Source organism: Oryzias latipes, chromosome 14 (genome assembly GCF_002234675.1).
Source record: "Oryzias latipes chromosome 14, ASM223467v1".
Lineage (NCBI taxonomy): Eukaryota > Metazoa > Chordata > Actinopteri > Beloniformes > Adrianichthyidae > Oryzias > Oryzias latipes.
Window position 1 is genome coordinate 9,403,400 of NC_019872.2, and position 68,949 is coordinate 9,472,348.

At 39.3% G+C, this 68,949-nt stretch overlaps 2 protein-coding genes across 3 annotated transcripts; one reads left to right on the forward strand and one right to left on the reverse strand.

The window, feature by feature from the left end:
* Positions 1-10,475: 10,475 nt before the first annotated feature.
* LOC101164493 (replication protein A 70 kDa DNA-binding subunit) lies at positions 10,476-49,193 on the reverse strand. 2 transcript variants are annotated; one of them, XM_023962834.1, is made up of 18 exons: positions 49,052-49,193; positions 48,340-48,387; positions 47,627-47,705; positions 46,807-46,915; positions 46,055-46,146; positions 45,880-45,969; positions 36,469-36,618; positions 36,357-36,432; positions 34,353-34,455; positions 34,185-34,253; positions 30,685-30,877; positions 28,139-28,275; positions 27,537-27,685; positions 25,813-25,942; positions 18,257-18,433; positions 18,019-18,126; positions 17,804-17,890; positions 10,515-10,895 (listed from the first exon to the last, which is right to left on the reverse strand). In XM_023962834.1, exons 1-18 carry the CDS (start codon positions 49,082-49,084, stop codon positions 10,794-10,796), a joined length of 1,932 nt encoding a protein of 643 aa, XP_023818602.1. In that variant the 5' UTR covers positions 49,085-49,193; the 3' UTR covers positions 10,515-10,793. The 2 variants fall into 2 exon arrangements, with proteins under 2 accessions (XP_004076236.1, XP_023818602.1); XM_004076188.4 differs by having other exon boundaries at positions 10,476-10,895; positions 36,357-36,618; positions 49,052-49,192.
* A 347-nt stretch (positions 49,194-49,540) lies between these two features.
* Positions 49,541-55,358, forward strand: smyd4 (SET and MYND domain containing 4). The gene is made up of 10 exons (XM_004076283.3): positions 49,541-49,831; positions 49,999-50,143; positions 50,389-50,478; positions 51,114-52,104; positions 52,320-52,583; positions 53,213-53,397; positions 53,486-53,624; positions 53,708-53,824; positions 54,854-54,977; positions 55,152-55,358. The coding sequence occupies exons 1-10, from the start codon at positions 49,698-49,700 to the stop codon at positions 55,273-55,275; spliced, it is 2,313 nt and encodes a 770-aa protein (XP_004076331.1). The 5' UTR covers positions 49,541-49,697; the 3' UTR covers positions 55,276-55,358.
* The last annotated feature ends 13,591 nt before the right edge of the window (positions 55,359-68,949 follow it).

The window sequence follows — 68,949 nt, forward strand, 5'->3', positions numbered from 1 at the left end:
GAAAAGAAAAAAAAACCAAAAATGGTACATTTAAATGGAAAATGACTGCAAAGCACAAATAACTGATCAAATATAATAATTTAATTTATTTTTTCTCTTTTCTTCCCATAATGACAGGTGAGGCACAGCCTCACCTGCCTCTCCTGACTGCACGTCACTGCATTCAACTATAAATCTAAATTATTAATTTTTTGAGCAATAATAAGTAAGGATGATTAGCTTAATATTTATGCATGTTTGCATGCATAAAGCCCATTTTTTGTAGCTCAAAACTCCCCATTTCCTTTTTTCTTCAGGAGATGCACATGCAGTTGTGTGTGTCAATTGCAGTATGTCAAGTAAAAACCACATGCTGGCAAAAACCATGCACCTCTACGCTCAAGCGCCGCCTCTAACAGTGAGCTTTTAAATCATTTAGCACTCCTTTATTTCAATGATTTATCATGTAAACATGTCAACGTCATTTTAAGCGGCTCTGTTGACTGACCGCCAAACACGACCCACATTTTCATGCGAAATCCGCATTCAGGATTTTAGATTATTTTTTATTCATATTCATGGGGTTTACTGCTATGACCCAGCTGGTTGTTGCAATTGCAAAGCTTGGTGCTTTTGCGCTCCGCGGGTATAATTCTGGTGTTAGTGTCTGCATGGCCTCTGGCCCTAAAAGAAGAACAAAGTTTGAAAGGAAAAGAAAAAAATTGGAAAATGGAGAAAGAAAAGAAAAGAACAAAAAAAAAAAAGCATGTCCGCAGGCTGAACCTGCATGATAAAAGGGGGCGAGGACATTAAAGTTTATCCTAGTACTGGGGGAGTAGGCAGAAGGTAAAGTCACCAGACAATTAAGAGAAATCCATGAAAAATCAATTAGTCCTGAGAGAAATAAAGACAGTTCTAAGGGAACAGTATGAAACACTAAATGTACTGTAGGTGGACATTTAAAAAGCAGAAAAAGCAGATTAGAAATATGCCAATGAGTTTCATGATTATCTTGTAATTTATGTGAATATGGAAGCAGGCAGAAATGCTATATATAGGGAAAGAAACCTTCAACTTTCAGAGCTTTTAAGGTGCACCTGCAGAATGTATAACACCGAAGAGGAAAAGTGTGTGCTGCTGCTGCCACCGGGGCTTTTTCTTTCTTCTCCCCTGAAATAACGAGATCTTGCACACATCCAGGCACAAACACATTGAGAGAAAACAGAGCCTATAAATACCCTGGTGAGCATGAGGTGTCCTTGATAACACAGTGAAATCCTTGAAGAGAAACAGGCAGTCAAACTGTCTATTAAAGTTATCTGTGAGATCCGCAGAGACCAAACTGATGAACGCAATCCCGTTTCTGCTAGCGGATGCATGTTTTGGATAAAATGAGAATTTTTAAATGATGCGCATCAAAGCACAACATGTAGATCTTTGATGGAATGCTATGCCATAGCTGACTTTAGGCTTTTCTTGATACATTTCAGTCTTTTTCACCCAGCAGCACATGTTTTTTTTTACCTTTGCAAACCAATATCATCCTAATTGGCTTTTGTGGGGTTACAGTTTATTTGTTAAAATTAAAAAAAAAAAAATACTGAACATAATCAACATTAGGACTTTCAGTCCATACAGAGTTCACACTTTTATGATGTCAATGTGACTGCTGGCCAAACTGCTTTTTGAATATTAGTCATGAATTCATTTGAAATCACTGTCCTTGGTTAATGCTGCACAGTCATCTCATGCCAACTTAGAGCACTTTCACTCTGGGCTGTTGGCCCGCACCACCATTTGTTTCCTCTGATAAACAACTTTGTTTGACATGTTTGAAAATTCACCTGCACAATCATGCAGAGCAAACACAAAACCCTGGTCCTGCCTGAAAATGAGGGTCTCAGTCCCTTTGAAATTAATCCCCGTTGCAATTAATTCACTGAAATGCAGACGTGAGATAGGTAAACCAAGAAAAGTGATTTGTTTCATGTATAATGAGTCTCAGACATAGAACTGTTTTTGTCAGGTGGTTTGGTTTGCTTCTGTCTTAGGTTTGCTCTAAGAGAACAAAGAAAATCAACAGTCTGCAAACTATTCTAAGCGTGAGGGTGCCCCTAAAAACTTTAACTGTGTTGATGAATTTATGTAGGCTAATGAGAAGTAGTGGAGGACTTGGACCAAGTCCTGAGAATGAGCAGGAACAATTTTTGTCTTTAGGTAAAATTTTGGCCCAGATTCCAATTCAATCAAATTTGAGTATTGGCTGAAAGCAAGTTTTGATCAGATACTTTTGTAACACATCAACGTAAACAGATCTAGGTTGGTCCTTTTTTATGTTATTAACTTTCATTTATCATTTCATATTTAGCACTTCTGTGAAGTAGCTTGAATAATCAAGCTACTCCGGGCTGCCGGGCCTGGTGTGCCCATGTTGGGTGCTTTTTTTTTTTTTTTTGCTTTTCTTAAGGTCTGTCATTTCTCTTTTACTTGTGCTTGTTTTTTTGTATTTTATTCTGATGGGCTTATTTAATTATTTTATTACATGTGCGGGGATTGGTTTTATTGTATTCTTGTTTGTTTTTTATGGAAAGCACCTTGAGCTGTCTGTGTGACATGAAAGGTGCTTTATAAATAAATTTTATTTGAATTTGAATTAATCAACATTTGTGCAACTAAAAACAAAAACAAAAAATAGAGAAAAACTAGAAAGTTTGGTGATGGATCTTCAGAACCATTAAACATTTTTTATCATATGCGATTGACATGGCCATTTAAATTCCTTAAAAATTAGCGATGACATGCTTTAACAGCTTTTCACATGACATAAGGTCAGTGGAAAAACTGGTAAAGCATGGAGAGAATGAAACCGTCTTGGAAAGGGGAGAGGAAAATGTTTTTTGGTACGAGCAACATGGGATGTTCTTCCATCTACAAAAAAAAATTGAATAGACAGACATGTGAGGATCCGTCATGTCTATTGTCTTCAGGGGCAGCCTGACTCCAACACTCAGAGCTTGCCACAGGGGAGACTCAGATGGAGGCATAATAAGTACAATGCAAGTGCTAAATGCAGTAAACTGCAAAAGCAAGGAATGGTGTTTATTTGTGAATTAGAAGAATGCACCAGTAGGAATGCTACTGGATGAAGCCAGAGAATGGCAAGTGAGAGTAGACTTGGGAGCCCAGCTTCCTCAGAATACATCACCTGCTCAAACAATTTGGTGTTGTGGTCTGAACATATTGTATGATTAAATGAGCTCATAGTTGCCTGGGAGAACTAGAAAATGGCATATGAAAGAAAAAGTTAAACACACAAAATTGGCCAAAGAAACAGAGGAACAGTTATGGAGGCCTTAAGGCTGCCAAGTTAAGGGTTGCTGGTCAGCTCACTCTCTGCTGAGAGAGCTGGGCATTAAAAGAAGGAGCCTAAAGCATGTGATTAACAAGCTGACCAACACTGCTGCTGACCATAGTGAGGTCTTGTGGAAAAAAGAAACAGGATTAATAGAAAGATGAATACTTGGTTGGGCACATTTACAGGATATGTTTTTAATGAGTTTTTTTTTTGGGAAAGGTCACTCTCAGGAGGGGAGTTTAAACAATTAAAAAAAAGGCTAGTAGAATAAGTGAAGAGTCATTCCACAGCTGATAAGAAACACTTACCGTCAGCAAAGGATTGACTTGAGAGTGACGTCTTTCACAGGTGTGAGTGTTTTAATCTGACTAAAGAAACTGTAATCCAAGTAGTTGGGGAAACAATCTACTAGACAGGCTACTTTCCACTCTCAGCACTGAAAACCTAAAGAGCCTCTATTAGACCCGCTGGAGGGTCGTAGAGAGGAGCGGCTGCATCTGAAGAGAAGTGGAGGTGTGTCTTGCAGTTCCTTGAGGTTTGTTTCATAGAAACGTGTATGGTGATGTGTGAACATTAGGGTTTTAAATGCCAAAGCCCAAAATGTGCATGTCGGGCGTTTACATAGACTTCATTGGAAATGCTTGCTCAACATTGCATTGCCCAGGACGCTGTGAACATAGTTTAAGGCTTAATGAATTCAGAAAAAGGGAGATCTTACAACAGACAGACAAACAGAAAAAAAAGGTCTAAAAGCAAACACGCTTGGTCAGATCACAAAAAATGTGAAGGCAAAACTTACAGTCTTGATCCAAATGACGGTGAGTCACATATGATAAATCCAAACAGAAGAGTAAACAATAACTCAATGAGGCTGAAACAAAAGTTAAGGCAAACCAATCTGGCACTAGGGTGAGGAGATACAGAAGCATCAATGCAGTGGCCGGCAGGTGAAGCAGATGAGGCCTGATTACATGGACCACGGTATGGATAGACAGAAGGGTCAAGAGGGACTTAATTAGACCTGAAAGGGCAGAAAACACATGCAGAAAAAAAACACACGAGTGAGGACATGAAGGATTCACAAATTCTGGAAGCAACTATAGACGAACGATGAATACATGGTGATGTAGAGAAGGTTTCACACATGGACAGAAAAGACATTTCATAATCTGTAGGAGATATTCATGGACATGGTTTATGACAATATGTTGAGTTGGGGCTTGATTTAACCCTCATCAACTTTTTATCTGTTTCTGTAACCACCGTTTTCTTTGTACATCTGTTTGATTTCTGTTCTGCTCCAGTCATACAAGCTTTTTTCAACTTCCCAAAGGTTTTTTTTGTAAGTTGTTGAATTCTACCCTCCTCAATATCACTTTCTTGATGTAGTGAGTGCCTTTTGGCTCTTTCAGCTCTGTGCCTCTTGTGTCCTGCAATAGGGTCCCACAACACTCTCAAGTAGAGAACGCTGAAGATATTCCCATGACTCTCCCACTCCCTAGGCGTTAACATCAATAAAAACATACTGAAAAAAATCCAAAAGTGAAGAGTTTCACACAACTTAAACCTTTTGTCACAAAAATATAGCAATAATTCCCCAACCAGGTGCAAAAAAAATATTTCTGTTTGTTGTAAAACCACTTTATGAAAAAAGATACTGCTAAAAGTGAGTGCAAACGTGAAAACAGTTTTTTTTAATGTATTTAAAAAAAGTAATCTTATCTATTATCTTTTCTTTATTTAGTCCAATCAATTTTATAGGGCTAAAAAAGCAAACATGGAGAAGCTGCATTCAGCTTCAATGCTCCATGGAACAGACGTCCAGAAAGCCTTAGATTAGTTGAAGCACTCGGTTTATTTAAATACAGGTTAAGAACCCACCTGTTCTCAGCTGCGTTTGATTAGTTTTTTTTCAAAGGTTTACATCAAACTGTTACTTCGAGCTTAAGTACATTTAATTTAACTTTCTTTGAATGTTAAGATTACTAATTTAGATTTTATTTTAATGTTTATATAAGGCTTTTAGACTTGTCTTTGTACACCAAATAAGCTACACAAATACACTTGCCTTGCTTAAAATTGAGCACTCTGTAATAACTCATACTTCATTTTTGATCCATCATTTGTCACCCTTTTTGCAATAATCATTGTGCAGTAATGATGCTAATCAAACATTCAATCCAAATATTTTTGTTTCTTCTTTACAAGTGAGGAGGTTGAAAATTGTGCAAAATCCTCCTAAATAAGCTCCTGGGAAGGACATCTGTGCAAATGTCCAAGCCTACATAGGACTGTGCAGTTGTGTTTTTCCAAAAATGCTCCTTGCATAGTAACACGCACCTGTTTCCAGCACACACATCCATGAACACAAACATAGCAAAGCTTGACTGAATCGCATTGTGACTCCCGACAGGACCGTGGACAGATAAGAGCGAGATCAGCAGCGTGACCTCTGATGGCAGCAGCTCATTTCCATGTGTCGTCCTTGTAGCCTCGCACATTCTCTCTGCAGATAGAGACACAGTACGCAGTGACCAGACAGAGGCTCCCACATTCCCATCCTTAAATCACTTCACTGTGTCCTCCACGCTCCCTTGAAGCCTTAGGGCTGTCCAGAACTGCAGACTCGCAGTTTCCATCTTAAATGTCATTTTTTAATTAGCTGGAAATGATAGCCCAACTGCTTAGACTGTATAGATTAGCACACACAGTTCATATTAATTGCAGCAAATGTAAAAAAAAAAAAAAAAATTCTTATGTTAGAAAAGGGATGCTCCAATGTTGGTGCCACTTCAAAAGCACATTGTCTAAACGGTGTTATACAATTTTACTCATCAATCACCATCAAAAGCAGCAATTAATTATTTACTTAACTTATTTTATACAGGCACTCGACCTAATTTAATAAGATGGGATTAATTGCCTTTAAAGTGTGATGATCAGAGACCAGAGGCTCAGAACAGTGAACACGTGTCAGAGATTATGATAAAAGGAACACTGGGTTTGGAGGAAAAAAAAAGGCGTGTCAGTGTTAAAACCTCCACACAAAGCTTGGCATGCAGCAGAAAGGAGGTGGCGCTGATGGTGAAGTCAGCGGAGCAGCACGTTATTGTCATAAATGAGGTCACTGACCCTGCCCCTTTCTATTCAGCGTTGGAGTGCAAGCTACAAGAAAAGAAAATGTCATTTCAAACGCTGTTGATGTTTCATCTGGCACATCTCTCGTCAGGCTAAACAACAGTATGTTGTACCACCTTAAGCCTCCCTCCTTTTTCAATAAGCCTACTATCGTCTGGTTTTTGAATGCCACTTTTCAAAACACAGACGGTGCAGAGCCAAATTGCTATTTGACAGTCAGAACAATTAATTGGAACCACCTGCATCTCAGATAGATGGGAGCACAACTTTTCATTGACGGAGCTTAGTGTCAGGCTGCAAACATAAAAACATGTACAGTCAGGACCATAAATATTGGGACAGAGACACATTCTTTCTAATTTAGTTTCTGTACATCACGACAGTGAATTTAAAATAAAACAACTCAGATGCCATTAAAGTGCAGATTTTCAGCTTTTATTCCATGGGTTGAACAAAAAGATTGCATAAAAATGTGAAAAACTAAAGCAATGTTTAAACACAATCCCTTCATTTCATGGGCTGGTGAGTAACTGGACAATTGACTTCCTTGCTATTGCATGGGCAGTTGTGGGAAATTCCCTTGTTATGTTATTATGAGTGAAGCAGATAAAAGGCCTGGAGTTGATTAGAGGACTCATGCTTGCATTTGGAAGATTTTGCTGTGAACAAACAACATGTGGTCAAAGGAGCTCTCCATGCATGTGAAAGGAGCCATCATTAAGCTGAGAAAACAGACAAAAAGCATGCCAGAAATTGCCACAGTATTAGGAGTGGCAAAATCAACAGTGTGGTACATCCTGAGAAAGAAAGAAAGCACTGGTGAACTCAGCAACGCAAAAAGACCTGGACGTCCACGGAAGACAACAGTGGTGGATGATGGCAGAATCATCACCATGGTGGAGAAGAACCCGTTCACAACAGCCAACCAAGTGAACAACACTCTCCAGGAGGAAGGCGTATCAGTATTCAAGTCTACCATAAAAAGAAGACTGCATGAAAGTATATACAGAGGGTACACTGCAAGATGCAAGCCGCTCATAAGCCTGAAGAATAGGAAGGCTAGATTGGACTTTGCTAAAAGGGCATCTCAAAAAGCCAGCACAGTTCTGGAAAAACATTCTTTGGACAGATGAAACCAAAATCAACCTCTACCAGAATGATGGCAAAAGAAAAGTATGGAGAAGGCATGGAGAAGCTCATGATCCAAAGCACACGACATCATCAGTAAAGCACTGTGGAGGCAGTGTGATGGTCTGGGCGTACATGGCTGCTAGTGGCACTGGGACACTAGTGTTATTGATGACGTGACACAGGACAGAAGCAGCCCAATGAATTCTGAGGTGTTCAGAGACATACTGTCTGTGCAGATCCAGGTGAATGCAGCCAAACTGATTGGGCGGCGTTTCATAATACAGATGGACAACGACCCCAAACAAACAGCCAAAGCAACTCAGGAGTTTATTAAAGCAAAGAAGTGGAATATTCTTGAATGGCCAAGTCAGTCACCTGATCTTAACCCAATTGAGCATGCATTTCACTTGTTGAAGACTAAACGTCAGACAGAAAGGCCCACAAACAAACAGCAACTGAAAGCCGCTGCAGTAAAGGCCTGGCAGAGCATTCAGAAGGAGAAAACCCAGCATCTGGTGATGTCCATGACTTCAAGACTTCAGGCTGTCATTGCCAACAAAGGCTTTTCAACCAAATATTAGTAATGAACATTTTGTTTTCAGTTATATCAATTGTCCAATTACTTACGAGCCCATGAAATGAAGGGATTATGTTTAAAAAATGCTTTAGTTTTTCACATTTTTATGCAATCTTTTTGTTCAACCCATGGAATAAAAGCTGAAAGTTTGCACTTCAATGACATCTGAGTTGTTTTATTTAAAATTCACTGTGGTAATGTACAGAAACTAAATTACAAAGAATCTGTCTCTGTCCAAATATTTATGGTCCTAACTGTATAAACTTTTTTTATAACTATTTCTTAATACTCCAGACTGTGACAGGCCAGGTTAGGAGAGGTTCAAAACCTCCTTATGGCTGTATACATGAAATCAAAACTGATTACACTCCATTGCATTGATAACACTGGAACTCATAAGGGACTGCCTATTGGCTTGTCTGCTACAATGTGACCCCCACCAGTCCCAGCTCATGACACTACATGAGACCACCAAGGTGGATACTTGGTAGCTCAATCCATGGAATTGGACTCCTTCCATCACAACATGGAATATCACCTTGCAGAGTGTGAAGGAGCCTGAACTCAGTCGAGTCGTATCGACTGGAGATTGTGGTGCTTCCCTCTACACACAGCTTGGACTCTCAATTTGTTGTGTAGTTGGACACTCCTCTATTCCGGAGTTGCCCATAGTAAAGAAAATACAGTTGGTTTGTGTTGATTCATGACTCTTAGTAAGGCCAGTCTGATCTCTGTACAACCAGAGCAGGAGATTGGTCTGCATTGCCAGCAGTGAGTGAAGCCTGTTCCCAGTGTTTGTCAGAGTCTGACAGGGATGACCTTTGTCATCGATTTTATTCATAATTTTTAAGAACAGAATTTCCAGGACCTGGAGTGAGCACTAAAGCAGTTTGTAGTTCAGTGTAAAAAGGCAGGAATGAGAAGCAGCATTCCCATTCTGAGGCCTTCTTTCTTGACATGGGGGGCTAGTCTACCTCAAAAATTCTTGTTTCAAATGGAGGCTTTGAATATCTTAAGGTCTTGTTCATGAGAGAAAGTAGATTGGAGCGCAATATCGACAGGTGGATAGGTGCAGCTGAACCAGTCTGAAGAAGCAGCTCAGCAATATTCAATTCAATTCAATTTTATTTGTATAGCCCAAAATCACAACAACAGTCGTCTCGATGGGCTTCGAAGTAAACCATGAACTCAAAAGGATCACAAATACAAAGAGTTCAAATAGGAAAATACTAAAATGAACTAACAAACTGACTAAGCTATACTGGCATCCCTGCCCTTAGACCCCCCTTCGCGGCAAGGAAAAACTCCTAAAAAAACGGATTCCGGAAAAAACAAAGAAACCTCAGGGGTGCCCACATGAAGGAGGGATCCTCCCCCAGGACGGACAGGCGATTTACCAGAACTCTTAGAGAAAAATTAACTTATCTAAATCTACAACTACATATATAAAGTCCAGCAGACGAGCTTCATCCAGCTGTGGTTGGGGGGACAGTCAAAGGCAAAGCTTTTGACCTACTAGTCAATAAATGTTGATACCCTCAGCTATGATAATGAGCTTTGGGTCATGACCAAAAGCACAAGATCCCAGCTGAAACTAGTTTTCATCTGCAAGGTGGTTGAGCGCTCCCTCAGAGATAGGGTGAGGAGCTTAGTTGCCTGCAGAAGCTTGTAGTGAAACCACTGCTCACATGCATTGAGAAAAGCCAGTAGAGGTAGCACAGGCGTGTCTTCTGAAGCCTGGACGCCTCCCTGAGGGGATATCCTCGGAGGTCCTGGGGAAGCTCAAGGATGCGCTGGGGGGACTATATCTGGCAGGGTTTTGCTGAAGTTTTAGGAACCCAAGGCGTTCCCTGAGCAGAGATGGAGGAAGTGGCTGTGGAGAGAGAAGTCTGGGGATCTTTAGACGTTTCCCCCCAACGATCTGGCCTGTGTAGGTAGAAGAAGATGGACGGATGGAATGTTACCCTAATCTATAAACAACTGCAGTCTAAAAATCTGACCCCTGCAATGATTGACAAAGGCCAAAAAAATATGAATATTAATATTAGAGCCAACACATGCAATTTGCCTTAACAAAAAATTATGCAAATCATATTATAGATCGTATCACAGGCTATCTATATTTTAATACTTCTCCTTTGCTTGAAGGCAGTAAAATACTGATGATTTCTTTCAAACATAAATCAAACTTGGCTCATATTCACCTTGGCTACATTGTTTAAATTCAACAACATTTAAATTCAGTTACTGCATCAGAAAGGGATTTGTAGCCATTATGTAAAAGCACAACACACATCCACTTCATACACTCTTTTATTTTTTGGTTGGGCCAGGATGCATAAAACAATGAAACAACATGACAATCTAAATAGAACTCAAAATGTAAATATGTCACACATTAAAGCCATTCCCACTAAGTTTCCCTCAAAGCCTCCTTAAGACTATGAACAGCTACATATTAGCCTTTGTTTGGCTGCCAATAATTCCCATGAGTCACTGACTGCTCCTCCACGGCATCACTCAGATATGATGTTATCTTGCAGTGAGAAAATACCAGAAACTCGCCAAAGATGTGTAATTACATGGCAGCCGTTTGGATGACTGGGACAGAGCTCAGCAAGCCAATCTGCGAATGTTACTGAGAAGCCTCCTGCTGTATTCTCTGTGGTCAACCGGCAGGACTTCCATCACTGTCACCTTCACTCGACTTTCATCCTGAGAAAGAAAAAAAAAAAAGGTCTGGAATCAACCATCACATCAAAATGCTCAAAATACTCTGTCTAAAGTCTGCCCTCTGACATTGGAAGCTGGATTTAGAGGAAAAACTAGAGTGGGGTTTAGCTTCAGCTGCCAGCTGGGATTTTTTTATGGAGGTCACTGCTCTAATAATGGTTTAACACATGGTATGAACGAATGGGTGAGAATGAAACCCAGACCAGTCTTTGTTTTGTTTTTTACACAGTTAACACCTCTAAGCCCAGCGGATTTCACTGTGCAGTTGATTTCAGGTGTTTTGACCGGAATGAAAGCCTAGCAGAGCTGTTTTTTATTTAAAATACTTTAATATTGAGAACAAAGAATAAAAACAGAGTAATTACAAACTTGTTCATTATAGATAAATACTGATACCTTTTTCTACTTGACACAGGCTCACTATTTAATTCTTTTTTAACGGCAAATATGACGTTACCCATTTGTCGAAGTAAAAACGTAATAAATGTGAATATTTGTTTGGACACACCTTCCCATTCATTTGAATGAGAAGGTGTGTCCAAAGGTCTATCCTCTCAGCCTTCCGCGGGTGGTTTCTCACATAAGCTCGGGGCCTCTATCAGAGGCGTGGGAGCTTGAGGGTCCTGCGCAGTATCTTAGCTGTTCCTACCACTGCGCTTTTCTGGACTGAGAGGTCTGAGGTCTTTCCAGGTATCTGTTGTAGCCACTCCTCCAGCTTGGGGGTTACTGCCCCGAGTGCTTCAATTACCACAGGCGCCACTTTGCACAGCCTACAACTTGGGTCTTGTCTGGTGTGGTAGATCTGAGCCTCTATCGATCTGGTGCTCAGGGCTTGTTCATGAGCTGCCAGGATGAGTGCTTCAGTGCTGTCCTGTAGGCCAGCCCTTTCTAGCTATTGGTAGGACTTCTTGATATCAGCCACTTCAGTTATGGTCCGGTGGTACATCCCATGCAGGGGTTGGTCCTCCCATGAGGATCTGTCCTCCAGCACTGTATTCTCTGCTCTCCATTGCCTGAGACATTCACTGAGCACATTGTCAGTTGGGGCCTTGAGCTTGATGTACTCATGCATCTTGGATGTTTCACCTTGGATAGTGGCTTTCATGCTGACTAGTCCTCTGCCTCCTTCCTTGCGGCTAGCATACAGTCTTAGGGTGCTGGATTTGGGATGGAACCCTCCATGCATGGTGAGGAGCTTTCGTGTCTTAAGATCCGTGGTTTGTATCTCTTCCGTTGGCCATCTTATTATTCCTGCAGGAACTCCTGTTAAGTGGCAGTGCGTAGCTGTTTATTGCCCGGGTCTTGTTCTTGCCATTGTGCTGGCTTCTCAGGACTTGCCTTACCCGTTGGAGGTATTTGGCTGTTGCAGGTTTCCTTGTTGCCTGCTCCAGGTTGCCATTTGCCAGCGGAATTCCAAGGTACTTGTAACTGTCCTCAATGTCTGCTATTGTTCCTTCTGGGAGTGAGACCCCTCCTGTGTGGACTACCTTGCCTCTCTTTGTCACCATCCGGTTACATTTCTCGATCCCGAATGACATCCCAATGTCAGTACTCTAGATCCTGGTGGTGTAGATAAGGGAGTCAATGTCACGCTCACTCTTAGCATTTAGCTTGATGTCATCCATGTAGGGGAGATGACTGATATTGGGCCCATTTCTGAGTCGGTATCCATAGCCAGTCTTGTTGATTATTTGGCTGAGGTGGTTCAGACCTGGGGGGTATTGCAGAAAGCAGGTTATGCTATGGGACTGCACCCTTTGAGGGATCCTTGAATTACCACTGTTTGCCCTTCCGTTAGCCATTTGGGGTGAGTCCCATCTCTTAGCAGCTGGTTCATTTGTGCTGCCAGGCGCTCGTGGAGTGCGGTGAGTTTCTTTAGCCAGTAGGCCTGTATCATGTCAGGCCCCGGTGCTGTTCAGTTCTTCATTCTTGAGACTCTTTCTTGGATGTCTGCCACTGTGATGGTTACAGGATTCTGTTCAGGGAGGTTGCTATGTTCTGTTCTCAGAGAGACCACCCACTGGGGATTGCTGTTATGTGCTGTCTCTTTCTCCCATATACTTTTCCAGTACTTTTCAGTTTCTAGCCTATATATATAGGCTAGAAACTGAACATATATATATATATGAATATATATAAAACTAAATATATATATATATTCATTCTATATAGAACATGCTTACACACATGGTGGTACAGTCCCCAATGACAAAGCTTCCCCTTTGAGCCCTCTGAGAGGGTAATGACAGTATAATTTAGACCTTTAGTTTGTGCGCATGAGAATGAAACACCTGAGGACAGAAAATCAAAAGGGGTATTTTTCTGCCCATTAAATGGACCCCTAAAAGCTCATCTTTCCTCCCCTTTTTTTACCCAATCTCTGATTTAGATTTCATCATTAATGTTCTGCATTTTAGAGAGAAAAAGGTGAAACCATGAAATTGATTATTCTACTCATTTGTTCATCACCTTTCTAAAAACAAACCCAAAAGCGTAACCATGTTATCTCTTTAATGGAACTTTATTCGGTTTTTTTTTAAGACTGATTGAAAAGAGGGAGAGAATAAAACAAGACTCTATACATTCAATTCTATACATTGTATTTGAGATCTGGACTGAAGATATGTGACGTCACCAAAAGAAATTGGTTTACTTTCAGCTCCAACAAAATGAAGTCAATTGAGCTGACATTTTTTCATAATACGGCAGACGCCATTTTGGAGCCAAACAATGCCAGTAAGCAGTGATTTGTCCGATTGGTCGCCAATCAGGAATGAGCTTGTTGGAGGGCCACACCCCTACAACTTGAATCGTGCTCGGGAGAATCTGTTAAGGTTTTTAACACTTGACGTAGGACCACATACTTTTATTGAGGCAACCGATTGGCCAGTTTACAACTTGAATAACTTGCACTAAAGAAAAATATCAAGAAAAAAATTTGGATTAGCAAGAACATTTTAAAAAAGGAAGTAGAGCAAGAACGGTTATTCTGACAAATACAATGGCTGCCTGCTTCTCAATAGAAGTCTATGGGATTTTGGCTTCCTGCTAGTCAGCAGGTACGTCCTTTTTGCGAGGGGGTCACTTAGTCCATTTCTCATATACAGTCAATGATTCTACATGATGAAGAAACTCAGGAGGGGATGATCTGACCTGACTTGAATATATACACAGAATAAACAAACTTTAGTCTGGAAGTGACCTCACTGGGGTCAAAGGTGTTATGAACTCCAAATAACTCGATAATGAATTCAATTTGTCAGGGTAGAAAAATGTGAAAGCTAATGTTTTTCCTTTTTGAAGCTGAAGTAAGGCCAGTTCTTTTAAGTGACAGAAAAAGACATTCTTGTCTTTTTCAAACTTGATTTAATTTTGTTTTTTTGCTACAAACAATTTACAACTAGATACCACTAACTACCAAATTATTAAAATGTGTGTTTTCTTTTTTAATCGAGGCACAGCTACAAAATGCCTGTGATAACACTGGTAGGATTCAATTAATGACAGTTCTTAAATCAATTAGTGACTCAGCAACAAGCCGGAAGAATTCAACGTCTGCCTAAATGTCATTGTTGATTTCACACTTCTATTAGTGATTTTAATTTGCATCCACCTGAAAACTGCAGGAGGAATTAAGTAACAAAGCGGGAGCTGTCAACTTCCACTTCACAAAATGTGACAACTTATTTGAAAGTAATAGTTTTCCGACAGGCTGCTGTTAAAAAGAGGTAGCGTTGATTTAATGTGCTTTGACTATTATTGCTCTCACACTTCAGACAAAAAAAGCACTTCTCAGCTCTCAAAGCACATTTCACCTGCTAAAGCCGACAATTGTTTTCCTCTTAGAAGAAACAAGACTTGGAGAATGCGATAATGACAAAACGAGAACAAACACTGGTGCAACACACAACTGTTCAGTCCACAGACTGAAAACATGACCTCAAAGAGAATTAATGGCAGGCTACTCTGTGCTAAATATTTGATTACAGGACTAAGGATGCATGCAGAGAAACAGTGATAATGAAGCTGCACACAACACCATCCCATTGTGATGTGCAGAGTTTTTTGAAGCAAAATCCAAACTTCCACTAATATTTGAACATATAATGATTTATAAGCTTTAAAGTCCGACTCCAATCAACTTTTGATCTATTTGTAAATAGTGGTCCTTTAATTATGATTATGTTATTTTTATGCAGGGAGCCGGTTTAGCTCGTGCTGGTTTACGGCACCTTCCGTCCGTGAAACCAGGGTGCTCCCTGTTTCCCTTCTCTACTTCTGTGCCGGTCCCAAGCCCGGCTAAATTGAGAGGGTTGCGTCAGGAAGGGCATCCGGCATAAAACATTGCCAAGATAACCATGCAACTCATCCGCAATTGGAAGGATGATTCAAATGGCTGTTTTTCACCAGCTCGTGATTTACCACCATTTCCATAAAGAAATACTCAGGAATGCAGTTTTAATCCTAAATAATTTTTTATATGTACTATATAGTGAGAAAAATGCTACAAGACTGTTAAAACACCCAAAATAAAATTTTCATTGGAGTAGGTCTTAAAAAGCTGTTTATCACACAAATGATAGCACAATTTACATTTAAAGTTTTACATGATTATAGGAGAAAATTTAGTCTGCATATTTGTGTTCACCTACTGAGTTTGTATTGAACCTCAGTTACACCCTGAAGAAGAAAGTAACTGGAAGACGTCAATGTATTAAAGTACAAAGCCATTATGCAAATGGAATTTGAGTTTCTGAAACCATTCCCTCACATAGTTCGACAGATGAACATGATGTTGGCAGAGTCTGCTTCCAGTCTGCTTGGTGGATGATCTAAAGTGACAGAGTTAAGTGTGTAGTTGGCTCTCAATGACCTGCCTGTGAAAATGCAGCATAAAAAGCAGGTCTCCTCTGACAGTAATGCATTCAATGAGACAAAAAGTATGTATTCCCTTAAGACAGACAGATGTACTTTTACCCACGCACACATACATGCATGCATACGTCTGAGGCCCTCTAGCAGAGAACAGGTGCACACACATTTCTGTTCGGATCAGACTTGTTCTGAAGGATTAAGCAAAAACAGTATTGCTGTTTGACGGTATTGCTTCTCAATAAACAATCTGAATGCTGTAAACAGCTTCTGGTGAATGTGTTGACAGGTGTCTTGCGTGTCAAAGTCTTAAGATCAATTTTACTTGCTCCTTTTGTGGGGTTTCACTTTAACAACACACGACAGGGCAATTTCATCTTTCACTTTTTTTGGTAGTTGTTTTGACAGCAATTTTGACTTTAATTTTAATTTAGCTACATTAAATCAATCAATTAAAAGATCCTTAGAATTGTTGTTTTATGTAAGTTTCAATCCTCAGTTTTAATTCTAAAAACACAACTAACTTGATAAAGCTGTGAAAGGATCAAACTGTTCCTTTTATTAAAACCCAGAACCCATTAATAAAAGGAGGAACAATCCCCCAAAAATAAAGTATCAAATACTATTTGTGTCAACTTAGTAGAAGAAAAATAGAAACTGAAGTTAAGAACTGGAATTTCTATCTTTTGACCTATTTCACATCAGGAAAATATATACAAAAATAGTTCATATTTTTCTATAAAGGCAGGCTTGATGGTTAAAAAACTATAGCTTTTTTCAGTAAGTGATACGTTTTCAGCCAATACCACATAAAGAACATCACCTGTCTAATGACTGCCCTAGAATAAGAACTGGTTTTACATATAAAAAGGTTCCAATACTAATATTAAAAACATTATATTAGAAAACAAACGTGACTGTTTTACCCTCACTCATCAAGCGAAGATAAAGTTTTATATTTTGTGCTTGGCTGTGGCCACAGTAATCAACTCTTAGAAGCTTTCTTTGTAAGAATTTACAGCAAGCATTCTTTAACTTATATATAGGTTCATCCCATTTCACACAAATCTGACTACAGCTGCACATCATGTTGGGTGTCTGCAAATATTAATTGCAGTTTCTTTCCTGCAATGGTTTCAGATCATTTTCCTCACTATAGAAAATCTTGAAAACTCTGCATAATGTTGCTTGAAGGTTTTTTTTAAGGTCACGACGCAGCTCACACCACATCTCAATCACTTCTCAGGCTCTAGAGTATGTGCCCCAGTAGCAAATTAGCCACTGAATAATTAAACTAATTAGGCTTAGACAGACAATAGCTAAATGCTAATTAGAACCTAATTAAGAGAAATGGAATCACAGTTGTATTTGTTTTCTAAGAGCATTGGCGGAGGAACAACTCTCTTGTCACAGACACAAATGGAAATGATTTTGATTCATGTTGCGTGACTCACAGTTTGTTGTGATTATGCAGCATTTATGTGTCCTGGTTGGTGGCCTTTTATGCTTTGGACTGCAGTTTGCTGATAGATAATAGGTGACAAGTTGCCTTTTATAAATCTATGCAGGACATGCAGGCTGATGAGCACAGAAGCACTAAACTGTTTCAGAAATTATCAGGTAATGTAAACCCCTGACAGATACATAATATGATAAATAAGACGTACCAGTATGTGAGAAACATTTCACTTCTCTGTTTCATTGCTCTTTAGTGTTTTATTTTGTTTTTCATTACAAAATTAGATCTAAATGAGACCATTTAACAGCTCTGAAAACAGTGCGTCTTGCTTGTAGTCCTGGCTCCTATAACAAATATATTTTTCCTGTGTCATTGTTTTAGTTTGAGGAAAATAAAATGCCTGCTGGGAAATTTCTTCAAAAATAAAGACAAGACAGGGGATCTGCCAGCAGGCCAATGATCTATTATTATGTGTCATTAAATTCCCCCAATTTTATACTTGCAATTCTTGTATTGCATTGCATCAAAGCCCATTGTACTACTGATTGCAGCTACTTACGTTGTACGTCTCCAGCTTGACTCGGTTTTTAAAGATGTGAGTTCTGAAGTTGGCCTTCTGGAAGACTTCATCAAATGCAGCCTCATCCTTTGAAACAGACCCACACAAAATAAGAACAAGGTCTGGAAGAAGCACTTTACCAGAAATAATTCATGACTGGAAAGACTTCCTAGAAAAATTAGGAGTCTGCAGCAGAATTTGCGTGTGAGCCTCACCGTTTCTCTGAGCTGTCCCAGCGTCTGTGCACTGTGACCTAACAGGACCTCAGCTGTCTCCTGGAAGCATGTCACCCACTGGTTATCCCCAAAGTCTGCCAAGTTGGCCTAAGACAGACAGATATACAGGGAAGAGTTGTGGGCAGGAGATACATTTTCAGTCTGATTGTGTTTATGCGATCAGTGGGGACCGCAGCTTGCTAGACATGAATGTGTTAAAGTAGATCTCTTCACTTACGGAGAGTAAGAATCTGTATTTGAAGTCTGAAAACTCTCTGTTACACTTCTCACAGCGGTACAGGCCATTATGCTGGATGATGACCTTTTTGTTGCAGTCTGCAGATGGGCAGGCCTGGTACAGACAATTCTCCTTACGCATGTACACCACTGTGGCCAAACAGCTGAAATACTCCGCCTGCAGAGAGACAGAAATGTTAGAAGGCTAATGAAAAAAGAGGGATCACGGGCCACAAAATCAAGTCACCTTTTAATTTGCTGTTAAAAAAAACACTAACACAATAAAGACATTTAGCTGAAGACGTTCCTCACAGATAAGTACCTTTGTTGATGAAACAGAAACACTTCTCATTTTAATAGCTAAATGCAAAAAAGAGTGAATTCCTCTGATTGATCATGGAGTAAACAATTACCAGGAAATAACTGATATGATTTTACATTAACCTCAATCTTCATGGCACTAATATTGCTTAACACCTAATTTACAAGCAAGAATGGCTCATGAAAAACAAATACTTAGCCTGTCTGGTGGTAATATTTAAGACATATTTCTGCATACAGATGTGCACATTTACAGAAATGAGCCTGCATACTCATTAGTTGTGAACAATACTCAGGTTTGTCGAAGGATTATACGCATGCAGGATTCTTTTTTAGGTTCGAATCAACTTTAATCTGACCATGAATTTGTTTTCACGAATTGTTTCACTTTTAGACAGTAAATCAGTGTCTTTAGAAACTAAGATCCAAATATAAAAAAAACATCAAAATATGCTATTTTATTGTGATCTCCAGCTTTAATCTGGCTGGGTTTCCATTTAAAGTTCTATTTCGAGTTTTGGTCATATAATATTATCTCTCATTATTTGGCTTGTGGGGGGTTCCAGGGTTGAAGGTTTTCTGTGTGTTTTATAATTTTATTTTTTATTGTTTTAAGTCTATAAAGCACTCCACCTAACTGCAGTACTAAAAGTCCTTTATAAATAAAGTTTGATTGAATTTGATTACTTTTCAGGCTGTTGATTAAAAATATATCCGATGAGATACATTTTTGGGGACATTTTTCCTGTTCATAAAAGCAGGAAAACTGATAGAAACTGTCTAAATAATTTTTCTTCCCAAAACATTTGCTGTTATGACTAAATAGTCGGCTGGCACAGTTTCGAAACTTCTTTTTTTAAACACCTAAAAAAATTGGGAACTGCTGACAATAAATCAACATTCTACAACAGTACAGTGCATTTAGAAAACACATATCCACTTCCGAAATACTGTATTTTTTGAATGTTTATAGCCTCCACAGCTTTCACAACAGGAAAGCAGCTTTTCAGCTGTCAACTTTGGCAGTATGGGTTCTACCACCAAAGGTGTTAAAAATATGTTTACATGACATCAGCATCCAGACACTTTAATAAGATTCCATTCATTCAAATTCACAACACAAAAGTTTAGCTCACCCCATGTGTGCTGTGCAAGTTTTGCTCTTCTTAACCTTGTATAGTAGTCAGTGTTGAGACTATTAGCACATTCAGTGTGCTGCAGCTTTATCTCACATTGCATCTATTATGCAAAGAATTCTCAGGCTCCCTCTCCGCTCTTTGTAAACTATTCCAAGATTGTTTGGAAGTCAAATAGAGATGTGCAGACAGGAAGCATGGAGCGGTTGGACTGACTTGAAGGCAATAGTTTGACAGAAGGTGCCAGGTTTGATGAGATTATTTTTATTTGCCCGGTGCAGCTTTTACGTAACACAAGGCGGTTCTGAGATAAAACACTGAATGGTTTACTGCTCATTTAAAAAACTAAAAGGTTTATGATCTAACTTGGGAAATTAATCACTTTTAAAGTTATCCAATGATCTTTTATCATGAATAATTGTTTGACCCTTACCCAACGATATTGGGTGGATTAAATTAAATTAAATTAGTTCAAATCATTGTGTCATTGGAAATGTGTATGAAGTGTTATCTTTGTCTCGGTTATCTTGTCATCAACTAATAAATAATTACCATCAACTAATAAGACCAATTTTGTCCATTAACACGTGTCAAAAGTTAAAATCATCTTATAAGGCTGATGAGGGATTTTTTTTTTTTTTTTTTTTTGTTTTTTTTTTAACTTGTCCTGTCCAACAGCTAGGCAGACAGATGAGAGCTGAGGGCCTCTTGGGTTGGACATATTTTACTTTAACAAGAGGGGTTATTAATCTTCAGACAAACCAAAGGTATGTCTGAATAAACCCCTTTTGTAATTGAGGCCAAACTTTATTAATTTCAAACATGTCTGAAAATCTTTGGTGTTGGACCGGACGGAAAAGGAAAGAGGGGAAGAAGAGAGAGGGACGTTAGAGAGAGGGGGGGTAGGGGGTGATAATAGGAGGGGAAGGGGGATAAGACCATGAAGCAGCATAAAGCAACAAGTTTACTGGTTGTTAATCATTATGGTAAGGTTCAAATGTAAAAAAAAAACAACAAAAAAAAAAGGGCGGAGCCTGTCCACACACACACTCAAATGTTATAAACACACCTGTTAGTTGCAAAAATGTCCACCTGTCGACATGTACACAAAACAGATAGTGTTCACACGCATACTTATGCCTTAAAACCAACTAGTGTGAAATATTTCAGTCATTCAGTCTGTTGAGCTAACACCTGTGCTCAGGTGAGTGTTTATGTTCTTCTAAAATGGATGGTGGAACGTGAAAAGAAGGAGGGAGAGTGCCCAGCCATCCCCACCCCAAGACCCCCACCGCACCAGCAGCGGCAGCCGGATTCCCCCCAACGCCACACGGGAACCGGCAGGGAACAACCGCCGCCCGGGCGACCAAGCCCGCCACCCAGGCCAGGGCCAGCAGGGCCGCCGCAAGGCCCCCAGAGCCAGAGAGCAGGGAGGCACGGAGGGAAAGAGGGCGCCGCCCCAGCCCAACCAGGAGATCAGCCCCCCCGCCGCGCCGGGAGAACCCAAAGCAGGGCCCCACTGGAGAAGGACGCCCACAGCCCCAGACGAGCACCCCACCACCACCCAGGAGTTCCGGGCATCCCCCCGCCCCAACCCCAGGTACGGGCCAGGACCCCCCAAGGGAGACCCACTCCGCACTCCAGGCAGCCACCCGCCCGGCCCACGGTTGGTCCAGGTAGGAGCGAGGCAGGGGCCCGCCGCCCCCGCCCAGAAGGGGGGAACCCCGGGGAAAAAAGAGGGCCCACAAGGGGTGTTGTAAATATGGCCCGACCAGGCTCGGCCACAGTTGGAAATTTGGCGGGGCCCAGCACTCAGGAGCAAGGACCAGAACCCACCCCCCAGGGACACGAACACCCCCGGCTCAGATGTAATGTGAACCCCCCCACCGCGCGGAGAGAGCACCGCCGGGCCCAGGAAGCCAGCACCCCGGGGACACAGCCGCCGTTGCAAAGGGGCCCGTACCCCCCACCAGGGAAGAGGCAGGGGACAGATGGTCCTAGGTCCCACCTTCTTTGCAAAATGTGTGTGCGTGCATGTGTGTTTGAGAGAGTGTGTGTGTGCATGTGTGTGTGTTTATGTTGGGATGTATATATTGAGGGGGGAGGGGTGTGTGTACTAAGGGGGGTGCGGTTAAAATTGGCGGGTAGGGCACTAAGGGGACGTCTCCTGATTACTCACAGTGACGTCCCCTCACTGATGAGGGATTTTTTGTCAATGTACATGCAACACTTTTAAGAAAAAGCCTTATTTTGGGTTTCCTTCTATTTCTTTCAAGAGCGATGATACCCACTCCATGCATACAACCTACACATGTACTATCAGACAAAGAGCCCTGTGACACTTTTTTTCTTCCTCTAGCACACTACGACTGACTCACATCCTCATAATCTGTTCTCCCAACTACTGAGTACTCATGCCACACAGCAAGAACCCTTCTCAAACACTTAGCGAGAAGCTTTTTTTTTAATTAGGAGAATTTCCCCCGTTAGCAATGCTCCCCTTGTTTCTGTCCTCGTGCCTGTCTCATCACATTTCGCAGGCCCGAGCAGATTGTTGTGCTCAAAGGCTGGAGAGGTGGGGAGGACGTGGTCGTAGGAGGGTGGATGTGGGTGAAGAGTGGATTTTGTTTAAGGTTTCTGGTGACAGCAGATGCTGCTGTTTATGTAAATCTGAGGTCAGAGAGTTCTGGACCGGGGCAATTCCCTTACAATTAATTTCACATCATCTCTTCCAATCTGCTGTTTTTGGTTTCTCTCTATCTGTATGTATGTACATGGAAGCCCAGGGGCAAGCCTTAAACCTAACAACACAGAAGAGAGCATACTAAAAGCTGCATGACTAAAACGCAGCAAAACAGTAAGAAACATGCATGCAAGAAAGTATGCAAAAAGGCTCGCACACACAGCAGTTCTCATTCTTATCGCACCAAATCCTCGTGTCACCTTCTGGCACCTAAATGCAATTAAATTTAGTATGTGGAAGGGCAACCAAGTAAAACTCCCCTTCAAACAATTGACGTTGCTGCACATGCCAACCTAAATGTTGTCCAACGACTCAACACACACGCACGTGCGACGCTAATTAGAAATACCATGCACATCTATACCCCCCTTAGCCTCTTTCCTTCCTCATCCCCTCCAAACAGGGAGCCAATGAAGGCAAACAGGTCAATGTCAAATGAAATCCTTTAAAACTTGAAGCCAGAGATTTAGATCCCCATTGTTCTAGCCTGAGCTGTGGCCTCGCAGCCAATGACAGAAACCCCCTTGAACTATTCAATTATACAAACAGTTGGGGGGGTCCACTAATCTCACTTCCACCCTGTGTACCCATCTTTCAAGAAAAAAAAGTGAGAATTGCTTAAATAAAAACTTCTTCATCTTACAATCAGCCTCTGAATTTACTGTCATCTCTTTGAAATATTGCTGTTTCTTTTTTCCCTCCTGTGTTTCTTGCAGCTTTGATCCCTGCATGCTTTCACGCAAGGATGCCAGTGACTTCAAGTTGAAGAAGTACTGCCATGCTTTTGTTCTGAGGCGTCACCACCCCCATCTTCTCTTTAGGAGTTGTGGCCTACAGGCTTCCTCCACAGCATAATTCGAAATTTCCATTAGATTCATTAGATGGAAAATTTAAGGACTGGCAAATACTATTTAGATTATTCTGGCTCAAACATGATAATGCCATGCAGTGATACTAAAACAGGACTTTCTTCATTGATCTTTTAATAGTATCCTGCAGAAGACCTTCAATAAGTGGCAATATTTCCCTCCAATAGCTAAAACAAGTTGGCACAGCAAACCCATAAACTCACAGCAAGCGAAAGCAGCATTCAAGCTAACACATTACCATATTTTCTGGACTAGAAGTGGCTCCAGAGTAGTCGCAGCAGCCAAAATATGCATAATAAAGACACTTTTGGGGGACCTTTTTTTTTTTTTTTTACAAAATCTGGCACCAAAAAGGACAACTCATCTTGAAAGGCAAATCATTATAACAAAATAGATAAATAGTAGATTAAATATTTGTACGCCTCACTACCGTAACACATTGAAGCTTATTTAGCTTCATAAAACAGGAGAAATCTAGTATATTAGCGCAACATATGAGCAATTATTGAGATAACCACATAACGAACATGCGGTTGTTTTATTTAAAAAAAAAACATATAAGTTGCACCCTCGACCAAATTATTTAGAAAATCGCAACTTACTTAATTGTTGAATTTTTTGATAGATTTGGATGCCGTCCTGATTCTCTCTGTAACAAATACCTCATGATGCTGCTTGCCTGTCTTATCTCGTCTTCAGTGTTAGCACCTACAACTGTGATTCTCTACTTTCCCAACACCTGCTGATAGTCTCCCATGGAGAGGTAAATGAGTTGAATTCAGGAGATGTTAGAAAAACATGAAGCTTCCTTTCATACAAAAGGTGGAATAAGCAATCGGTGTGCTTTTGATGCTGAAGGTTGTCAGCACGATGGATCTTTCTGTCAATTCGGTCTCAGGTGCTTTCAGGTAAAACTGTGGACCCAAACCATCTTTGCTCATCTTCCAGCAACAGAATGATTCCCTGCTATCAACCTTGTTGCACTAAATCTACAATGCAGTTGCATCATCCATGCAGAGGCTCTTTTATGCTTCTTCAAAAAGAAGGTAAGTGACCTAGCGAGAGAGATTTTCTTTCTCACATCATTATGCTTCAGAGCTAGATTCTCAGAGAAACCAACCAAGAATTTAAGAGTAAAATCTGATGAGGTCTAATTCTCACCTGATTAAATGCTGATCCCTCAATGAGTGGCTTAACCTAATTTAACCTATGGCTTTGTAATTCCACTCTTATTTCAGGAAAACGGCTTTTTTAACGTCTCAAATGGAAGTTAGGATTGGAAATGCAAATTCCTTCTGTTTTCTCTGACATGCTCTTTGATTTAAAACAGGTGGCAGTTCTTCAGTGGGGAAAAAAAGGGTTGTTTTTAGAGTTTGGTAGAACTGCCAAAAGGCTGAGTTGATTCTACTGCATTTCAAAAGTTTTTAGTTTGAATCAATATCATAATTAAAAAAAAACTTGATTTGTTAAATATAGAATTTTTTGCAAGTTTCCATTCAAACCAATTTATTTTTTCTTGATTAAGAAAACCAGTTGTCACATAAGTGATAAAAGCTGAAGCTTTGATAAATACAGAATTAAAGCTACAATTTCATTTAAAAGTTTGATTGATTGGGTCTAATGAATCAATGCTGCATTTTCTAAAACTTATTCCATTGATGTATTTTTTTAAATCCAGATCGTTTTTTTTACTGTCTGAAATGTCTATTGAAGTCAATTAATTTCTCTTATGAATGTGAAAAACAAACTTTTAGTTAAAGTGAAAAACTTAAACAGAAAAAAGGAGGCATGTAGAACTTTTTAAACACAGAGACATGCATTTAAAGGACAAATAATACCCATAGATTCCTGAATGGCAGTGGGGACATAATAAATGGGTGATTGATGGGACAAAGTAGAGTTTTTCTGAGCGTACCCATTGGTCCTACCACTTACCAATTACAACCACCCCCAATAATGTTTACATTTGAGCTCTGTTACAATCAAGGCAGCTCATTAAAAACTAGCATTGAAGTTAATGGGTGATTGCTAAAACCAGCTTCCAGTGTTCATTTGAGGAGCTGCAACGATTGGTACTTTTTGGTTGGCTCCAAATTTACCATGGAATGTGGATACTTATCTTTACACTAATAACATGCTAAGTAGCCAGAGTTGGACATCCCACCTTTACTACAAGAACTGAAATATCACTTACAGTGTTCCTGTGAGAATTCTTAAGAAAAACTGACTTTAAAGCCATAGCATTAAATAATGCTTTGGGATTCTATTGTTGTCATTGCCATCTTATAAGTGTCAACTTTCTCTTTTTTGGCTTATAAATCTCTAAGGTTTTGGTGTGAAAAGCAATAACAGGAATTTTGTTTGGAGAGCTTTTTTCCCCCTTTCTTAAATACTTGGATTGATAGTTGATAGTAGTCACAACAACGATAGAGAAGCAACAATAAGCTATTCTTTCAAAATGATGCTCTCATGATCTCTTTCAACGCACCTTATCCTCATGCCCCATGTTTTCGTTCTTAACGTCGCTCAGTGTTTTCCAGTTCATCCTTGACCCGCTGTTGGTTGACCTCCTCTCTGTGAGGGACTGACTATTGACAGCATAGCCTTCCCGGTCATACCTGTGGCGGACATAATCAAACATGACAGTGAAGCATGCAAACACAAAACACAATTCACTTTTACACATGTTTTCATTTTACAAATGGAAAGGTTTCAACGCTGCTCTGAGCGTGAGGTAATATAATACACAGACCATTGAAAAGAAAGACAGTGCAAATACATTTTTGAGTGAGATTTTAGGGGATTATTTTCTTCTGAAGAAAGAACTCTGCAGTGATAGTTATCATCAACAGAGCGCATATCAAGCACGGCTGAAAACCTGCGTATTCCCCAAACGGATCTGCAGCAATCAGATCATTATCCTTGAACATATTTGATTTCATGTGGATCTATATCATCGACGACTGCATTCCATCATCAATCCGTTTTCCTATTTACATAGATTCTGGCCTTCTTGTACAGAGCTCGCCAGTCCCGTTTTCTAATTTAACTGCGTCTGTTTACTTATCTACCTTATTATTATTCTCTGAAAATCTAAGTTCATCAGTACATCTCCTGCTCTGCATTCTGCCTGAGAAATCAGATCAAAGCATCTTCTGGATTCATCCTTTCACGTGTCTAGTTCAAATAACTCAATATTTAATATCATCGCGTTGCCACAAGAACAATTAAAACAGCAATTATTTTTGTGTAAAGATAAGACTCAAAAAATGTTCATCTATTTAGAGAAAAACTTGCATCAGCCTGTAAACAAACACATCAAACAGGCAGAAAAGAAAGGAATTAGAGGAGAATTAAAGCAGTGATGAAAAGAAGACTGTCCTTTATTTTTGCTTATTGATCTTCTTTTACATCAGGGTGAGATGTTTTCTTGAGATAATTATGAACAAGATTAGATTGGAAATTGTCCTTTTTTGTCTTCCTTTTTTTACAAGAAAACACAAAAAATATCAAACATTTTGTTGGTGGAGCCTAAATTAAAAAAAAATTATAAAAGTTAGTGAAGCAGGCATTACCAGCTGTAGGAGTTAAACTGATGTTGCCTACGGGAAACAACAAGCAGACTTCTTTTTCTTTTCTTTACTGATGCCTGCTGAGGCCATGAATGTGTTAAATCTTCTTTTTGAGACATCCTCTAGTGTGGAAATAAAAAAGCGCAGGGCATTTATATTTTACCAGTGACCAGCCTTGGGAGCAGCCTTTATGAATAAATTAGTAATAATTCAAAATCCTTACTCAGGAACTTCTAATAAAAAGTCCAATTTGATAGGACTTGACATGAATTTGAGCATGCACAGCAGTGCTTCAGAACTAGAAGAAAAATCCCTGTTTTGCCTCTTTTACTCCCTCCATCCAACCCTGTCTGGAGTCCTGCTGAGAATCATGAAGCACATGCCATCCGTCTCCTGAAACGTGACAATCAGGGCTGTGCACTGAGGTATGCTTGTTAGTGTGCGTGAGTGAGTCCAAGTGTTATGTTTTTCGTGCACAATAACAAACTAGCTTATTAAAAACTGTTCGGACACAGTTTGTATTGTTATGAAATTGCGGGGAAGAGCTGGTGAGACTATAAAATTCATCTTCAACTGACTGGAAAAGTGATTACTGATGTGTGTGATCGTTGGTGTACGGCTTCATGTCAGGGTGACTCACCAGGCCCTCAGCCTAAAGGCTTCTGGTATGTCTGGGTTGACCATAATCGTTGAACTGAACAGAGCTGAGAGAGATCTGCCTCCGAAATCAGACAAGCGAGCTCCTTTGATGGCAACAACAGGCTGCCCCGAGCCGTCAAACTTCTCCGCCTGGAGAAAAACAAACAAACAAAAACAAAAGTCAAAGATGCTAATTTAGGAGATGGGAAATGCGGTAGCGAAAGCAGTCATGGTAAAGGCTCTAACATGTTTAGTCTGTCTGAGGCTTGCAGACATCTGAAACTAATGAGTGCAATAGTTTGCTTTTATAATTAGACAAAATACAAGTTAATTTGAAAGTCATTTTCAGACTGCGGCAAAGAAGCAGGATTAGCTTTTGCAGATCGAATGAGCTTAGAGAAGAACAATTGGGACTTATTTAGCCCGCTGTCTCAAATCTGGGTTTCTAGTTTTCTGAAGGTCAACAGAGTGATACCAACTAGTCAAATTCAAACTATGAAACTCAGGCAAACCCATTCCCATAAGCCATCAATAAACACATCTGCAAAGATGTGACAAATTCCTGTGTACATAAATGTGAGAGGGTGAGATTCTTCTCCTCACCTCTTCCCCCCACAGTGTGGCTGTAACCTCCTTGCCGGATGAGTCGATCAGGTGGAGGGCCCTCTTGGAGACTTCTCTGCTGTTCTTGGTGGTGATGCGGGACACATCCTCCGCTTTTTTGCAAATCCCGATTACATCTACAAGCAGACAAAGAGTCGTTCCACTTCCACAGATGGCTGATAAATGCAGGTAAACAAAAGCGCGCCGCTTTAAAGGGCAAAGAGGGAGCGCCTTTTCAACATTCTTTGCATACCGTGAGCGTAAATATGCCCCTAGGTAATAATACATTTAATAAGAAGTGTTATCCCATCAAAAGGGGTAAATATTAAAGACATCAGAGAGCTGTCGACTATCTAGTATTACCAATTCACAGCAGAGTGACATAAATGTCACAGCGGGCCAAGTAAGTTTGTGCCCTTTTCCAAATCCCAACAAACACTTTTATTTCTAATTTATGTTTCCTGTCATGTTCAGGGTCTTAACACTTCATTCAGGATTGCTTTACTGAAGAGCAGCTGCTGTCTCACTGTACGACCTGAAGGTCTGGTCTGCAATGCATTTCAGTAAGAGTCTATGTGGGACATACAGAGCTGATTAAAGAACAAACAGTGCATTAGTGGCTTCAATGTAACTTTTACTCCCAAATAAAATACATTTACTATTTTCTAAAGCAATAAACGATAAAGTAGGGGAAACTTAACTTCTTCAATTTAGACATGTTTTTAACTAAAACAAACCCTCACACACACACATAGATCATTTACAGGAATTCACTCTAAAGAAAACTTCTACAAATGTCTGGTTTGTCAAACTGTTTTAAAGTTGTCCCTTGAAAAACAGCATCTTTTTCACAAAATGTATAAACAAAATGAAGCTTTAGGATACAGTTAGTGGTTGGAATCTTCTGATGTATTAATTCATCCATCCTTTAAACAGACTTATTCCTGTTCAGGATCACACTGATGCTGGAGCCTATCCAGCTGGAGCCTATCCAGCTACTGAAGGGCAAAAGCGGGGAACACCCACTACGTATCATCAAAAGGCCACACGGTCACACAGCCATACACACACTCACATTCACGCCTAAGTAACAATTTTAGGTGTCCCTTACCCACTGGACTGTGGGAGGAAGCAGGAGTGCCAGAAAACCCACAAATGCTCAAGGACAGCGGGAAAACTCCACACAGAAAGGTCGGAGCTTGGATTTGAACCCGTCTTGGTGTGAGGTAAGAGTGCTAACCACCGTGCAGCCGAGGCATTATTTGTGCTGCATAATTTACTTTAAGTTGCCTCAAAATATTAGGACTGCTGTCAATACAATGTGATGAAAATTGACTGAGCCAGACTTTTTTTTTTTTAAATGTGTTTTCCCACAGTGGTTGAAGAACTTAACAAAAAAACAAGGCGCACCGATTACATCACATCGCGCTGTTCAATAGTAATGATCAACACAAACCAAAGCTAAAAAAGGACTTCACTGTGAACTTCAACACCTGGAACATCTGGGGAAAATATCTGCCGACTGATGAATGCGACTTGTTGAATTGCTAGTTGTTGCAGAGCTGACTGAAGAAGGAGCAATGGAGGTGGCAAATAATAACTCTGTTATGGCGTGATGAAATTCAGAGGGGGTTACAGAGGGGGATGGTGGTGGTGGTGGTGGGGGGGGGGGGGGGCTGCGTGAACGGAGCTCCTGTCTGTGCTCTCTCAGCTCCTCTTAATTCCATTATGATTGAGACGATGTCATCCACCCATGAACTCCATTATCACCACAGGAACAGGCTGACGGTTCTCATTACCATGTTATAATCCCCCATTTAACAAAGGGGTAGAGAGACCGGGGGGGGGGGGGGGGGGGGGGGCGTTGACACACAGGACATGTAACTTTGCTCCTCGGTGACCAGCACAGACACACTCTGCATGCTGGAATGCAACGCCCTACAGTGTTTCAGTGACTTCACTTGCTGTGATTGTAACGACAGGCTGCATTGTGGTGTAGTGATTCCTGTATCCCTCCAGTCAAAACTTGACTACAAAGACACACGAAAAACTATGTTTACAAAAAAAACCCCACAAAAAATAGTTTTTGTGTTTATAATAAAAGAAAAAATAAGGGTGGTTTCCTGAAAGCCATTTCTGACAGCTCCCTCACCGGGAGACGTTGATTTGCGCTGCTTCTCCATTTCTGCAGGCTCACACACCACTTGCAGCACATTATTGGAGTTTGCATCTGACTTTCTGAGAATTGACTTTATATTCCATCCTTCACACTTTCCTTTCACTGGTTGCTAACAAAATTCAAAGTCTTTTTTGTTGTCAGAAAACTCACCCCAGATTGCTGATTGTTTGACACATCCCAGGCTGATGGCATCTGGCTTGTTAACAATGTCTTTGACTGCAAAAACTTGATTCTCAGATACAGCTTTTCTTGTGAAAATTTTGCCTTTTCCAGTTTTTCTTGCAATCAAGCATACTGAGCTCAAAATGAATCATTTGAGTTTATCGTGGGTGGAACCAGAGTTAGGCTGATAAGCCCCGACTCTTACCTATGATGGCGTCTTTGTCGCGGTTTTCCAGCTCTTCTATCTGCACAAAGTTGCAGTTCATCGTGGGGATGCTCTGGTTGTCCTCACACGGCACAATTGATGAATGAGCATGGAGGGTCATCTCGTAGTCGTTCTTTAGTGTGCTGTACTGTTTGTTTGCCACCTTCAGTGTGGCCTTTGAGATGTAATACACCTACGGAGGAGAGGTGTGCACAAAACCCGACAGCATCATGAAATAAACCAGATAAAACAATATTTCCAACATAATGAAAACAACAGTGATAGTTAAGGCTGCGCGATATGAGGAAAACACGATTTGCGGTATTAGAGATTAAAATTGCGATAACGACATAATTTGCAGTATATAAACAAATAGCAAAATAACCAAATAACCATTCCCATTTCATTGCAACAGTTCAAAAATTATACTCCAAATGACCCTCGTCGACATAGATGACAAACATCTAAGATAATAGGGCTGCATCTGATTGGACAACAACCTGAAAGTGTCCATCCGATTGGTCAAATGAAAGGGATTTATTTGATTTGTTAAATGCTTCAAGCTGCCATGAGACTGTTTTAACACATTTAAGGTTTATGATTTATTGCGATAATCGCCGTCTTTTGCGATATGCATATTGCAGAGCTGGATTTTGGGATAACGATAAATTTGCGGTGTATTGTGCTGGCTTAGTGATAGTTGGAGTTGGTGCCCATTTCACTAATGCATCAAAAGCTATTTTTTTTTACAAAACAGATTGTATTTGTCCAAAATGTCTTATTTTCAACATAACATCTTCCAGTCCAACTTGGATTAAGCGTCTTATCAGCTTCATCACTTCTGTAATTCACCCGAAAATAAACAGAGTTTTTAGAGCAAGCCTGTTTAACAACATCATTTACACTCAGTCCGGAAGGTACATTCTTTCATTTACTCTCCCAAGGCTCCAATATCCCTTCTTCCACTCTCGCTGAGTGCTTTATTTTCTCCCTGGGATTCCTTATCATCTCCTCACTTCCTTTTTTAATTTAACATATGCAGAAACAGAAGCCTGAGACTTATGTGAGAATCCTTGTGGTTTGTTCAGACTCCCTGACTGCTCTGTCAATACTCGGAAAAGATAAATGACTAAATGAGTCGGACCTTTAGAGGTGATAGAGTTTAAATCCTGCATTTATCCTTGGATGGCAGAAAACACAAACTGAAGGAGGGCTTACACTGGGAAGCTCTTGGTTATCAACTTAATTATCAAAGTTACACAATGTATTAGGAAGTAGTTAAAGAATAATGTTCAACAATTTGAGTGAAGTGATGTAAAATATTCATTTATTTTTAGATTGGGTTCTATTTAATATGCCAGCTTTATTATTTGCCAATTAATGTTCAGTCTACCGGCAGAAAAGTACCGGTAATATTTAATCCCTACTATTTGTATTCATCAGCAATTTACTATTGTTATACGTAAGAAAAAAAAACTTCTGAATTTTTATATTCTATTTTTACAAAAATAATTAATAAAAGCTTTGGGTGACAGGTGAGTCAAAATATGACATAGTTATGAAGCAAATCCTGAAAGCATGTTTCAAATTTGAAGTCACATTCCAACTTCAGTCCATATGAAAATAAATCTATATTTCACATAAAGTATTTGTTGTAATTTAGAGTAAAGAAAATGCAAAGATGCAGACATCAGAGGAAGAGATGTTTCTGTAAAGTCACAAATCTTCACTTGAAAGTAGAAATGTCACTGCGATACTTGGTAGATCAATCAATGAGAGCGGCACAGCTTTGTGTGGGATGACAACAAGGCACAGTACTCCTGAGAGGAAAGCAGCTTTCAAAAAGAGGCAAAGGCCTATATCACTGAATATACAACAGTGGCAGCAAGCACAAGTGACTTAAACTGGATTCTTCGAAGTAGTGTTACTGAGGTGTTCTTATTTGATTGTCATTCATGGGCAACTTTATGGGAGGCCACCATAGATGCATGCGCTGCAGGATGAGAGTGTTGTGTCTTGAAGGTGTCAGGAACTGGTGTTGTAAATCCAAGAGAGCAGGCATGCCAAAAATGACAAAGGATTTTTTTAAACAAACTACACCAATCTGAGGTGTTAAAGACCCACTGTAGACGACTGGTTTCACGTACGTCTTTGTTTTCCTCGTCCAAGCTGGCATCTGGATCAAAACTATACGACTCCAATACTGTTCACCATTTTTGTTGCAAGGTTAATGTTAGGTTGGGGGTGTGAGGGACTGTAAGCTAGCAGGAGAGCGTGTAAACAGGTGGCAAGGCAAGGCAAGCTTATTTATATAGCGCAAGTCGTACACAAAGTAATTCAAAGCCGGTCCCTGAGGTCCTCAGAGTCCGAGATGGATGATGGGAATTGGTTACTCTGCACCAAAAGTATCGCCCACAACTCAGTGGTGAGTGTCTAATGAACTACTGCCGCTCTGCAGAAGCTATGTCTTAGAAGACGACACACACAGGTTCTTTTGATTTTGGCAAAAAATAAAAAGGCATCATCATAATCAAAAGACCACTGGGAACGTATTTATAATAATAAGTTAAAAGATGATCAGAGTGGAACTTGAATAAGCCGAACAACCAAATAAAACCCGCTGATTGTCAAATACCACAAAACCTTTTAAAAATGGAAATGGACTGGACAGAAACAGAGTATCTAGTTCCTTCTGTCTCTGAACATGGATATTCCACGGCTGCAAGTATCTCAACAAAAGTACATCACTCCTGGAAAGAGATGTTATGCGCTCGAAAAACACTGACGCACAGTGGTGTCGCCTTCACATCCATGATTGGCAAAAACCATCAACATTTTTCACCTTCCAGCTACTACATTGACCGTTCACTATTTTATACCTCTTTACTCTAAACACAAATCCATAAAGCAATAATTTGACAGCTAAAAAATTTGGGCCAAGTTACAAAAAAAAAAAAAAAAAACAAGTGCTACATACAATCCTACTTCAAAGTAACAGGACTCTCTCTTTAGGCTCTGTAGCTCACGATGCAAAGTAATAAAATATGCACGAGAATCCTTTATTAGAGAGACAACAAAACTTGCAGCCATTTCTGTCCCAATGGTGATAACCGAGAACAATAAAAACAGTACAACTGTGCTAAATGACACATATTTTAAGTCTAATGGATCAAAGTTAACTTAAGAACATTTTAATGAGGAATTAAGACAATCACTTTTTCATCAATGGTTTATTTGCTTTTCCTGTGCAAATAATCAGAAACAAAAAACTCAAAACGGCATAAAAATGTCTTTTGTGAAATTCTACTCACTTTGTAGAACCTATACTTTGCTTAGATTGTTTATATTTATTTTAAAGGAAGTTAAAACCCTGCATTGTCCTATTCATTCATACTAGTGGATGCACAACCGAGGTCATTTTTTCCCCCCATTTTATATTTCAAGGTAGCTCCTATCAGTTAATATATCAACAGATTTGGATGAGAGGGGAATCTGCTCACCTTGCCTTGCTCCAGTAGAGAGAAAAATTTGTCCACTTCGTTGTTGAAGGCAGTAATCTTGATTTCCCCCTGTTGACCAGCATATTTCATTGTATGGAGAAAGCAAAAGCAGCCATGTGTGATACAGTATGCTGACATGAAGCAAAAAAAGAGGGTTTCTTTACTCACACTCTCATCCACAACTTCAAAGGAGAAGAGCTTTCCCTCTCCTCTGGAGTTACTCCACTGACGGACATTGGACTTATTAGTAACTCTTGCTCTGATGGTCCACCTAGAAATGACAAAAGCGTTGACATTAGAGTATAGGAGAGGAGGTTGAATCACAGTACAACTTCAATTATTTTTAAAGAGAAATACCAAAGTACTTAAAGACCCACTCTGATGATGATTTTCTGATGATGGAGGACATATATAAAGAAAATTAAGCTTAAAACTGCGTTTCTGTGTAGACGAAAACATGCCATTTGATAAAGAACGTATATTTTACGTAGAAAATATGCTGGGTAGGCCACAAGCTCCCTTCTCCAATCCATTCTGATGCATACACTTGTAGACAAATAGATCCATGTAATTCTTTGTTTCACTTGTCCGAGCTGACATCTGGCTCAGAACTGTACGGCTGGATAGCTCCAATATTGCTCGCCTTTTTTGTTACACCAGGTTGGGGGTGTGAGAGAATTTAAGCTAGTGGGAGAGCATGTAAACAGAGAGCTCTCAGAAACTGGAAGGGGAGAAGGGGTTGCTCCACGCCAACAGTCCCACCCACAACTCGGAGATACATTTCTAATAAACTACTGCCGCTCTTCAGAGACTATGACGTGGAAAACTACTGCTTTTTATTTTTTATTTTGCCTTCAATAATTGAAAGAGTACTGGCAATGCTTTTAAAATAGATCAATACATGATTGAAGTCAATCTTTAAACTAGGGTTTTATTAAAGTAGACAAGATTGAGAAACAAATCTGTGCTCTCAAACAAACTCTCCTAAATAAGTACAAACAGATCCTCTCAAACAAAGACACTGTCTTGGAAACAGTGAACAATCTGAAACAACTTAAAAGGAAAAAAAAAGCTATCCAACTTATTTTTTAAAGAGTGAACCATGTGTTATCTCCATAAAATCCTTTTTTTTCTGTTTATAAACAACTAAAAATGCAGCAGTGAGCTTATTTAAATGTGTGATAATAGTGCAGGCCTGGATATTTAGACCATACCTTTTTGTGCAATTAAATCCTAAGAAAAGACGTTGGCCTAGAATGAACCCTATTTCCTGCTCAAAATGGAAAAGGCTCCTCCACCAAAGTCTATTACACCAGGGTTTATGGTGGCCAAAAGCCAATTATAGCATATGGTCAATGGTGTCACCTGACAACCAAAATAACCCAGTAAATGTTTTTTTCTGTTTTTCACATTGATATAGTGGTTCTCAGCTGCATTTCTCTTTTATTAGATTTTCCACAGAAGACACGCCAGCTGAAGTCATATATTTCCTGCATTATGGGTATTCCCTAAAATTAAAGTTTGAGCAGTCATCCATCACAACACCTATAGAGGCCAAGTTCATTTTCGTTGCTGCCTGTGTCACTTACAACGTTGTTGTCAGAGCCCAAAATGAAGAATTGGCAAAGTACATTTTACCTAGAACTACCTATGTTTATTACCAAGTTTTGGTTCAGAGCAACAAACTTAAAAAAACAAAAACAAGAGTGGGAAAACGTAAAAAATTGGAATTCAGTTCAAAAGGTTTATAAGAAAAACTAAGTAGCCTCGATTCATGCTAGCCCAAGCAATACATTCAAAACACCGGCAGCATCTGCCTGAGTTTCTACTTTTCTGGCAGAATTAGTCATTTCCTTTCCATGCAAATGGACTACACACTTGTAGCTGCACATTCCAGTATAGAGAAATGCTTACATGTGCATGTACTAACACATCTTTCCCAACATGCCCTAAGTCCTGTCTAGAATGGCAGCAAAAATGAGCAGGAGTCATTTCTGCGGAAAATGGTTTACCTGATTGACTAAACTGTTTAGATAGTGAAAGGGAGTGGAAATGAAATACTGAATGTACAGTATGCATTTTAGAAAAATAATATCATAGCTCAAGTTTAAGAAACGGCAAAAAATAACGTAGATAAAAACAAAAATGCACTGACTGGTTCCATCAACATACTTGCTTTGGTAGGGATTGAGTGTTGAAATAGGAAACACTTTCATTGGAGAACTGCTGGAAGCCTTCATGGGGGAATTTGTGTCTTTTGCTGGTGAAGACTTCATGGGTGAATTTGTGTCTTTTGCTGGTGAAAACTTCATGGGTGAATTTGTGTCTTTTGCTGGTGAAAACTTCATGGGTGAATTTGTGTCTTTCATTGGTGAAACCTTCATAGGTGAATTAGTCGGAGAACTCTGAGCAGCATTACTTCTGCTGAAAGATGCTGAAAGACAAAAAATATAAAAGAAACAGTTTAATACTTTTAATAAATAACATTTTTCATTTTAATTATGCAATATTGCTTTTAGTAGTTATTACACAGTTACTTTACTTAAAGAATATGAAACTAAGCTCAATTGTGTTCTTTTTTGTCTAACTCAAATGAGTTTTCAAGCCATTAATAAAGATTTTTCAAATTCAGAAGGAAAATACTGCTGACTTGTGCCCCATCAAAGTTTGGAGAAGACGCTGTATAGATAAGTGTAAAAAAATAATAGAAATAACTATTTATATTAATATTTGATGTAATATTACTTTTAAACAGAGTAAGGAGCCATACATTACTTTTTTGGAGCAACATCCCCAACACAGATAAAACACGCCGTTTCATTTTTTTCTTTTTTACAAATTCTAAAAAAAATTCAGCTGCATATTAATTTGTTTTACTATCATTGTGAAGAAGCAGCACTTTTTGATAACTACAACTAGCTTATGTCTTTAAAAATGAGCAAAATAAAATTATAGTGGCATGTTAATATTTATTTCTGTTTGGGAGCTGTGACTTGGTTCAAATGTAATAAACACACAGAAAAATCTGCATATTGATCGGAACGTACAAAGTTTCTGTAGTTTACAAAAAAATCTCTAAGCCCCTTTTTTTAAACAAAAAAAGAACCAGACTTTTATGGGAGCATTTTACCTCCCACAATAAAGAAGCCTTCATCCCATTTGTATGACTCAAGTAAAAATAATTAGCTGTTGTCAACATACTTCTTATGTAATGCTTTGTTTTGGCAAGAGTGATCTACCATATTGAGCAACAGCATTTGGGTAGATGAAGTATAAGGAATAAAGCCATTTAATTCCACAGAGATGGCCCCCCTCCCATGATTAAAGCTCCTGCTCCATCCAGTCCTCAAGTGAGTGTGTGTACTTCTGTGCCTGTGTGAGTGTGTTGTGGTCATACTCTTTGGGGAAAATCACTGATTGAACAGCTATTTTGAGGTGATTGGTAATTAGCTTCAATATTCATATGTGTGCTGCCAAGATGAAGAGCATGAAAGCAAGCTTGGAGCAAAAGAACCGAATTGGGGATGGGTGGGGGAATGAGGAATACTGCAAGTGGGGGTAAAATTATGAAAGCAAGAGTGAGGAGTAAGGCTTGCCTGACTAAATAATTATATATATATATATATATATATATATATATATATATATATATATATATATATATATATATACATTTTTTTTTTTATTATAAATGAGGGTTGTTTTATTAAAATATAAATCCAAATTATATGCCAAACCTGGATGTAGCATGATGAACATAATACATATTACCGGTATACAAAGGAAGTAAACAATGTTCTGTTTTTACAACCAAGGAGTGCCTCTACATCTAAGCCGGACCTAGACCCTCACTAAGTAATAGGGCATTAGCTGACCATTATGATAAGAGCTGGAGCAATGACATTTGCATCGGCCTACATAATATCCACTTATTTGAGCTTTTTTGCCACATCTCTGAAGTATAGTTAGCACATAGATAACCTGAATTTTCCGTCAGCAGCTAGAACTTAAGCTGTGAGGATGAGCAGTAGCCTAAAGTGTTTTTTTAGATGAACATTTAAAGTCCATTTGCTTTACTTCCTGCACTAACATGACCAGGACGGCTGAGAATCTTTGCTCACATATTTCATATTGGTTCATTTATGGAATGATTACCAACTTAATTTAAAAAAAATAGATTTTAGTGGGACTTCAGACATTAGTTATATTTTGGACTGGTGTTTGTTGAAGGTTTTTGGGTTTTTCAGGCCTGTAGAAGGTCGTAGAGAAGAGTGGCCAGTGCAAGGTTGATCCTTTTTTTTTCTTCTTTTTTTTCTCTAACTTGTTCTGTCTAACAACTGAGCAAACAGATTAGAGCTGAAGGCCTAAAGAGGTTATATATCTTCGAAAAACCAGAGTATAAATTTGTATAAACCCATTTTTGTTTTTTTATTATTTTTTATTCATTCGTTACATTTATTTGTTTTCTTTTTTATTTCTTTTTTTCGAACTTGTTCTGTGCAACAACTGAGCGAACAGATTAGAGCTGAAGGCCTTTTGTGTTGGACAGGTTTAATTATCACAAAAATAGGTTATATCACTTCGAAAAACAAGTGTAAATTTGTATAAGACCCTTGAAGTTACTTTATTATTTTTTATTTATTTGTTACATTTAGTGTGTGTGGGAAGGGAGAGGGGAAGAATGTGAGGGGGGGTGGGGGTGGAAGAGAATAAAAGGAAGAGAGGTGGAGAAAGTGGGGCATACTAGCACTGATTTGAATGACTTAATATTTTAAGTTGTATAACAATTATACCATATCTACTTGAAAGACAAATATTACATCAAAGGTGAAATTCTGACACGAAGACGAGCGGAAGATATCTGTCCATCAATACACTGTGGGTTAGGAGGAGGGATGAAGCAGACAGGGAGCAGTGTGGCAGTGTGCACGTGGGGTGGACCCCGACCCAAGCAACCCAGAGATCACCGCGCACCCAAAGCTCCACCCCCCCCTAACCCTACCCTCTACAACCCTCCTCACCCGCCATGTTATCCGACCCCTCTTCCCATACCCCCTCTAATGCCCTCCCCACTCTACGATGGGGAGGGAGAGCCCCAGAGGATCCCGATGAGCCAGCCCCCAGGTCTGTCCCACCCATGCACCCTCGCACACACACTCACAATCTTCTGGTTGCCTCCCACCCCCCATCACGGCGCAGTCGCCCCTTCCGGCCGATCGACCCCTGCGCCGCACGCCGACCACCACTACACCCGATAGGATCCCCACAAGCCTGGCCGCCCTGAGAGGACCAGGCGGGTGAAGACCGGCCGCCCCTCCCCGACCCAACCTATGTTTGGTGGTGTGGATGTACTGTGTGTGTGCTGCAGGTAAAATAGGAGGTCTCCACTGTGGCGGGGCCCACCGCTGCCAAGTAGTAAAACCCCCAGTTCCGGGGTCCCTCTGTGTGTGGTGTGTATTTGCTCTGTGTGTGCTGCGAACATGCAGTGTGTGTGTCTAAAGTGGAAGTTAAAATTGTGGATTGGACCAGTGAAAGAGAAGCACGATGTTTCGCCGTGCCCCCCTACACCAGACCATCCCCACAAGGCCCTAAATGAATCAAGGTGTCTAATATGCGAGTAAAAGTGGAATGGAGGGCGGACGCCGACGGGACCCCAAAGAGAGACCCGCCAGCATGTCCCACCCATCCAATTCCCGGAGCCCTATGTGCCTATGTGCTACATTTGTTTGGGTGGGAGCGGGGAGGAGCAGGAGGAGCAGGAGGAGCAGCAGCAGTTTAAGGCTAATCTTAAAGGGAGCACAGGTCTGCCTTGTAGTTCCCTTGCGGCTTGTGACAAACGGAACGTAAGATTGCTGTGAATTCATAGAGCTATAGTAAGTAGCACTGACCTACGACCTCTGGGTGATTCTGTCATACGGTGCCCTTACGCCACGCTAAAGTCGTCAATAAACTATTAGTCACAACAGCTGTTACTGCTAAATACTAGCTCTCTGTGGGCAAAGAATGGGCAAACTTGTATAGGTATGCATGTGGCAAGCACCTATCGGGTGAGCAGCACTTACAACCCTCTTGCAAAGTCCACATGATTTGATAGTTATGAAAAAAAGGGACAAATCTACCTGATACGACTACGTTTCACCTACTTCACCCTTACTTTACCTTGACAGGTTGTATAATTGTTTGCCAGACCTGTTGTTTTACCGAGCGATACACAACCTTGCCATTTTGTGTGGACCAGGACCACCTTTGTGCCTAGTACAGGGTTGCACATTTTTTGCTAGACAGCCCACATCTAGCCATATTGGCATTTGTTACTAAGGCATGGGATTGGGCCCAAAATACATGTCAGTGTCCTCATAAAAGTAGACACACAAACGTATGTGTGGGTGGACAAAGAAGATCTTCACAGGTTGGGTATTTAAAAATAATGAGCATTTTATTTTCGCCCCACACCCAAATTTGCAAGTCAAGATCTCCATTTCGATTTAAAATGTTGAGTTCACAGCAGTTTGAAAAGGGGGTCACTCTGAGAGATAACTCCTGTGAATTTTTAACTGAAACAAAGATATTTCTCTGAATACTGCCTGGTGACCTCCAACTTCACACTTACCGCTCCACTTCTTAAGAGGCATTTCAGAATATTGATAGAACGACTTGTGAATTAATGGGGTAGAGAGTCACTTGCAATTCAGAAACTGTTATTCGTGGTGTAATACACAAAGCCTTTAAAATGATTTATTTAGCAGGCAAAAACAGCAGATCCCTCCAAAGATGTCAGAGGTCAAAGGTTTTAGTGGAGCAGTGGTTCCTTAATACTGATGGGGGTTTTCTCTCTATGGTTAATTACAAACATGACTGTTTGTCCTTGCACTTTTGCATCCGTTCTCAAAGATGTGCTTGATTGTTAAATGAGTTTAAGAAAGTGGAATAAATAGGAAGAGGCCTTGGTTATTTCCCAAAGTGACTCAGGGTTCAGTCAGGAGAAAATGTTAAACAAATACAAAGAAGATATAAGTATATGTTTACGTTAATTGGAACAATATTTCTATAATTTATTTGATTTTTTATTACACATATTCAAAGTGTCAGAAAACACTTTTATTCACAAATAAGAAACCTTAATATACGCATTTAGGTGTGAAGTCAACGGCCCAGTTGGAACACCTACAGAAATGCAAAGCTCGGATGGCGTTTGGTGGCTTGGTGAGAGTGTAGCAGCCTTATTGAGAGGAGCTCAAGGGTCAAGAGGCGTTCGATAGCTCAGTGCAAACCCTGCAGTCGATTTGCAAGCGACAGCTGGCGACCTGAATTTGATTCGGGAAGACATAAGTGCCCTGTAGAGGTCATTGAGTAGTTGGGAGATCATCTTTCCATCTTGGCTGATCAAGTATAGAACACAATTACATGCAAGCGACTGTGTTTTCCTGTGTCGTTCTTCTCCTTGTTAGGGAAAAGTCATAAGTCAGACACCAATATTCATATTGGGTAACACTTCAAGGAAGGAAATGCATTAATCAGGCTGAGAGACCAAGTGTTTGATGGATTAGTTTTTATTGAAATTTTACAGCTCACTGGAGAAGCTGTGAGATTGATCATTTCCACATAAACTGATGAGCAGAGACGTTCTGATTTTTGCCTCCTCCACTGAATCTCAACCGTTTAACATTCTTTCGACTACCATAACTCTTTAACTGTTGACGCAATTCCAGATTCTAAAGCAAAGAATCTGGAATTGATTCTAAAGCAAAGAAAAGCAGCCTTGCAGCCAGATTTGCAAACCATTTTAGTGGTGAAGTTCTTTGAAATACCGTGCCGCCAGCGACAGCTCTGGTGTTAAAGGGTTAACCCACAGGTCTCTAGTAAATGGTGGTAAAAATACCAAAAGAGGCAGTGGCAATGCTGTTACTTTCTCCTAGAAGCCTTATACCTTCTCCCATCATTGGTCTTGTTTTATATTTTTGTTTATTTGCATTGATATAAGCTTAAAAAATGATATGTGAATTACTATTATTGTTAAGTTCCTCCAATATATGCTATAAAGGTACTTGTTACAATACAGAGGGAGCTGTAAAGGAACTAGAATGGGATCAGGGCTGTAGGTGAGAAAAATGTATTGTCATGAACACAACTGCTGCTTAGAGTGAGGGTGCACACACGCACGCACGCACACACAAAACTGTCCAATAAAGACTGGAGCCAGCAACAACAGTTAACCTCCAATCTCACTTTCTCTCTAGATCTGAAGGCTTATATAGGGGCACATCAAATAGACTTGATTGCACCAAACTTTAGAAGAGGATTTTCAGGGATTTCTTTAAATCCTGCTGGGAGGAGCTGTGGTACAAATGAGAGAGATGTAAGTGAAAGAGGCAATGAGCCAAATTAGCAAAGTGGGACTCGTGAACAATGACTCCTTGCAGAAGCTTAAACTTAAACCCTCCGGTAAAACGAAAGTCTCCCTAGCCACGGTACTGGGGAACACATGGTTTGTGGCATTTACTTATCTTGTTAATGACTTTAAAAAAAAAACGCAATTTAAAGCACATTCGCTAGTATAAAGTGCTGAATCCTAATCTGTAAAGCTTGTTTTCAGCTCTAAAAGAACATTGCAGGAGTGTTTTATCAGGAGAACAACTAAACAGAGAGGCAGGCTCTCTCGGCTAGTTGGGATCTCTTGGGTAACATGGATCAGAGGATGTAACGAGCGAAATCTGATGAACTGCTTAACACACAGCCGAGTCAAATTAGTCGGCTCTCTTCCTCACCCCTCCATCTGCACATGACTACAGGGGGAATCAGTTCTCAGCACAATATTCATAAACCCATGAACTAGAGGAGCCATCAGCCCACACACTCACCCAGCCACAACACATGCAGACACACACCTACACACGGACAAACACAGTATACCAAGCACTCATTATCCACCCACATGCCAGTATCTTCCACTGCCGGGTTTGGCTCTGCTTTACAATAAAATCAATGTCAATGTTATGAGCATCTGGTCTTATGAAATAATTGAAACAGAGCTTATGTGGGAGAGGCTCCAAAGGTACACAGGATTTAGGCACCAGGTGTTGTAATATGAACCTGACTTAAAAAAATTAACTAGGTTTGTGCCAAAACACTTGTCTGATTGTCTCCTGAGGCAAAAAAAAACAAAAAACTAAACTAAACTAAACCTGCTCGAAGAAGAGTCATCCAGACGATCTTCATTTACCATATTCTGTATGTTTAGGAGTCTGCTTTGAAATCTTTATTAAGGGTGTATTCAGGCTTGGAAAATCCTTTGTTCCGGATCAAGTCCGCTTAACTTGTTCTGGATGGAGTCCCAAATCTTGCATTTGGTCTGTATTCAGACTGGCATCAGGCGGACCAAAGCTTGTAAACAAAACCACCTGACTAAAAATCTCTTCGGTCATTCACCAGAAACTACGAGAAGAAAAGATGGACATGCTACGCTATACTATTCTTATTGGGACAGTTAACTTATTAAAACTTTATATTTCAATTACTAGTTTTGATTGTGGTGAACAACACTTTTTACGATTCACTTTGGTACGGCAGAGCCGTCCTGCAAGGCGATTACTGTCAAGGAGACGTGCCGTGAGTGCTTTAACTCAGAGGATGCTAGCAACTACAGTGATGAGGATACGTCGGGTATGGAGGTAGGCTGCTAAGAAACGAACCGAGACCACCTCCAAAGATGGGTCCGAGAGCGGTTCCTGGTCCTGGACCAGAGTCCGCTTGGATGTTTTCAGACTGAAAAAAACTCTTGTTCACTCTAAATGTGTTCAGCCTAAATACACCTTATAGTTTCAGATTTAATGCTAAAAGTGGTCAATTTAATCAAATTTAAGTCGTTCTTGAACCACTTCCGCAGAGCAATGCCATTTAATTGAAAATCTAGACTGCATGGCATGAGTTGGTAGCCCAAATTTGAAGAATAAATAGCTCCATCTATTGGCCGGAATATGGAACCACACAATATTGACAAACTTTCCTGAAACAACTTTTATCCATTAAAGCAAAATGGAGAAGCTTTAACAAACAATTTTTTTCTGTTTAAACTTAAGAAGTGACAATAATATAAATTCAAAGTTTTCATAGTTAATCATTATTCACCTATTGATTTGTTATTTCACTTTCACAGTTGGCTTCTTTAGATGCTTCTTTACACATGCTACTCAACACGTGGCTCTATTTTATATGATTATATTGTAAAGCTTGTTTTCAGCTCTAAAAGAACACTGCAGGAGTATTTTATCAGGAGAACAACTAAACAGAGAGGCAGGCTCTGTTTGATTTTTTTTTCTTTTTCATTCATCAGAGTCCAGTAAAGAAATCCTGCTTAATGCTTCCACCTGATCTAAGATGATTAATGAGATTTTTTTTGAGGAGATGACTTAATATCAAACAAAGTCCTGTAGTGCAGTGTTTTTCAACCAGTGTGCCTAGTGTGCCGTGGGAGATGGTCAGGTGTGCCGTGGGAAATTGCCCTCATTAACTGATCTAAAAACATTTTCCATCTCGAGGATATCAGCTCTTTGTTCATCCAAACAGGCCCTGATAAAACACTGAGTAGTTAGGAATATGAAAGATCGTAAAATATTTTTTTCTTTGTGTTTATTTGATTCTATTAAAGACATTTTGATAGGAATGACGGTACCACGATTTAGCCGTAGCTTCAGACGTTTTCAGAAAAGTCCCACCCGTTCAACTGTCTCCACCAATCATTCTTGGAGACTTAGTCATATGTCATCAGTCTGACCAATCAGAAGTGGTTCAAGTCTTTACGTCCTTGTTCTTATTCTGCTCATAAAGTCTCTCAGTTCTAACAAAAATACCAGCTAAAGCTCGCCTTTAGCGGTGTAACTTTCCGCGGGATCAGGTGTCAGGCCGTGGAACAAGTGAACAAAACAATGAAGCTCAGAGACGCCATTTTGTCTGCGTTCGGCGGCTGTTTGCACTACATCTCCCATGATGCATTGGGTTAAAGTGACAACGTCTCAGCGCACAATGAATCGTCCTTGTTAAACGTCTTGAAACCACAACGAAGACACAACAAACAGTTTTTAAATCTTTTAACTTAACTTTTATTACATCTTTTAGAAAGAACAGCTGCAACTTCCAGCTTTTTCTGCCACATTTATCCCAAAATTGCATGTGAGATCATGGAGAGACTGTAGATCAATACAGACTATGAGTTTCTCCTTTTTTTTTTATTTTGTATGCTGGTGTGCCACTGGATTTTTGTCGAGGTTAAAGTGTGCCGTGGCTCAAAAAAGGTTGAAGAACACTGCTATAGTGACACGTGGCCATGAATGGGGGAGTCTTGGATGCAAAAACCTTAACCACACTCCCCTCACAGCTAGATGGCCATGGTTCAAATCCCGGCTGGGACCTTTCTATGTGGAGCTTGCATGTTGTCTTCATGCATGCCCAGGTTTTCACTGGGGATTCTGGCTTCCTCCAATAAACCAACGACATGTTTAGCAGATTTTATTTATTTCCAACTATGAAAAAAATAAATCACCTTTGTTTTTGCTTTCAAGTAGATATAAATTAAGGTAATTTTGGAGCTTAAGTGGTTTGATGCATCAATAAGCATCAAGGGGTTAATCATTTTACCAGAATATTCCTAGAAACTACACCAAAATAATCAAACCATATAAGTTTAGGATTAGACACTCACTGCTTCTGTATGAGGGTCCGGGTGCTGTGGCAGATGAAGAATCTGGTTCTAAAGTAGCTGATGATTTCTTTGCTGGAGAGGACATTTGACCTACAAATCAGATCAAACGTTATAGGAAACCAGTCAAGGGTTTCAGCTTCTCTGTTTATGACGACCTGTATGCAACAAGCTTTACCATCTCTGTTGTAAGGGGTAGGATTCCCGATCCTTCCTCCAGTTTCCTCTGCTGACTGCACTACCTCCATGTCCATCACAGTCACCGCAGTCCTAGAACATATTCCGTAAGCCAGAAGAACCATGAAGTACTAAGTTAGTACTTAGTTACCTGTGTGACTTCAGAGCTTTAAACCTTTATTTGGATTACTATTATCTAGAACATGCAACAGTTTAACGGTAAAGTTGTAAAGTGCAAACGCAAGAAAACATTCAAAGTTATAAAAACATATTCAGAAAAAAATGAAGGAAAATATGAATCCTAAAACAAAAAAGTTAAAATAATATAAATAGCTTTAATAGTTTAAAGACCCACTCCAATAAAAATCATGTTTTTGGTGTTTTTAACATGGTCTTGTTGCATTTTTCTCATGGTGGAGGACATATAATACATTTCTGTGTATTTCCTTATTTAAATCATAATAAATCAGGAGCTGATTAAAAAAAAGCCGTTTAATTAAAGCTCTCAAAGTCTCCCTGCTCCGCTCCATTCTGATGCATCCATTTGCAGACGAAAGGATCCATTGACATCTTTGTTTTTTCCGTCTGAGCTGGCATCTGACTCTTAACTGTACGGCCGGATAGCTCTGACATTGCTCACCATTTTTGTTGCACCCTTAATGTAAAGGATGATTGGAGTGGGACTTTAAGTCCACAGCATTTTTCTGACATGCAAGTCACAGAAACAGAACAGCCAGTAAAAAATGGTTTTACCTGCCATCCGCCAATGTACTGGTTACCACCTTTTTTAGCATGCATATACAGTGTTGGACCAACAGCTTCTGTTCTGGCAGATGATTCAACTGGGTGGTGAGCAGAAAGGCTGCACAAACAGATGAATGCACACACAAATATAAAAGTATCTCACATGGGCGACACTTTGCATTATCTCAGTGGAAGAATTTCCTGAAGCGCTTCTATAAGGATGTTTTCATAACAGGAATAGTCCCAAAGAAGTAGTCCAAATGGGAAGAGAATGCAAATACATGTTAAAACTTTTTTCTGGTTTGGTGAGCTTTCACACTAAACTGCCTGTGATAATTATGTTGTTTTAAATGCCCTCTATTGGGAGTGATATTGCTGATGTGCAAATTGTGAAAAAAGCAGGAAGACCTGCTTGCTAGCATTACATTTAGTAATACATTTCCTGACATTTTAAAACTGTCTCCCTGAATGCCGCTTTTTTTTGTTTTAAATTCTGGGCAGTTTATTTTTCTTTTCATTGTGCGATAGCCTGACATAATTTCCCTTTAACTCAATTCTGCGAATATTTGGTTAACCCTAAAGTAAACTGAGGGTTTGGCTCTTACCAGACGTGGATTTGCATGTTTGATTCACGCCAGAGTTGCCAAATAAATGTGCAAACCCTGGTGCAAATCAAGTCAGCCTTTGTGAAAGCACCCTTAAAATAACCTCCTGTGACAATAGTGACAGGACACTTTTATAGTTGCATTTTTGCAAGCATGCCATAACAGTTTTCTAAACAGCACAAAGTATTGTCTAAAAGTTGTTAATTTTAAATAAAAAAACTTACAAGACAGAGCGTGCTGACCGTCACTCATCATGAGCCGGAACCTGGGTAAACCTGAGTTACTCGTCATTTGACGTATGTTCTAGAAAAATTAAAAAGGCAAAGTGGGAAAAAAAAGATTGAGGCTAAACTGTAAAGATTTGACATTTCAAAATCAGTAGCCCTAAAACTGGGCAACTGAGAATATCATTTAAAAAATTATCAGCCAGACAGATGATATATAAACTAATAATATAGCATACATATATAATATAGTATAGTATAGTGTAATGCTTTAAAAGCTCATCTAAGAACTCTTACAGCTCCTGCTTTTTCCAGTGTGTCTTAACCATAAAAGTCAATAAATCTGTAATTTCAAGAAGCTAGCTTCCTTTTCTCGACAATATGTGCATTCTAAATCATTGTCAGGTGAATCACGCACAGCAAAATGTCGTATTTACAATTATAGCTAAGAAAAGTTCATTTTTGAATCTTTTAGATTGCTTACAATGATAGTCAAAGAGGAAACTCTTTAGTTTTTCCAGCTACATTAACAATTTTGACCAGTCCAACTCTCCAGACTTTTATTTGCTACTTTATGCAACTAAATTATTATTTGAATATCTTCTCCATGACACAATTACGGTAAGTTAAATTCTGGAAATGTTTTAATAAATCTCATGATGAAGCATTTTGTCATACTGTAACTATTGGTACATGTTCTTTAGATGTCTTACCAGCAGTTGAAGCAGAGGATTCTTGATAGGTAAGCCTTTATAAAGGGCCTAAACGACATATGGAGCAAAATCAAATGAACTGAATGCAGTTGTTGTTGTTTGTTCGTTTCAATCACAAGGTCAAATTAAACAATAAACAAAATAACAGGCACAACATATCAACAACTGTAAAAAATAATTCCTTCACTACAACTTTAAAAATTAAAATGATGTATTATGTAGCCAGTGCAACATTAACAAAACTTAATAACATGACTAAATACACACAACAGATCTAGTTAGTCCTGTAACAAAGTACTGCTCTATAGTGTATAAATCTAACAACACAGTTTGCTAAAATCCTCAGTAATTGAAAATCACCCCCTGATAGACATGTATCTATTAAGTGATATAAATGTCCCTTTTTGGCTAGGAATCCACCTCACTGGATGTAAACAATACTAAATAAATCAAGCTCTTGTCTGAAACAGTTCACTATTTAACCGGGTAGAAATTAACCTGAGTACCACAGAAACTAAACCGAATACCTTTTAGTTTCATATTTGCAATTTTACAGTGCAAGCCGTATAAATATTGCTTATGTTTGTATTTTTGTTGCCATTTAAATACCGTTAGCTCCAAGTGCTAATAGCTTCTGATGTAAATATATGACGTAAAAGACTCCGAGTCAAGGAAAGGAAAACGTTATGTTAATCTACAAACGTGTACTTACTTCAATTGCCCCTTGTGTCAATGTTATAGACATATCTCTGCTGTAAAGTTGTTAAATGAAGACAGCAAGATTTTAGTTCCCACACGCCTAGCCGGACACTGGGCTAATGTTATCGCGAGAGCCATGACTCAAACGTCACTTTCGAAACGTAAACAAGAAAATTCAACGGATGTGACATAGGCTTGACTTCAAAATAAAACATACGAGTGCCCTGTCTGAAAAAAAATAAAATAAACTAACATCAGTTTTTAACAACAAATAGGTCTCTTTTTTTAAATTTATTTAATATAAATTGTGAAAATTTGGAAAATTTTAAATGTTTTCAGTACCACAGTTATTTGACTGACGCATTTTCATATTCCGTGTAACACGTTATGCTATCACGTTTTGCACACTCAATTATACCCCCTTGTTTTAAACCAAACTCCGCTGTTTTTTGTTTGTTTGTTTTTTTTCATTTAAATTGTTTACGGTTGTCATGTTTTTTAAACGTTACAGGAAATGGTCAAGTCACGCTTTGGATTTCCGCTTCCTTTTCAGAGAGCAGGAATTGGTTGCGCGCAATGAGTTATATGACTCATTGGTTGCGCGCTAACCCGTAAATGTGCTTTTCATGCGTCTCTAAAACAGTGTTGTTCGTTCTGAGATGGACCTTCCGTGCGTTCGGTGGCAAGATCACATTGTCCGGAAATGGAGTTCGCTTCATTTAGGGATGAAGAAAAAATTTGAGTCCTTGGTTGATGTTGATGATATTTTCAAATGTGTTCTAAGCCAAACAACGTGAGTGTTGTTACTTGTTTAAAAAAGTAATTGCAACTTACTTAAACTTTAAACTATATTTTATTTGTATCCAAATTCTGCACATATACATATACATATAAAATACAAAATGGACAATAATAAAGAAATTATTGACAAAGTATGTATTTTTTCTTTGTGTTTGTCAGTCAGGGTGACGTAGACTTTATGAAGTCAGTCTCTGAAGGATACTCAATGAAGAAGGACGCTGAAGAAGCAGTTAAATACAGGGAGAGGGGTAACTCCCACTTCAAAGCTGCTGACTACAGGACAGCAGCTCTGCTTTATTCACAGGTAATGTATTAAAGTGAAACATGTATTCTTTATAAAAATCAGAAAATATAGAAATTAAAGTCAAATTTATGAAAGAATGAAAACTGTTTATTCATGTTGATCAAATACTGTATGGTATGTTCAGAGCTATGAGATCCAGGATTAACTGTTTTTCAGTAAAAACATGTGTGGAAGCCTATTAGGATTTGCACGCCTTCACCTTTGTGGTAAACACCAAATAAACGTCTTTTTTTCTGTGACAACAGGGTGTTTGTTTTGCTCCTTGTTGTTCAGAGCAGCTGTCTCTGTGCTACGCAAACCGCTCTGCTGCTCTTTACCATCTGAAGCATTTCCAGGTGAGAGGGTACTGTCTTAACAATTTTTTAAATGTAATTTTAATGCAAAACAGCAGTACACATTATGCTAGAAAAGAACATCTCCTCTCTTATCCGTCTATTAATATTGCTGGTTTCCCGATCTAACATTGTTTCACTTTTTCCTCTTTCTGCTGACTAGCCTCAAAAGCTCATTAAATACCCCCTCTCATGAAAATCTTGTTTATCTGAACATATTAAGTGATTTTAGCTTTTATTTTATTTTATTGAAATTGTGAATCAGGGCCTTAGAAAATACGCAGGGTGGGCTCCAGCTCCCTGCTCTGAGCTCTCAGCAACAGCTAGGGGAAGGGGGGTTTGCTCCACACCAACGGTCTGGAGGCAAATTTCTAAAGAACTTCCGCTGCCCTGAAGAAACTATGTCCTTGAAAATGACACAGGTTTGTTGATTTTGGCTAAATCGTAATTAAAAGACCACCGGGGAAACTTTTACAATAGATCAAAAGATGATCGGAGTGGGTCTTTAATAAACAAAAGCTATTCTGACAAGTCAATGATAAGTCTACCTAAAACCTAATTCTTCAAGTTAGTCATGTATGTTTTCTGTTCATAATGCCTGATTGAAGTTGTTACACCATGCTTGTGCTTTTTCCAAGGACTGCCTTGATGACATTGAAAGAGCTTTGAAGGCCGGCTATCCATCTCATCTAGCACACAAACTACAGGAGCGTCGCACAATGTGCCTAAATCAACTCAGTAAAAAAGCTGCTGAAGATGAGCCTAGTATGTACACCAACAGAAAAGCCAGGACATCAGCTTCAAATTTGGGGATTTGTCCTAAAGTGGCCATTGAATACAATTTGGAAAAAGGCCGCCATCTGGTGGCAGTAGAGCGAATAGCACCTGGAGATGTGATCCTCACCGACAGGCCATACAGCTTTGTTCTTATTCCAGAAATGGAGGAGATGAGAGAGAAAGATGCAAGGGCAGACATGTTTGGAACACAGTATTTGAGATGTCACCAGTGTTTGGCTAAAACTCTGTGTTCGGTCCCATGCGAGGGATGCAGCTACAGCCGATACTGTTCAGCTAGGTGTCAACGGGAAGCTTGGGAGGAGCATCACAGCTGGGAGTGTTCATTGGGAGCAGATCTGATGGCTATGGGCGTAATGGCACATTTAGCACTCAGGATCACACTAAAGGCAGGTTTGAAAACCATTCAAGAAGCGAGGCAACTTGTAACAGAAACCCATGAGGAGGCAAAGTCAAACGGCCTGATCAGCTCTCCCTGTAATCCTAATACATGTTCAAAAGGGGATGATCCTTTTGCATCACACTATGGTGACTCCTACACGAGTGTGTTTCACCTATTGCACCATACAAGTCATCAAAGCACCGCTGTGCGGTTCCTCTATGCAGTAACTGCAGCAACTCTTTCCATGAAGCTCAGCCAGGCAGGATTTTTTCTTGCTTCAAGGAACATTAACAAGCACTCATCAGCAAACAGCAGGTGGCCATGTGGACCAAAGAAAGAGGAAGGAGATGCAGAGCGGAGCTCGGAGCAATGGCTGCTGGGAAGTGCAATTTTGAGGCACCTGCTGCAGCTAAGATGCAATGCTCAGGCCATCACTGTGCTGCAGGATTCAGGTGACTTTTATCTAAATATTGTCAAAAATGTCCTTTTTTTTTTTACAGAAAATACTTTTTCCCCTAACCCAATCTTGAAGCAGGAAGAAAAGGGAAGAATATGGAACCTTGACTAGTTTTAATTAAATGTTTTATTTTTTTGCCAGAGGATGAGTTTTATAAAATAATCTCTGCTTTATTTCACAACAATTTTTAATATCTGCTCCTCTTGACAGAAATGGAAAACTCCAGAGTGCAATCTCGGCAGGAAATCCGTATTGCCACAGCGATGTTCCCATCTCTAAGTCTTCTCAATCATTCCTGCAGTCCTAACACCACCCTGGTGTTCAGCACTGTTACTGCTGATGCAGGTTGTGCAGATGGGCCTGCAGACATGCGTCAACATTTACCTGAAGAAAGGCAGGAAACTCGGGGCGTCTCTGTGACGGTGAGAGCAGCCAAAGTTATCAGTTTGGGACAGGAGGTCCTACACTGCTATGGTAAGATATTAAAAAGCTGCTTTTAGTATTTAGAAAAATTACAGTCATTTTGGCATAGGATTAGTAAAAAAAAAAGAAAAAAACACACAGCGATTCACGTAGTGAAAGATTAAATAAAAACTCAACTCAAAAAGAAATACTAAGCATAGTCCAAAAATAACAATGTAAGATCAAAGTTCCACGCTAAGTTGGAGTTCTGTTTGAAGAAGGAAGAGAATATGTAGAGTTGACTTCTGTTTTATTAGAAGTGTAAAAAAATGCCGGAAAAAATGGAAAAAGCAATGTTCCATCACCATTGTTTACTTTAATACAGGATCTGTGCTTAAAGAATAGCCATAAAATACATTTTTTTCAATCCTTCAGGGTAAGGAATCATTTATAAAATTGAACAGAATTTAAAAAAAATGTATCTGTCAAAATTATTATTTGTTGCATTCCCTCATATATTTCCGGTAGTGTCTTAGATTTGTAAGATTTGTTTTTAATCAGTTTAATGTAACAAACAGACTTTTGGGTCTGGTTCACTTCATTCTAAAGACACTTTGCTGCCCGTTTTTGTTTAAAGCTTTTGTGATATTTGTTCTTGCGATTTCTGCAGCCTTCGCCATCTCTTCTTGTGCTTCTCGCAGGTCCTCACAGCAGTAGGATGGCGGCTGAAGAACGACAGCGCCTCCTGCAGGAGCAGTACTATTTTCTGTGTCAGTGTGAGGCTTGCATCAATCCAGAGAAGGATGGAGAAGCCACGCACCCGGGGGTTAAAGGATCTCCATCTGAGGCTGAGCTGTTGTGTTTCAAATGCAACACCGTTCTTAAAGTATGTGATCTTCAGTGTTTGGAGGATTTATTCAACTGCCTCAACTGAATGTTTTAGTTATATAATGTTTTTTTGTTGGATTTTTCAGAAAAACCATGAAGGCAGGTTCTGTTGTTCACTGTCAACCTGTGGCCATCAAACTACTTCAGCAAAAGTAAGCAGCAAGCTGCAAGAAATTAGGATTGTTCTGGAAAAAGCTGTGGACCTCATGGAGAAAGACAGACCAGGTGATTATGAAAAAAAAAATAGATGTCATTGCTAATCTGGAAATATGATGTCATTTTGATGGATTTTCTCTTCTCTTCTTTAGCTGAGGCCCTGCAGCTGTTAAAAAAGATAGAGAGTCATTCTGAGCTGATGCTTGCACAGACGCATCCTTTGCAGGGCGAGCTGGCTGATGCAACAGCCAGAGCTTATGCTACCATGGGTAAGAATGGTGATGCGGTTGCCTCAGTTTACCATAATTGGGGCTGTTTGTTTGCCTGTTGTCAAGACTTCATTTGCCCTTCTATTAAAAACTCTGTTTTCACAATATTAATACATAGTAAAAAATAGTCAATTGGATTCTGTTTTTTTAGGAAAACTAAGATAAAATGTTTCATGTAAGAACAGGTCAGTTAGTTTAAAGTAATACTCCTTTTGTTTTTGACAAGTAAAAATAGAATTTAGAAGGATAGTTTACGTTTAATTTTATGGGAACCTATTTAGCTATTTTTTAATAGAAGTAAAGACAGATGTAGCAACAAAAGATGTCATAATGATCATTTAGCCATATAAAGTTTGAGTTACATCCTTTGTTCTCACACTTTGTTCTCCACATTTGGCTGTGAGCTGCAGCCACGCTTGGGAATGGTTTGGTGGTTTAGCCCACCAATCCAACCCTGGAGTGCTGAATGTCAAGCAGGGAGGCTTTGGATCCCATTTTTAAAGTCTATGAACCCATGACCTACAGGGCTCAGGGCACCCGTTAGGCCATTGAGACGGTCATCTAACAAAGTTGGGGATTTGAAGACCCACTCCGATCATCTTTTGATTTATTGTAAAAGCGTTATGCCGTTTTCAGCGCAAATCAAATCGTTTTCTAGAGTTTCTGCAGAGCAGCAGTAGTTCTTTAGAACTACTCCTCCGAGTTGTGGACAGGACTGTTGGTGCAGAGATACCCTGGACCCATTTCCCACCATCCCTCTGTTTACTCTTTTTTGTTCTCTTATCATCAAAAAAAATGCCACAAGCACATGTAAAAACACCAAAAACACCATTTTCATTAGACTAGCTCTGTAAAAGTTATACTTTGAGTTGTACCTGATAAAAATGTTGAATAAAAGGCTTTTTTTTCTAATTAAAGTTGAAAGTTAATGCCCTTTCGGTTTCCATTTTACAGTACATTACTTAGCTGCCGACTAAATATCAGCATCTCCGTTAAATTCAGATTGGCTTTTTTGCTCTGTTGCTGTAGGAGAATGGAACAATGCAGCGTCTCATCTGGAGCGGAGTGCTGTAGCCACTTGCTCTCAGTATGGAGAGGACAGCATCGAACTGGGACAACAGCTCTTTAAATTAGTTCAGCTGCACTTTAACGGGTGAGAGAGCTACACTCAAGTTGTGATTTTGTGAGGACTATCAAGCCCCACTGTGGTTTCAAACACAACCGTTGGCTCAATTTCCATCATTTTCCTGTTTTGTTGGACATGTTTTCTTAAAAAGTTTTGTTGTGTTTTTTTTTTTTTTTTTACTTACCCCCATTCTCCTCCCAGTGGTGCCAGAAGCCAAGCCCTCGCCGTCATTCCCAAGGTCAGACGGCTCTTCTCCCTTCACTGCGGTCCCCACTGTCCTGAATTACTGGAGCTGAAAGCCATGGAGGATTGTCTTCGAGGGTAGTCTTTTTTGCAAAAACAACATGAATCTAGTGCTGCATTCAATAAATCTCATTAAAATAAAAAGTTGGAAATTTTCTGTGTGAAGCAATTGTTGGATTTCTAGTATGTGAAAACTCGTGGGTGCATGTGTGTGAATGTATCCGTCAATAACTTCAATTTCATGCTTCAGTGCCAAGCCTGACAACTGTGGGAAAATGTATTTCCAGGATACACTGGGCTCTAAATGAAACGGAAATAAATATGAACTTTTCTATGATTTTGTGCTTTTTTTTTAAAAATTTACCATTAGTAAAAAGATTCCCAAACAAAGATGAAACCGCACAAAAGATGTCCATCCGCTGCTTACCCACATCGAAACACTGACCTTTAGATGGCAGCAGTTATCCACTGACTAATTCAATTTCATGCTTGAATGACTGGAAAGCAAGATGTAGCTTTGACTCTTGAACCCGCAGTACATGTCCTCCGAGACCTTCAGCAGGAAAAAGAAAACTTTTATAAAGTCAATTTTATTAAAGCATAATGCATGAGTGAGTAAGGGGTTCAGATCAGCATAAGCTTTGCTAGTTAATGCTCAAGGAGGGAAAACAGCTAAATGCAGGTCACAGCTTGAAATTCAGAGGCATTCACATCACCAGTTTGGTAGGGGGGGGCAGCCAATTTGACAGATGTAGACCTGGTTAAGCTGGGCAAGGTCAAGAAAACTGCCAGGCAGCTGGTGAGACCAGAAGAGGAGCCGTTTACACTAAGAGGTGACCTTGGGGTACATTATAGCTGACTGTTGTGCTGAATAGGTCATCTGAGGGAGGAGTGGCAAAGCCAATAATTGAGTGTTGTGTGCAGGCAAGAAAATGAAATATCCCATTTATAGACATTACTTTGAAATGGTATTTTGTCTTCATGGCAATAAAAAAAAAGAACTAAGGGCATATCACTGAAATCTCTCTGCCTCCAGATCAAAGTAAAACAAAAAACATCTAAATATTTAAAAAATCAAGGATATATATTGATTTCTGTCATTGTAACACGCAAAATTGATTTTAAATTTATTAAATGTTGCTTTGAATATTGGAAAAAATGATAATTCACATTTCATCCTCAATTCCCTCACGATAGTTAAATGATGTTTTTGCTAAATCTCTCCATTATGTGGCCCCAATTGTCTTTTCCTTGATATAGATTAAATTACCCTGTTGGCTTTCCAGAAAAGCATCACCAACTCATGATGTTTCCACCCCCATGCTTCACAGTGGGTGTGGGGTTCTTATTTATGCAATCTTCAGTATTTTCCCCTCTCTACAGGATATGATTCCATTTTGACAGAGTGTGGTAATAATAGTAACCTTTGGTACAGTGGTCCCAGCTCATAGGGACCAGTTCCCTCCATTTAATCGAGGTAATGGAGGGAGATTGTTGTTGATCTTCTATTTATTCCATTTTCTAATAATTGCTCACTTGATCTCTTCTCATCAAGCTGCTTGCTTATTGTCAAATAGTTCATCTCAGTCTTACTCAGGACTACAGTCTTGTCTCCGGTCTCCTCAGGATTGTTCTCTTTGGTCTTGGTGGCGAGATTGCAGTCTGACTGTTAAAGGGTGTGGACAGCTGTCTTTTATACAGACAACCAGTCCAAACAGGTGACATTAATACAGGCAACAAGTGCAGGGCAGATGAGCTTCTTAAAAGGTTATTAACAGGTCTGTGAGGGACAGAATCTGAACAACTGGAAGTAAAACTAGGCAACAAAAATACATGAATAGAATTCTGCATTGAAACAACTAAAGCAATAACGCTAAGTATAACTTAGTCACAGCAAGAACAACAGACCTGCAGTACGTTGGTAAATTTTGTACAAACGTCAAATAAAAAGGCAGTGCTTTTCATGTTTTAAAGCAGAATATAAATAAAAAGAAAACCAGAATTTTGTTTCATGGGCAAGAAAACGACTTGCTATATAATAAATGTAGAAATTTAAGCTCTTTGGAAGCAAAAGGTCCATCAGGTAAATTATCAAAACCTGGAGGTCCGACAGGCTACATGTCAAGTGTAGAAAAGTAGAAAAAAACAATTGCAAATTTCAATACAATGTTCGAAAATACCCAGCTTCTCTTCATTCATGGAAATCTCAATGCATGTTCTGCACAAATGTGCCATTAATTATAAAAGAAATGAACTTTTCTTTAGCATAAGAATATACCTTTTCTGCCAACCTTAAAACCAGTGCTCAAAAACGTTTATCCATCTACCTTATTTTTTATACCCGCTCAATCCTTTTTGGGGTAACAGAGTTGCTGGAGCCTGTCCCAACTATTGTGGGGCGAAGGCAGCCTACACCCTGCCAAGGTCACTAGTCTGTTCCAGGGCTCTAAAATGTCATTTTTGTAAAGATAATATGTCAAATTAAACCAACATTTCTTCATTTTAACCAAGTGAATGGGTTAAAGGTATATAACATTATAGCATTTTATATGAATATGTATTAATGTAACAAATACCTTGCAGTTGTCATTACTCTGTCTCGTTAAATATTCAAAAATGTATTTAAAGCTGGAGAGATTATGCTCATAAGAATCAAACTTAATGTCGATCAGAAAGAACAAGCAGCATGGAAAAGAACAACACACCTCACATTTCTGCTTTGGCTGGAAGAGGACAGACAACTAACAAAAAGATCATGTGTGTGGATTCTGTACGGAACATGTAGCCGTTTCTGACATGGACCTTTGTAAGCTTTACTATAAGCATTACATTACAAACACCCTCAGCATGAATTATACAAACACCTGTAACCATAACAGTGAACTCTGACCTACAGCCATGAGGAGTAGAGTAGATCCACATGGTGAGTCCATGACAAACACCACCTGGTCACTATCATCAAACAACTCATTTAGAGATGTATGTTCAATAGTTTTCAATTCATAGATTGGAATTAATCTCCAATATTAAATTCCTAATGATGTGTCCACTAGGTGCAATTGCTCATTGGTAACGAGGGTTACAACAAAGCAAAAATAAAGTTTGAAAAAAGTTCAGAAAAGTTATCCTGTCAGATTAAAGCTGTGAAACTATTTTGTTTTTTTTAACCTGTTTGAATTTAGAATACTTCTCTGTTTTATTGTGTTATATTTTGTTTTTTCTGCTAGACAATAAGGTTTGTGGCCTTTTTTTTCTGTTGCACTGTGAGTTCTTCATGTGTACTGTAGCATGAACAACTTTATGCCTCAGGAGCTGCGGAATGGAAATAAACTTGGTAATAGAACGAACACATTCAATAGTCTCAATGCAATAAGGACGTTCCGCAGGCATCGTCATTTGTTTCTGTGTTTCAGTGCACAAAAACATCAAATTTAGAGTCATAAAAAAGAAAATTAAACAATTACAAAGTAAAAAAAAACATTTCAATTGTCTTTACTTTCTGGTCAGTTTGAAACGCTTGGAAAAGCAAAGGAAAACAGCGGTATAACTCACTTTACCTTAGTCAGTGAATGAATTTGTTCAAACTAGCTTTCACTAAAAAGATAGACAGTTTCTTCCTTTCTAAACAGCCATATTCCAAATTCACCAGTGAGTTCAAAGTTTTGACAAACTACATATGAGAAAAAATGTAAAACAATTTCTTGGAAAATTGTTCATGTGATCCTCATTTACATTCCCAGAGTTTTGTTGTATAAAACTCATCTGTCTAAAGTGGTATTAATACCAATGCTCATATTGAATCTATCAACCTGTATTCTTATTGCACTCTGAAGATGATGGAGGCGACCCCGTCAAACTCTCCTGTGTCTCCATTTGTTTTTGAGTGGAGTTCTTCCTTCATTCAGTCTCCATCCTCTGTCACTCAGTTCATTCTCGACTGCAAATTCAATCTAATAGGTGGAGCATATGATGGAAATGTGCTAGGCCTGGTGTAAAAATAAAATCCCTATTTTTCTCTCGCACACAAGAGAAAATGACCAACTCTGATGGTAATGACCTGCACTTAATCATTTCTCAATTTCTGTTGGGGTAAAAATACAATTTTTCAATGCCTCCTGCTGGTGACTGATGTAGGATCCAAATAGGGAGGAAGCGATGAAGGGAAATTTGCATCCTCTTCAGACTAAATTTGGAAACTTTCCTAAAGAAGTGTGCATGTTACTAAACAAATGTGGTAACAAAAACACTCTGCTGAAATCCACATAAACATAATGGCATTTCTATGAGTCAGAAATTAAAAATTAAAGGGTTAGATTTGGATTATAAATCTGGTGTGTATTTCTACCAGGAGACAAGTTGGTCTATCTCTCCATTACTGCTACACTCCTCTGTTTCATTTTAAATGTCAGAACATCAGTAATTTTATTACCCAAAAAATCTAAGTCCAACTAAACACTAAGTCCAAATTCCCTCAATACTCCTTAACCCCTAAAAGACTATAGCGAAGCTGATTCGGTTAACATTTCATACAAATAATGCTTTTTGAGTTACAAGCACCAAATTAGGTATGAGTGTATCTTAGGATCCCCTCTTTCAGAAATGCACAAGAAAAATCCAAAATGTAAAATCCATTTTAAAGATAGCAGCCAGACACTTAATTGTCTGTATGCCCCAGTCTCATATGGCCTGTTTGTGCACAAAACGCAGTCTTTAAACATAGGGGTAGCTACAGAATACTGTTACTTTTGTGTTATTTAATAAATGTATTATAAAAAGTTGAATTTTCTTGTGGCGTTTCTGAAAGAGGGGATTCTAAGGTACATCCATGCTAAATTTGGTGCTTGTACCACAAAATGCACAAAAATGATAATAACCAGATTTCAATGCAATTCAGACATGCTCACTGCTTTGCTTTATGTTTTTAACTGCAAATATGACGTCACCCATTTGCAGAAGTCAAAATTTAATAATATGAACATTTTAAGAGGACTATTTATAAATTCACTGTTCTAATGCCGAAAATGTGATGATTCATAAAAAAATAAATGTCCATTTATTTTTTAATTTTAAATTGGTTTTCGCAGAGACTTCTGGGAAATTTCCAGGCCACTGGATTTTGGAATTGTAGATTTGGACACCCTGAAAAAATGACAAATGGTGTATATAGTGCACCGATTAGCAAGGGAATTCAGAAACAACCTAAGTGTTAGGCATAGATTAATATTGTTGTTATTATTCTAATCACTACTAGAAGTAGAGTGACATGCTGTTTTGGCAAGTTGACAAGTATAACTGAAGAGGGGTTGCATATTGTGTTTGTTGTAAATATTTACAACGTTTGATAATGTCTATTAAAAAAAAATCCCAATTCGTCACTATTTACCAAACATAAAAGCTATAAATTGTTGACATCGTTCATTCAGGTCTATTGAGCAGTAACCAGGCGACCTACTTTGAGACCTCACATATAAATCAGGGATGCTCAGAAGGAGAAAGTAGCCTGCTGGGAAATAAGCTTCATTCAAACAAATTCTGTACTGTCAGCAAAGCATTTTCCCACCCAGCTTTTAAACACATCAACTGCAAAGCTGAAGTGCCATCAGCCTTTTTTTTTTCTTATCTGCCATAAACAAACAAGATAAGTTTCCTTGATATAAATGATAAAGCGATAGTTTGGTTCAGCTATAAGGTTTAAAATTTCTTTCTCCAAGGATTAAAGCTATGAATAGATCTATCGTTATCTCATTTTTCCAGAAAAAATAATTACCTTTTTTTTTAATTTTGAAAAAGTGGCTCATAATATCCTCCTCTGTCCATTAGCTCTTTTTTTGTGCAAATGTCCTACGCTGTTCTCAGCTGTAATAGCTTGAGTATTTTCAGCCCAGTGGAGGAACGTGGATGGATGAGGAGGCCATTTATCCTCGGGATTGCTTATGGCTCTTTTCCATCAGTTTCCCCTCTTTGCAAAGTAATGTAATGTAATGTGATCCTTTATCAGTACTTGAGGAGAGGTTTCTTTTCCACCTCTTCCCCAATGCTGGGATACAACCAGCTGCGGGTTCTGTGACATGTTCAAGGACACGTGCTGCAGACAGTATATATATAATAACCTAGTTTTTCCATGGTATTACTCCAATAATTTAATTTTACACTTAAACTGGTTGCAGTTATACTTTATATTTCTGGAACAGCAGTAGCTCTCAAGACATTCTTTTATGACAGTGTGCAAACAGCCACCATCATGCTGTGCTGTGGCAACTCCTCCAACACTATGGTATCCAAGCCAAACACACCCGACTCTTCCAGAAATCCTATGAGGGAAGGTCCTGCCAGGTCATCCATGGAGGCCAGCTGACCCTCGCTTTGATATAAAAACTTTAGTGCATCAACTTTTCACTGTTTTTTTTCTCCTCACCTTCGACAGGGTAACGAAGCTGGCGGGTAGAAAGAAAAACGCCATAAAGTGGACTCTCATGTCACAGCTAGACATCCTTGACTTTTGCAGATGACACTTGACCTTGCCCTTCTCGTGCACAGTCAACAGACAAAATATCCATCATTAGAACACCATGATTCTAAAGATCAACTTTACTACTATAGAGCCAGTGAAGCTTAGTAACAACAACTTGGAAGGAATGGAGAATCTTTGAAGTGTGGTTAACTAACAAAAAGGAACATAAGTGGCAAAAAAAAGTGTTTAGTCAGCCACCTATTGTGCAAGTTCTCCCACTTAAAAAGCTTGAAAGAGGCCTCTAATTTCATCACAGGTATACCTCAACTATGAGAGACAAAATCAGAAACAAAAATCCGGAAAATTACATTGTCTGATTTTTAAAGAATTTGTTTGTAAATTGTGGTGGAAAATATGTATTTGGTCAACAATAAAAGTTCAACTCAGTACTTTGTTATGTACTCTTTGCTGGCAATGACAGAAGTAAGATTCAGATTCTGTAAGTCTTCACAAAGATTCACTAACTGTTGCTGTTTTTTTGGCCCATTACTCCATGCAGATTTCCTCTAGAGCAGTGATGTTTTGGGTCTGTTGCTGGGCAACACAGACCTTCAATTCCCTCCAAAGACTTTCTATGGGGTTGAGATCTGGAGATTGGCTAGGCCCCTCCAGGACCTTGAAATGCTTCTTACAACGCCACTCCTTTTTTACCCGGGCAGTATGTTTGGGATCGTTGTCATGGTGAAACACCCAGCCACATTTAATCCTTAAGGCCCGTACACACCGGGACGAATATTCGCCAGGCGTTATTCGCCAGCGTTTTTCGCCACGTTTTTTGTGTTCACACCCAGGCGATTTTCGCTGACGATGAGTGGAGTGAACATGCAATTTCATTCCCTGACATTAGATGGCGCTTAATGTAAAACAGAAATACTCCTGTACACAAGGTGGCGCTGCGCAACTTTACGCTTCTTAAAGTCGCTTTTCACTCAGAAGAAGAGAGCAAGTATTTACACGCTTGTCAGAATCAAACAAAGAAAACATGAATATTTCAAGCACCAGTAGCTCCAACTGGTGCTTGGTTCGGGGATGTTTTAGAATGTCCGTCATTATTGCTTCGCGGCTGTGTAGACGCTACTTGGCGTCTATCTTCTTCGCTGGTATGTGTGCTCAGCAAGGCAGTTTTGTGTTTGAGCGCCCCCAAGTTGTGTTTTACTGTAACTTCAGAAGCTCCAGACACGTGAGCAAAAGCGCCGTTCTCATTGGTCGAGTAGATTTCGACGCGACGCGTCGAAAAAAAAAAACGAACCCGAGGCGTTTTTTTTTTTTGACGCTTTAACGCCTGGCGTTTTTTCGCGTCGGTGTGCACACTCTCGTTGGTGCCCTTTGTTTAGTCACGAGGCGTTAAACGTCGGCGAAAATCGCCGGCGAAATTCGTCCCGGTGTGAACAGGCCTTTAGACCACTCTTTGGTCTTGGCCATAGTGGAATTTGGAGTGTGACTGTTTGAGGTGGTGGATAGATGTCTTTTCTATAGATAACCAGTTCAAACATGTGCCATTGAGACAGGTAAAGAGTGGAGGACAGAGGATCCTCTTACTCTTACTCTCTCTTAGGTCTGTGAGAGCCAGAAATCTTGCTTGTTTGTAGGTGACAAAACACTTATTTTCCACCATAATTTACAAATAAATTCTTTAAAAATCAGACAATGTTATTTTTTGGATTTTTTTTCTCATTTTATCTCTTAGTTTATCATATAATTGAGGTATACCTATGAGGAAAATCACGTCTTTCTCATTTTTCTAAGTGGGAGAATTTGCACAATTGACGGTTGACTAAACACTTCTTTGCCACACTGTGTATGGACAAAAAAAAACACATTGGAAAGGAAAGGACACCCTTCACCACCTTCAAGAACATCTGGAAATCCCACTTCATTACAACGTGCACAAATATATGCCTGGTTAACTCAAACATAGAGTCTTCCCTAATGTACAGAGCTGAAACATGGAGAACAACAAAAACCATCATCTACAGAGTACAGACTTTTTTATCAATTACTGTCTAAGAAGACTCCTCAAGATGAATTGGCCGGAAACCATCAGCAACAAAGAGCTTTGGCAAAGAACAAACCAGGAGCCAGTGGAAGAAAAAACAAGAAAGAGAAGATGGGGTTGGATCACCCAAACTCTTAGGAAACCAAAATCCAGCATCACCTGTCAGGCTCTGATCTGGAATCCCCAGGGGAAGAGAAAGTGAGGAAAACCAAGGAACGTGTGGAGAAGTGACCTGGAGACTGATTCCAAGCAGACCAGTCACACCTGCGAGGGAGCTAGAGAGCATGCTCAGGATCTCCACGATGGAGGAGAACTGCGGATACCAGGTTAACTAACTTGAAAGCAGTCACGATGAAGAGAAAAATCTGCAGCTAAAACCATATAAGACTAATAAGAAGAAGTTAAGAATCAAGTATTGCTTTTGGTGCCAACATGCATCTTAAACTAAAACTTTATTTGGAACTATTTGTATAGTTTGAACACAAGGCCTTTTACTGCAAGTCAGGAAGCAGAAGGGTAAAAGAAGAAGTGCTGATCTGGGGAGTGAAAACAGCTTTTCTGTCAGGATTTGTGGCATTGAAAAAAGTTACGCCTGTCAGAACAGAAAAGATCGATGGGAAGCTGCTGGAAAACTACTTAAAATTGAAGCAACTAAGTAATATATATTTTAAAAGCAAAAGAAATTCCTTATCATTTTGTGAAAAAGAAAATACATGGGGAGGTTGTAGTTCTTTAATGTGAATCTCTAAAAGTTAGGAAAGTTGAAAAGAAATTACAAAAATGTCAACATATTTATGTGGAATTATGTAAAGTTTTACAGTAAATTGTGTTTTTTTCTCTCTGTTTTCCACAGTAACACTTAATATATTTCAAAGTGTCACATTTTAAATAAAATATTAATTGAAAGTATGTTTTGAACTCCCCTGCTCACAGGTACAGCTCCACGCAACTTTGCACCAGAACAAATGTTAATTATTAAATAAATCAGGGGAGATAATATTGGACTTTGCTGCCCGTCCTGTTTCCTGGGGTGCAGAGCGGAAAAGCAGAAGTTTGGCCCAGAAAGTTCACTATGACTTTGGGTTCATGTGATGAGCACTCTAGTTGCTGATGGATGGAGGCCAGGCTCTGTGAGACAAGCCGGTCCTGCACTGCATAAATATAATGGCTTACTTTGCCTCTTCATGACAACCTGATGAGTCATTTTATAAAGGAGTGATTTAGGGTCAACTTGTCCTTGGCTCCTTGTTCAGTTTAACTAATTTTTAATAAAAATTGCACCGGCCCTTACAAGTGACGGTAACCTCATATTTAAAGTCAGAAAAGTCAGAGTTAAAAAAAAAGTTTTATTGAGATGTAAGTATTTAGTGTAAGTATTTAGAGCAGAAAAGCATTAACTGATTAAACTCGTCTGACAGGTCTGTTGGGCAACTGTCTTGCCTTGACTTGGGCAGCTGATTCACTTTCCAAAGTGTCACAGATACATTTCACCCCTCAACAGGAATGTCTTAAGCGCTGGGGGCTTGAATGTCATCAGTCACTGACAGCCAGAAGGACACACGACGGTCACCTGAACATCAGATATCAAGCACTTTGTAATTCAATCCAAACAAAGACATTACAAGCCAAGTATCCATATCGTTTAGTTACATGATAGATATGAAATCATTAAAGACCACAAATGGAGGTTAATTGATTCTGGGAGGTGTGTGGAGTCTATGGCATTTCTGGAAGATCAGTCTGTTATTGTGCTTTCATTTTTGATGTTTGTGACTTAACAGAGAACAAATCCATTAAATGCTGGATTCTATTGACATTTTACGCACAGCAGAGCAATGTCAACATATACATGTATATTAAAAATTAAAAGGTTTTGTGTTACAGTGTCTCTGAAGTCTCTCATGCAATCCAGCCCTAATACATCTTCTCAGATGGTAAAGTACCTGAATCAAATGACCGTTAATTGGTCTGAGCCATAAAAGTATTAAAGGGATTCAATTCAAATTGTCATCACATTTGAAGGTCACTTCTTAAGGAATCTGAGAAAAATTGAAGATACGGTACAAGAAAATTTATGCATGAACAAAAATTCCTTGTTCAAGTTTCTAAATGTTCAAAGTAAAGCCTTTTATTATAGTAGCTATTTCTGTGATGATGATATTATATTAATTCCCTTTAACCCTTGTGCTATCTTAGATGACCCCACCCTTACATTGACGTGTTCTCTCTACCATGACAAAGGTGGGTAAAGGTAGAAAGATTTCATGTGATCCATGGACACCAGTGAAGATCACAAACCATTGAAGAAAAACGGTTCAGAGCACTGTCTAGTGGGTCTAGATGACCCAACTCCCAATGTTAAAGTGCCTAGAATAGCACAAGGGTTAAATAATATCCCTTCATTAACACAATAATGATATTATGTCACACCCATAAACACATCCAATGGAGAGGGATTTTACTTGCAACCCTGAATAGAGTGAAGATACCAAACAAACGGATATAAAAAGATAAATAGTCGTTCTCAGTGATCACATTTGATAGGATAAATAAAACCATGTACAGCCGTTCATGCATGATTTCTGTGCTTAGAAAATATTCCTCTTTCTTTAGCTTCTTTCTTTGCATTAGCATTAAATTATCCCACTCTGTCATCCGTTAAAAACTCGGCGACCATCATAATTTTCCACTTTGAGCACAGTGAGATCAGCAGCCACAGCTAACTCGTTTGACTGAGTGATTTCGTTTTGTTTGGCCGTTTGCGTCTGTCTGGCTCCAGCTCACTCCATTACAAGTCTAAATTACTAATTAATGGCCCAGAGACAGGTGACACCAGCTCCTCAAGATCCATTTACACCCCCATCCACTCCACTGTGCTTCTTCACTTCAGCCCTCGCCGCCATCCTGTCTTCTCCCCCTTCCACTCATCCCTTATTCATTCAGGAGTAGAGTACTGTTTAAGGAGCAAGTTGGTGTGCCGATAGAGATTGAAGGACAGCTGGAGCAGACAATAGAGGTGCACACTGCATTTGATATAACAGAGAAGGAGGTGATGTGTCACTGTCTTTACTGGAAGGTTGACAGATTAACCCTGGTCTCCAGTTGCTTACAAATCACCAACTGAAGGCTTTCATTTTAGCTCCACTACCAGAAGTCTTAAAGAAGAGGTCAGAAAAAGTGTTTGTCTTTAAGTGCTTTGGCATTTAGCGTTTGGCACAAGTATGAACCAAACCTTCAGTAGCTGCTGAAACTACTTTGAGTTCTTGATATGCAAAAAAAAATACAAAAAACAGTGAATAAAACATTATTTATGAGGTAATATACTCAGCAGTGGACACACAAATCTTTGCTTGTCAAGTACAATGATCTCTCTGATCAAAAATTCTCTGATTTTTCTTGTACAGAATAAATTATCCCACTCAATGAATCAGTCAGAATATGTCCATTGTTAAACCCAGCACCATAAAGATGTGTTTTATAATGATTTTTTATGTATAAAATGTTTCCACAACTGTAACTGTTTTTCTTTCAATGTTCTGCAAGTAAACAGATAATAGTTCAATAGATAATAGTTTGGTTGAGCTCCCTTCATGTGTTTTCATATCAGTTGACTCCTGCTTTTTCCAAAGGCATTTTTTGTCTGCTCCTGATTCACAACAGTTAGAATAAAGAAACACTCAGAAATACAAATTTAAGCTTAATTTTCTTGATACGTGTCCTCTAACTTGAGAGAAATTCTGCAAGAATGTGTTGTAAAAACAGAAAAAAACATAGTTTTCATTGGAGTGGGAATTTTTTTACAATATCTTATTGTGCTGAAAGTTCTGAAAATACTTAAAAAAAATATTACCTTCAACATTAGTCTATGAATTTGAGAATTCTGCCCCAAAAAAACAGAAAAGAAATTTCCCACCGTGGTTGGATATGTATCATTATATGGACAAACAACAGCTTCTCTCTTTGGCTGGTTATGTCAGTTAAATCACCTTCAAACATCCATGTCGCTGCAGAGAAAGATCAAAGAATATTTCAGATCAAACTCTGCTCCCTGTAGTACAACAGGACATTATGTGGCATCCGTCTTTCTCCGTCTGGAAGGACGTTAGCATAAAAGACTGCACATCCTGTAACTCGGTTACTTCCATTGCTACTATTCTCTGTACAGATAAAATGTGAATGAATACTTTGATCCTTACATTTTTTTGTCATTGGGATTGAGGCTAGAGTCCATTTACTATAGAATTACACACAGGTTTTGATTTGGAAAAAAAATAAAGACCCATAAAAATGTCCCGAAGCACAAAATGTCGCACTCCATTTATTAAAAGATGAATAGGACTTATCCGAATCCCAAAAACGTTTTTTTCTTTTGCACAATCACAGACACACTCTCATTAAAAAAATACTTTATGGCATATTGCTTTATGGTTTATGGCATTTTTCTGATGGAGGATATATATTAAGAAATTTAAGATAAAAATTCAGTTTCTGAGTATTTCTTTAGTCAGATCAGGCGCACATAAAAAAAAATCACATTTGTGACGTAAATAAGAAAACTGGACAAACTCCTTGCTCTATTCCTTTCTGATGCATCCAGTTATAGACGTCTGGATTCATGTACGTCTTCGTTTTCCTCACCCGAGCTGGAATCTGGCTCAAAACTGTAAGGCTGGATAGCTTCAATATTGCTCGCCATTTTTGTTGTACCAGTAATAGTTTTTGTCAATATTGAGCCTTTTTTCCATCTGATGATCAAGCTACAGGTTAAAGTCCTGAAAAGCTTTAATTATCTAAGGGCTGCATCATTTTGATCAGCAATCCATCACTCGTCCACTCATTAGTATTTTTTTTACAAAACAGCAAACTGCCAGAAATAATGACCAGCTGGGAGAAAAATGCAACCATTAATGTTGTTAACAACCAGCCATTTGCATCTTGGTTGGTCTGCACACAGAACTCACTTCCTCACACGCTTACACACACACTGTGGTCAGGAGATAGGGAAGGGTAGCCTTGAGTAAATCAATTACGAGGTTCACTGTCAAGCTGAAGGCCCCGAGGATGGGATTGTAGCTCTATCAGCAGCAGCCTGAGAAAAAACAGCCACTCCTAAGCAGTCGTGGGTACATAAAGATAGAACACAGCTGTGCAGAACACAGGGGGATCTGGATAGAAAGGGGAAATAACAGAGCAGATTTCTTTGTTTCTGAGGCTGTTAACATCATTCTTTGTGCTTATCGGAAGCACCA

Bases quoted from the DNA above. Each gene is read 5' to 3' on its own strand.
- LOC101164493 (XM_004076188.4), bottom strand. From the start codon at position 49,084: ATGTCTATAACATTGACACAAGGGGCAATTGAA. The intron at 36,619-45,879 runs GTGAGTGTCTAA...TTTGTCTTTCAG, and splicing joins CGGACCCTCATACAGAAGCA to CATCTTTCAGCAGAAGTAAT. The intron at 25,943-27,536 runs GTGAGTCACCCT...TGTCCGCCACAG, and splicing joins GCCTTTAGGCTGAGGGCCTG to GTATGACCGGGAAGGCTATG.
- smyd4 (XM_004076283.3), top strand. From the start codon at position 49,698: ATGGACCTTCCGTGCGTTCGGTGGCAAGATCACATTGTCCGGAAATGG. The intron at 49,832-49,998 runs GTGAGTGTTGTT...TGTGTTTGTCAG, and splicing joins TGTGTTCTAAGCCAAACAAC to TCAGGGTGACGTAGACTTTA. The intron at 50,144-50,388 runs GTAATGTATTAA...CTGTGACAACAG, and splicing joins CAGCTCTGCTTTATTCACAG to GGTGTTTGTTTTGCTCCTTG.